The 71,241-nt window shown below is 36.6% G+C and overlaps 2 protein-coding genes and 2 long non-coding RNA genes across 10 annotated transcripts; 3 read left to right on the top strand and 1 right to left on the bottom strand.

Moving 5' to 3' along the window:
- On the top strand, positions 2,294 to 12,056 carry LOC110398456. The gene is made up of 3 exons (XR_002438385.1): positions 2,294 to 2,883; positions 6,838 to 6,906; positions 10,645 to 12,056. It is a non-coding gene; the product is annotated as an uncharacterized LOC110398456 (long non-coding RNA).
- Positions 20,656 to 36,674, top strand: GUF1 (GUF1 homolog, GTPase). Of its 2 annotated transcripts, XM_021394623.1 has the most exons (17): positions 20,656 to 20,980; positions 21,940 to 22,051; positions 23,491 to 23,639; positions 23,882 to 23,962; positions 24,789 to 24,866; positions 25,866 to 25,949; positions 26,241 to 26,305; positions 26,785 to 26,988; positions 28,521 to 28,660; positions 29,786 to 29,909; positions 30,226 to 30,358; positions 31,681 to 31,824; positions 32,171 to 32,304; positions 32,804 to 32,905; positions 34,465 to 34,584; positions 35,514 to 35,550; positions 36,343 to 36,674. In XM_021394623.1, exons 1-17 carry the CDS (start codon positions 20,861 to 20,863, stop codon positions 36,478 to 36,480), a joined length of 1,965 nt encoding a protein of 654 aa, XP_021250298.1. In that variant the 5' UTR covers positions 20,656 to 20,860; the 3' UTR covers positions 36,481 to 36,674. The 2 variants fall into 2 exon arrangements, with proteins under 2 accessions (XP_021250298.1, XP_021250299.1); XM_021394624.1 differs by lacking the exons at positions 20,656 to 20,980; positions 21,940 to 22,051; positions 23,491 to 23,639; ... (3 more) ...; positions 26,241 to 26,305; positions 26,785 to 26,988 and adding an exon at positions 26,995 to 27,442.
- Positions 37,448 to 47,042, bottom strand: GNPDA2 (glucosamine-6-phosphate deaminase 2). Of its 6 annotated transcripts, none has more exons than XM_021394628.1 (7): positions 44,744 to 45,475; positions 43,564 to 43,720; positions 43,152 to 43,253; positions 42,504 to 42,686; positions 41,978 to 42,162; positions 41,708 to 41,882; positions 37,448 to 38,786 (listed from the first exon to the last, which is right to left on the bottom strand). In XM_021394628.1, the coding sequence occupies exons 2-7, from the start codon at positions 43,685 to 43,687 to the stop codon at positions 38,728 to 38,730; spliced, it is 828 nt and encodes a 275-aa protein (XP_021250303.1). In that variant the 5' UTR covers positions 43,688 to 43,720; positions 44,744 to 45,475; the 3' UTR covers positions 37,448 to 38,727. The 6 variants fall into 6 exon arrangements, with proteins under 6 accessions (XP_021250303.1, XP_021250301.1, XP_021250300.1 ...); XM_021394626.1 differs by having other exon boundaries at positions 44,732 to 45,414; XM_021394625.1 differs by having other exon boundaries at positions 44,727 to 45,412.
- On the top strand, positions 47,656 to 58,969 carry LOC110397794. Its single transcript, XR_002437988.1, has 3 exons — positions 47,656 to 48,439; positions 50,137 to 50,266; positions 58,877 to 58,969. It is a non-coding gene; the product is annotated as an uncharacterized LOC110397794 (long non-coding RNA).

Genomic DNA, 71,241 nt, shown 5'->3' with positions numbered 1-71,241 from the left:
TGGTCTCCAGAGGCCCCTTCCAACCCCTACGATTCTGTGTGAAAGAAGATAAATAAACTATAATTCTAAAGAGTTCATTTCCTTATTTTAAAAGAAAACTACGTCAAAGTCTGAATGCTTGGGAATTACTGCTTTTAGGAAGTATTCTAGGTTATAATCACCCAAAAACACTGAAAAAAAAATACATTCACAGAATTTGTGATTTTTGTTCAAGGGCACTGTATCTGGGATATTAGGAATACCATGTAAACATTCTCTCTGACTTTGATGAAGACGGTGTACTAAATTGGCAGTTGGCAACCTACTGATTGGGTAGTAAAGAAAATATGGTAAACATGTCTTTCATTCCTGCTGACCCATACTCAGCTCTGTATCTTCAGGGTGATTTGACTAAAAAAGGAACAACTTGTCTGTTTGCCCTTCAGTGTGATAACCTAGGATATCTGTGAGGGCCTGCTCTTATTCATGATGTCATCCCTGGTTTGAACTATTTGAATTTTGCACACAATGGGACCCTTCCACGTATCCTGTTCATATGCCAGACTGGCTGCCTGGGTCATAAAAAAAACAGCGTAAGAAACGAGGCACATTGGCTCTGCAAAATAATAAGTACCTTTTTGCATTATAGTCATACAGTGTCTTAAATTGTGCAATTGTTTTCTCAAATCTTATACTAGGTTTAGGGGCTTATGTTATTAGCTCAGCTTACTATAAATCCACAAAAGAGCTTCAAAATTGCCAAGATTAGTAAGACAAGTAATTCCATACCTTAGCAAGAGTATACAGAAGGTTAAGGATGGACTCTTTCACATCAGCTTTACCATTATGGTGATCATTATTTTTACTTAACTTTTTACTTTTATGTTTTTTACTTCATGTTCTCCTATTATTTTCCCCTTTTCTTTACGTTTGCCCTCTTTTCCAACATCCCAAAATATCATTGGCAGAGCATTCTTCTCACTTTTACTGCATCTCTATGTTTATCAGACTTATGTTGCTCACAGTAAAGATCTTTGCAGAACTGTTTGTAAGGTAAAAGTTATAAAGATTAGTATTTCAACAGGAACCATGAATGCATATTAAAATTTCTTAATTGCATCCCATAGTCCCACTAAATCTGTGAGGACTGAATTTCTTCATTAATCCAATATATTCAAAGTAGAAGTTAAATTTATATAATATTGATTTCTTTACTGCTGAAAAATCATGCATGATTTCCGGATTTAGGAAATAAAATAACATGTTGTAAATATGAATTAATACAAATTAATTTTACTATATTAATTACTGCCATTGCAATAATAAAAATTTTAAAATTGCAGATTAGTTATGCATTTGTTTAATAAAGATTTTACATGGATTATATCTTAAAAGACTACAGACTTCAACCCAATAGTTCAGTTTCTGTGAGTCTTTAAGGTTCTTTGCTATTACTGTAAGGAAATAAATAATTAACAAGGTACATACATAGAGTTCAAAAAAGGAGTTCAGAAAAGGGAGTTCAGAAAAGATAAACTTTTCTTTAAAATTAGGAGCTAAGGTTACTTACTTTTTAATATATTTGATGAAAACTCCAGTCTGTTGAATTTACATGTTGGAAAACACACTAAAATATCCTTCTGCGTTAACAGGGATGAGCTTAGTGCTATTTATAAGATTCTAAATTTGATCATTGAACAGATGCATGCAAAGGAAAAAAAAACACACAGCATGTCAATATCATGGACATATGCAAAAGAACTAACAACAAGCACATAAGACAAAAATCTTCAAGGAAAGCAGAAAAAATTAGCAGCGTTATATAAATTTCAGTCAATAACCTAGATTGTATCCTACAGCTTCTTCCTTAAGTAGGTATATAAAAAGATCCTTTTGGAGCCCCCCAGAGCTGAGCTTTAAAATATTAAACATTTATAACAATATGTAATAGAAGTCATAATGAAAAATACACTTAAATGGGGGTATTCTCCTAGCAAACATTCCTAGAAGGTGCACTATGGGTCATGCACAGCCTTAAAGGTGTTCCTTATGGCTTGCATCCAACTTTGAGAGAATGTGGCACCTCATGGGACCACAACAGCAGGCAGGACGAATGCAGAAGAACCTTTAAGAGACAGCTTCATCCCATGGCCAAAGGCACATCCAGGCACATATGCTGCCCAACTGCTACTCTAAGTGCTCCTATCTATCTGCAAGGCTACCAGAAGGTCCCTCTAGGTGCAGCACCCACCACACCAGGGATCACAGGAAGCAATGAATATAAAAGGTGATGAAAGTTGACCATCACCCTTTGAGAACCTTTATTGCATGTGTAGACATCAGATTCTGGTTAACTTTTCTCCATTCATCACTCAGCATAATATCCACTTCACTGCCTGACCCACTATGGAACCTTAGGAGCTTTTCTTTTACAGTCCTAACTGCTAGAAAACTTGCAGCACAGAGTGAATTTTTAAATAGTACCTAAGCCTCAAAGACAACTTTCTATTTACACACACTTTAGTAACAGGCACTAAGTTAGTCATAACAAGTATTGCCTTTTTCGCTTATTTATTGGATAGTTTCCCAGTGATCACTTGAACGGGTTTATTTAAGGAGTGAGACATTAAATGGGATATATTAGCAAGTCGTTGATCTGTGCCTCAGGTGCATATTAAATTCTGTGTGGTTGAAGGCCAAGTGACTTCCATTTCATTAAAATAATCACACCCTGTTGGTGCATAACCTACAGACCCCTTAGAAAATTACAGTGTTAATACACTTTAAAATAAGAAAAAAAATAAGTATGCTAAATATTTATTTAGTAGATACATTCCCAGAAGAGCGCAGAACTGAAGAATAATGAGATGAAGAAAATACAGCATCTATTTCTGCAGCTTAAGGGTAAGGTATTTGTTACAGCCATTGTAAAGACTCTCTCACGCTGTTTTTTTTTTTTTATTATTTTTGCCTACTATTTCCATACTGCTACACCCAACAAGGTGAATTTTCAGTTTCATTCCTTAGCAAACTGCTAATCTCTGTACTGTTTAATAATCTCTGTTTAGATATAAGCACTTAATCTTATTTATACTGACTCAGGGTGGAGAATGAAATGGGATTAACACCTATCCTTGAAGGAGGTAATTAAAATTAATATATTTATTTTAAATAGAAGAATTCTTGTTTGCTAGGTAATAACTGATTATTTTAATTACAAAAATGATATGGCTACTTTACTACTTTCAATTAGAAAAAGTTATAGAAACAAAAATATGCACACATCCATATGTGCATAATGGCTGTCAGATAATGACTTGGAATGATTATGAGACAAGGCACTTCTAAGGAAGAACTGAAATGACTGATAGTGGTAAATGGTTGAAGAGTATTTTATAGCTTCTTAATATATCTCAGTCAGGAAAAAAAAGCCACATGAAAATTTTAAAAATATCTGTATCTTGAGGAATTAAAATAAACTTAAAGTATGCATATTTTCTATCCACATATAAAATTAAAATATTATATGCATTAAATATGTATATTAACTATGTATTTATTCTACATGGATATCCCTGTATATATAAACATACAAAAGTACATCTAAAATACAAACATGGAAACTGGTATTAGTTAGAAGTCATGATGCAGATTAAACAAAATAAAAAGAAGGTTAAGTATTTCATAGAAAAGTGATCAGCAGAAAGAAAGACTATCCAAGTTTGCTAGAGGTGGACAGAATCATACTACTACGGTCACTCTCCTATCAGAAGAAGAAACAATCAATAAAATAAAAAATAGAAATGATAAACTTGAAATGCCAAATGGTGATTAAATATATTCCATGTAAAGAGTATGTAAAACATACTTTTTCAGGTGCATATCTTATAATTCTGTACCTAAGAGTTTCAAAACTCGTCAAGAGCTTTCAACACTGCAAAGTTACAAAATAATGGGAAAGCTGAAAAGATCAGAAGTAAATATGCCATTTTGTAAAAGGCTAATGAGACACCCTGAGTAATTATTTGCCCATCAACATAAGATTTATCCCAACAAATTATGGGCTCAGATAATAAATAACTGAATCAATGTATCCAATCAACATGGGGTTTGGAAACTAGAAATTTCAAACTAATTTATTTTTTAACAAGATTAGTATGTGGGAAAGGTAACCACTGATGACCTGTATTTATACAAGGCATTTTATTTGATTTTGCTTCAATAAGTACAGAATCATTGCTACTTAATGGGACAGCCATTATACTGATTAAATTATTGCTATCTGCTGCATTTCAAATGTAATTGAAAGAAGGGAAGATGGGGGAGATGTCTTTCTAATGGGGTCTTACAGGACATAAGCTTTGTTAACGTAGTCTAGCAGACACCTTGAAGTAAAATATACCAACTGGAGATAGTTATAGGGTGATTTGATCATAATCTATTAGGATAAAACAGACAGTAAATAATCAAGAGATCCTTGAAGCTATTAGTCAAAAAGAAACTCGAAGTAAAACAGCTATAGAACATCTACAGTGACACCGGCAGTTAACCACAGGAGCAGTTTACCAACACTGGTAAACTCATGGTCAATATTTATCAGTACAGGGCAGTAGATAAAGCAAAGGGATGCTTGAGCTGAACATTCCTTTAGGTATTAGATGCCATTGACCTACTAAAATGGGGAAAGGCTGACATGTGTCAACATGAGGGAAAAAAAACATGATCTACCTCAAAGCTTTAGAACAGAATGTGAATGTAACCACAATTGCTTTGACTGACGGGTAAAAAGGAGGTTAATAATTTAGTGAAAATTTTGTTTGGATGAGGTCTACCCATAAAAAAAAAAAAAAAGAAATTGAAGATGACAAGGATTAAAAAGTTAAATATGATACATGAAAAATGTGAAAATTTCTACAAGAAACTTATTTTTTTTCCCTAAACTGTCAGGGTTTCTTTTACCTTAAAAGAGAAAAAAAAAAAAAAAAAAGAAGCAGGAAACAGTGAAATGTTTCAGTTTTCAAAGATGGCATTTTCATTTTCAGTCTTTATGACAAAATGTTGTAATTAAAACACTTTTAAAATTTGAATTGATATTTTTCTAAATATATATATAGCACAAGATTAAATGGCACAAAATAGAAAAGGCTACAGAATTCTGGCTGTAGAATCAGAGACATAACCCCATATTTATTACTTACATTTAACTGATGAGTATGGCAAATCAATTATAGTAATTACTCAATTATTCTATAGTTTTTTCAAATGTAAAAATTAATCACATTAAGGAATAATTCAGTAAGCATTAAGGTTAATTACTAACATATACAGGCCCTATTAATAATTTTATAAGTGGGATGTTATTAAAATATGTTACTAAAGAAGAGAGGAAAAATTAATTGCAAAGAAATACACCATTTAATAATTCCACGAAGTAATTCTTTACCAAATTAATTATTTAAAGCATCTACTAAATGGGTTTTATATAAACAGGGATCACACACCTCCATTTTAACACCCTAATAATAGGTCTTCAGAGGGAGCATAATTGGCAACAAATACAGAAGTAAAATCTGAAGCATTTGCCTTTTCTATGCTGAACATTTTGTTAGATTTGAATAAACAAGACAGAAATTATGTGCTCCTGCATAACTGGTTTTATGCATCAGTACTCACCAGCAGTCAAAACCACAATTCCAGTGTTAGAAATTACTAGGAAAGGAGAAGACAATAAAACAGAGAACATCATTACACCACCATATAAATCTGTGATTCACTGACAACCTGAATAGAGTTTAGGTCTCATCCTCCTTTCTTTCTTGTGCTGTGAGAAGGATATAAAAGGTATAATTGGAATGGGGTACACATGAAGAACATCCAGGTCAGCAAGAAATCCTTCGTGTGGAAAGAGAAACATTTGGTGGAGGGGATATGACACAATGGTAAATAAAATTATGCATGGTATTGCCTGATGGGTAGGGATGGCCTGCTAACTCTGATAGAATCTGTTCTGCATTAGCTTCTTTCAACTTCTGACTCATAACATGTATTGTCTCTTCTCAGTTTTCACCACAAGCCAATGTGCTGCAAGCAGCAAAAAGAATATAAAATTCGGTTAAATGATCTGCTCAAATTAATGTCTTCCAAAAGGTGAAAGGAACTTTTCTTGATTTTTCCAGAGCTTCCCAATTTGAAATTTTTTTTTCCTGTATAAGACTTCTGTCCTAGGATTGCTTGCTCCACCCAAAACAACTAGTGTCTCCTTGCTTCTTTGCCTTTCTTACAAAAAACCTTGAAGATGTCAGTTTCTGTTCCCTCGAGAAACTGCCTGGCTAAGGATATACTAAAACACACTACAAACCTGCTTGTATCAGTGGTGCTTCTTACAAGAGAAAAGTTTTTTTGAAAGAAAATTTACTTTCATGGTATGCAAACTAAAGAGCCAGATTGATATAGATATATTGATATAGATTTATATCTTGTGTCTGAACACTTTTAATGTCTAATATTGCACAGAAACCTCAGCTGAGAATTTTTCTGTAGTTGGAGCACACTTAACAGCTAGTTCTCAAGTTGATTCTTTGGTATCTAGAGAGCTTGAGATGTGTTTTATTGTTTTGTGAACAAGATTTTTTAATTACTAAATAGTAGCCTATCTCATGAAATTTGTGCAAACTTAATATGCATTAAGAGCCCTGTCTCTCTGTTAAGCTTATTGAAACCTAGCCAACAGTTATGAAAGTTACTTTGAAGAGTGCCAGAACAAGTAGATAAGTAGGGTAGTGCAGTAGTCAAGACTTATGTTATAGAAAAGCCAATAATATCATAATTGTATGTATGTAATTTTTTTTTTTCCCACAGACTTTCTGTTGTGTTCCAGACAAGTGCAGTTTCTTTCAAATATTCTAATGGAAACGCCAAAACGAAGAGGTGTGTAAAGTATGACATATATTTACATTTCAGGAGAGTATAATTTGAAATAAAATAAATTACAATTGTAAAGGAGGGGATAAAAGCTTCTTTCTAAAGATATACCTGATACGCAGGTATCTAATGTTATTGACTTGTCCTTGCATAGAATGGATAGAGCACACATTTTCATGTATTCTGAAACAGCAGTTAACACATGAAAAAAATACTTCCATTGTGTTTTTTGTTTGTTTGTTTTTGTTTTTTTAGGGCTTCTGCTCAATAGATCATGAAGTGTTTTATGGTTGAAGTCAGTATTGTTAATATTTTATGATTGAAAAGAGAGTTTAGCTGACATTTAATATTTACTCAGCCAACAATATCTCTGGGAACAGAATTTGAAGCTTCTGAGACTGAAGACATCATTTTTCTGCTGTTCATAGAAATGTTGGTTTTGTGGCAATTTTTCTGTGAGACTATGGACAAGCATAAAAATAAAATATGATATTATTTTATATATTATATATTTATATATTATTATAAGATACTTTTCACAGTACGCTTAGTGTGGTAGCAAAACTGTAACATTGCATGCTACATAATCATGATTTTTCCAAAAGTGTACTGTGATCAAGAGAAGTGGTAGCACTGCAGCAAAAAAGTTTCTTCTGTGTGGAGGTCATGAAGCTCCTAAGGACAAACTATAATTATTTCTTTAGAATAAGTGCACACAGGCTCTGTAAGCTCTAAAGGTTTCAGAAGAGCAGCTACAGCATTTCGTGTCCATAATCTATGGATCACAAGTTGCCTAAAGGGAATATTAACTCCAGAAAGTGAGCTTTGCTTTTTGGAAAACATGCAGATGTGTTAAAGGACTTCTCCAACAAAATTTCAGCTTACTTTCTGTGCCTAAGTAATCAAATACAGAGGAGAGTAGCCAGGCTCAGTCATAGAAAAAGCAGAGAAAAAAAGATGTTTGTGATTCGTAAAACAGGCAATGGATCTCTGGAGATGTATGCTGCTTTTTTCATGTTATTTTATGTGTATAGGGATTGCAAATGACAGAAATATTAAGCTAAGAGAGAAGGATATGACTCTGTTTGTCATTATTTTGCTCCCACAGGAGGGAAGGAAAGGGAAGAGGAAATAAATCCAAATCTTTGAAATAAACCTCAATCACCAGAGAAGGCCTTTACTAATAATTAATCTTGTCCTCCTAATGAATTTCTCTTTAGCTGAGTATATCTTGACCTTGCCAAAAGTCTGAGAGGAACAACATACATTCTGCAGTTCCTAACAGAGAGTGACACAGAGCACATTCCTGTGTGCAGCAAAATCTGCCATCGCTCATGAGGCTTTCCTGGACCTTGCACAATTAGAAAAGGAAAAATATATACAAGATGCATTTCTCCAGAAGCAAATTCTGTACACTGACAGAATTTGGATTCCAAATTGAAGCAACAGAGATCTGTGAGTTTAACATTCATTCAGGCTAAGGTCATCCAGGGTACAGGCTTGTCGTGACATAGTGTGCACTCAGTCATAATCCAAACAACAGATTAGTGCTGTAGCCTGTGTTGTAATTAAAGATCTTATATAAAGACCTTGTTGCTTATAAATTTGTAAAATCATAAGTATTTGAGCTTACATGCCCCATTGCTTTTATTTTCAAGGCAAAGAATATTCAGTGCAAACATTCTCACTATTTTCTGAGAATTATTTTAGGAAAAATAAGGTATGGATTACGAATGAAAAAAATATTTGATCAAATATGTATGAAAATGTATTAGAAAAAAAATCATATTTCTAAAGAGAAAATTACTCCCAATGCTTTCAGATTTTTCAGTTCCTGAACTTTCAGCCAGCATTTGTTTAGCACAGCTTTTATGTGTCATTACTCTTTACATCACTGTAACCACTATAAGAGATGGATTAAGAAGGAGGATAAACTTAATGGTTTTGACCCAAAAGCAAAAGTTCAAGAAACATGATATCAAGGTATTTTTTCTTATCAACATAGAAAAAATGCACAGCAAAATAAAAGTACAACTACAGATATACAAATAGCAGAGCCAAAATTCTAATGGGAGGAAGTACATTTGGAAGTGTTTATTAAAATGATCACAGTTGACCATTAACTGTGTTCTAGCATTGAACCAAATACAGAGGAAAAAAATAGTTTTGCTAGGATAACTAGGAAAGGAAAAATGTAAAAGTTTTATGACAAGGTTTACTAGAATGCTTGCTGCATATCAGTTTATTCCTTCTAAATCTCCTTTCTGAAAGGTAAGAAAGAAAAACCTGTCTTGAATTCATTATTAACTAGTTCTTATTTATTGCGACAAACTGAAGAAATATCCAGAAATATATCATGTCCTTTTCAGACAGAGACATTCATTTATCTGGCTGGGCAAGTCATACAACATAGATACTGCTAGCTCATGGGAAACACAGTCTAAAAAATATAAGCATAGTGGTACAGAAGACATGCATCCTACTATTGTTAAAAATAACAGTTAGATACAACACTCTCATTTACAAGATACCAAGTTTTAAAAATCAAATACTCAAAGCTGTCCTTTTGGAATACCTTTAATACTAATGTCTAATGTGAGCAATCATTCTTCTTCTCAGAAACTTCTTTTTTTACTTGTGATTGGATTTTAGGCAATAACCATCAAAAAGATTTTAATTGTCCCTTCTCCACAGCTGGATGAATCAAGCTTTCTAACACAGACGAGTTAATGAGAAAGAAAAGCAATTAAAATAGAGATTAATGACCTTGGCCTGATCTATGTCTGGAGGAAATTGAATAGAATTAGCAAGGAACATGGATTTTGTTCCTCCAGATATGGCTCATATGCCCTGCTGAATTACTGCTGTCATCCGTAGGACTGTCCCATATAAAGGGACATCATGTTTAAACAATGAGGTGCTAAATTGTCTTTTCTGCCTCAGGAAAATAGGACCTTAAGCAGAGATGGTGATGCACTACAGTTAGAAAGGAATGGCAACAGAAATGATTAAAGGCATGGACCCTAAAAAGGATAGGAATCTTCATGGTGGAGAGAAGGCTGAGAGGGGCAAGGTGGAGGTCAAACAGTATGCACTGGCCAAGCTTACATGCTCCCAGTCCTTGTACTGCTGATGAAGAGAACATATTGGGCTGGGCAGACCATTCATCTCAACCAGTGAGGTTTATCTTATATTCATACTCTGTGCAATCTTTGTGGTGAATTACCTTAAATAATGTATCTTAACAATGGAAAAACAGGAATGAATTAAGCCTATCAAGTTATGTAAGGTCTTGTTCTATTCCACATATGTAGAAATTAAAATGAGACTATTTTTTTGTGGATAATGAAATAAGCTATATTAACCCATACAGATCCTCTTTGATTTTTTTGACATAAAGAAATGCTAGTGTGTCCATCAGTTTCTACAATATTTACAAAATGTGCATGAGGCTTATGATTTGACCAGTGCTTTTCTGAGAGAAAAAATCCTGCTTCGCTACTGCACTGAAAGGCCCAACAGTTGTGAGGGTGGCTGAGGTAGCAATGAACTACATGAACTCATAGATATGTTCTGCATGCACAGGTCAAGTAACCATGGCTGACCAGCTTTTCCGTTTCTAGAAGAATCTAAACTCATTCTTTTAAGAGTTTATCAAAATAAATTTCTTTTGTTTCTATCCCTTTGAATCTGAGCTTCTCCAAACTGATCACCACTTTTGAGAAAACTCTGTTTTGTTTCTAGGTCTGTCATGGGGAGGTACTGAGTCTTAAAGAAATCCATATTGAGGGAGGCAAATTGACTGAACTACCATATTCCCAGTTTACAAAATTGTGACTCCAGCTCCTTTTATAATAAGCCAATGCTAAGGAAGGGTTAACCTCAGGTTGCAGCTGGGCAGCAGGTGGAATGTATCCAGCTAGAAGATGGAAGACCTTGGGATGGGGAGAAATGAGGATGTGACAACATGACAACACAAGCCACACTAAGTGGCACACATGGCATTCATTCCCGAAATGCAGCCGAGCAATCTGTGAAATGAGGACAGAGAGTAGACTTTTGCCTTTGAAGGAAGACTAATGAACCAGCTACTGCAGCAGGCAGCGACTGACTTATTTACAGCAACGCCAGAAGAAATACCAATTGCCCTGGGGAGCTTAGCAACAGAGGAGATGCAAAGACTTCAGCTGCAAATTGGGCTGAAAGGTCAATGCCTCATAGAGATTGAGAAGATACCAAAAGCTCAATGGCCTGTAGTAGCTCAGAAATTGTGTTTTGAAAGTGAAGATGGACCAAGAGTCCTTGACGGGATGGCTTTTGATATTAGCTCCTCATCTGTCTTCAGATGTAAGTTTGGGAATCGCTGTTTTTGATAATGTAGCTACAGCTTCCTATGAGAATCTGGGATTGTGAACAATCCTGCTAAAGGTGAAAGAGGGATTCGTCTTCTGTTTTTCTTTTTTCCTGCATTCTTCAGGCTAAGTTTCCTCTCTGGTTTGACATAATTTTCACAATTAATCTATCTCATATCTCTTTTTTTCTTATTTTTTTTAATAAACATTTCAAGTTAAATAATTAAAACAAATGTGTATCTGACTATCATAGTAAGTGGTTATCAGGTCTTCTTCTTCTCCCTTGTAGACCTGTCCTTATTTAAAAAGACCTGGTCATCTCCCGTGACTTCTCAAATACATACATTAGTGCAAATAAACTATCTCCTCTGTTGACTCACAGTACACAATTTTATTCCCTCAGAAACATGGAAGAGATATTGTAGGAATGTGTGAAGTGGATAGATCAATGCATCACTGAGTAGACCTCTGGCATTCTGAAAATACTTGTGCAGGCCTCACATATCACAGACATGGTAAACAGCATAATACAGGTTAGCAGTGATGTTTGTTCTCACTAAAGCAGAAGTAAAATCGCAATGCGTACAGAGATGCATTTTTGTATCAAAGGCAATCTTGAGAAAAAAAAAACATTTTAATATTAAATATAGAATTTACTATCACTTTGATGTTGCAGGTTCTGTAATATTAAAAATATCAGTAACTATTATGTACTCATTCACATGGACCTCTGGAGCTAAAAGATGTTGCTGCTTCAGTGACTTATTCTCTCTTTGTCTGATTTAGGTAATATTTTAAAATAAATTTAGTTGTTTATTATTTTCACACACAAGCTGATTGAAAAAAAAATCTTTTCTTTTTTTTTCTTTTTTTTTTCTGCTTTCCTCTAACCATTAATCACCTGTTTTCCAGACAACTATTGGGATGATAAAAATGTAACATTACACTTTCTTGTTTTACATAAAGAACAAATAACTGATTTTTTTTCCTGAAAGTCTGTTAACACTGACTTACTTTGTTGAAAGTCTCCGTGAAAAGGTGGTATCAGAGCCACTATTTTCAAAAAAATACATATATATATAAATCATGTCAAACTGAAAGCAGTATTAACCAGCCTAAAAAAATTGTAAACAAGATGAAAATATCTTGGTAGAAGATAAGGAAAATGTGTGGTATGAGAAAGATAAAGAATGTTTTTTTTATGTTTATGACATCCCAAAATATTTAAAGAGGTTGTTGTTATTTTCAAATAGTTTAAGTGACATATTTATTAAATGTTGAAAAAAAATGAAAAGAAATGGTTGTTATAGACAAGGGCTCATTTTGTCTTCTAACAAGCTAGGAATCCAAGCACGGAAAATCAATCTTTTATAGTAGCAAGCATATCTGTTGCCTCTCCTAGCTCTCTTTACACTCATACCTAATTATGGAATGCCTCTTTCAGTGTTGTTATTAGTGTTAATTCAGAAAGAATACTAACTAAATTATAGGAAGACCACAACATCATCTGAAAGAGAACAGCTTTAACAAAGGGAAGGAGGAAAAAAGGTTTCTGAACAAAAGAAGCTACAACATTTTGATCTACAGTATGGGAATGGGGTAAAAAAATGATGAAAAATCTTCAATTTCTTGAATAATTTTCCTAGCATAATCTGATTACTGTACACCTGCATGGTGAGCCTTGGCTCTTGAATTCTGTCAGTGCAACTTACTTTTCTCTGGATAATAAAGGAAATGGTTTTTTGAACAATCTTTATAAATGAGCAGTCTTTATAAACCTTTACAGAATGTATGGGGAAGGGAACAAATGCAGCATGTCATCCTGAAACTGGATTTCTTTGGAGCATCACTAAAGCTGGGCTGCTTTAACATGGCAGTTTCCCAGAATCACAGAATCACAGAACTGCAGTGGCTGGAAGGAGACCTCTGTAGATCATCTAGTCCAACACCCCTACCAAAACAGGCTCCCCAGACCAAGTTACACAGGTAGGCGTCCAGGCAGGTATTAGACATCTCCATAGAAGGAGACTCCACAGCCTCTCTGGGCAGCCTGTTCCAGTGCTCTGTCAACCTTACTGTGAAGAAGATCTTCTGCACATTTTTTGCGGAACTTCCTGTCCTTCAGTTTGTGGCTGTCTCCCCTTGTCCTGTCACTGAGCACTGCTGAAAAGAGTCTGGCCTTGTCCCTTTGCCTCCCACACTTTAGATATTTATAGACATTGATCAGATGGAAGACTTAATAAATTTGATTTATTTGTGAGAAGACCATCATAAATATTTTAAAATACAAAGTAACCTTGTAGGAAACTATACCTCTAATACCCATTAAAAATAATGGGATGTGAACATGGGCCTAGAGTACAAAGCACTTTTTGAAATCCAGAACCAATAGGCATTCTGTTAGCTGCTCGGAGCCTCAGTGCCATCATCAAAGACAGATGGTTAAAAATTAGTCTTAGAAGGGAATAGAAGGTAAAAGAAAAGAATCATCTGGAAATAAAAGAAAGTGTAAGTTGATAGAATTTCTGTAAATAAGGAGGAAGGAACCAGAGACACTTGATAAGAGAGTTATTTAGCAGAGCTAAAGATGGTAACTGCTGACTTTAATGTTTTCTGTGAATGAAATCCATTCCTTGGGAGAAAAAATATTAAATCATATCGATCCATTAGGCGATTCACTTATTAGATGAAACATGATATTTATTATAAAGAACAGCTAATTTCTGTCCAAATCAAACCAAGAAGTATATGTATATGTCAAGTTGTGATACATATACATTTCCATCTTAATAGCAATATCAGAAAATATTGCAACATTATACTTCAAAATCACTGTATCCAGATAATTTGCATACAAAACTTCTAAAAGTGCTGCACAGAGCTTTCTGCACACTGTTAACATTGCTTAACTCTTGAAATACTGACAGTTCCAGAACACTGGTAGACAGCAAATGTGTTTCAGCTTATAAAGAAAGCAATAATAGGCCTGTCAGCTTAATGTCAGTCATATGGAAAATAATGGAATAGATGCTACGGGATTATAATTAAGAACTAAAGGAGGATAACATAATGCCAGTCAAGCTGGATTTGTGGGAAATATATCCCACCAAAGTCTCTAGATTTCTTTTTAAAATGAGGTTACAAGTTGCGTTGAAAGATAACAATCTCAATATAAAAAAACATAGATTGTATATGGTAACATGTAATTTTTGATTAAGAAACTGAAACAAAACAGCTTTTACACTGCACATTAAATTGATTAGTCTACTTGTAAGGTCTCTGTGTATGGGGAGAAGAAATGATCATTATAGGCTTGTGCTTCCAATGGAAATCCAGCGGAGTTTTCACTTTGTTGCGCAGACTTGAACAATTCTATTAGCTCTAGGAAACAGTTATTTCTAATAGTCTTAAAAATAACACAAAGATTGAGGATGATTTAGATAATCAGAAAGACAAGTCATGGATACAAAGCAGTCAATTTTTCGATTAGTCAGGCAGAATTAACACAGGTATTTAATATGCTGGCAAAATAAAAGATACTCAGGCTTAGCTTTCTGGTGGCAGCATTAGCTTCAGAAATTTTGTGGCAAAAATTTATTCTTGAACACACAAATAGATTAAGAATGAAGGGAATGGTATGCTACTAGCCTTTTCTCATCAAAAAATAATTAGTGGAAAACTATCCAAACATAATAGGAAAATTAATTAATTAGAAAGAAAAACAGTGAGAGAAATGTAACACCTTGGATCAAAAACTCTAGGAACTTAGTTTGGGTATTCTCTAGGATGCAGAACATTCCTGTAAAATCAAATACGTAACACAAGAGTGAAAACACACTTTAAAATTCCACATTACTACATAAAAGAGTTTTCATTACAAATAAAACTTGTTGTATCTGTAATCTTCACTTTTTGCATATTTTTTTCAATATGTTTTGTTAAAATGATGCAACTTATTAAGCATTTGAATTATTTTGTAAACACAAATCAAGTGAGTAGAAACCTATCTAACATTCATTAACTCTCCTCAAGAAAATCTTAAAATACACGGTCTTCCATTAGACTGATAAACTTATGCAAAGCTGCAATTTATAGCTTGTATTTTAATAACTTAATATAAGGAGAGGAGGGGGAAGAAATAGTCATTACCATTGCTCAGTAAAATGCATTGGAATTATGAACTCAGGGAAGTATGTAGAATGCAATTCTAAAGTAATATTTTCCTAGTGAGTGGAGTGTAGAAGATGAATGTCTTAAATGACAAACCTTTCCAATATAAAAAAAACAGTTATTCCATTAGATTACAAATTTCCCTCTAGTCTTTTTCCTTTGTAGGCTGTGGCCTAAAAGCATGAAATTTGGCATGACATATAGACAAAAAACAAAACATTCAGTTCTTTTGTTTTGTTAGACAGATTACAATAATCACAGGTGTTTACTAAATCATTGTTATTTCATTTGCTGTCTGCTATGTCTTTTTAAGACTAGGTGGGAAGATTCCAACTCCCTTTGCTATTTTATTTTTAAGGCAAGAAATACTTATATATTTTCTACTTCTGTCAGCTTGACTACAACAGAACTGTTTGTCAGTCATCACCACAAAGTGCTGAGAAATTGAATTTAAAGCCACATTTTCAAGCACAAATTGAGACCAACTTGATGCAACGTGACAAGTTAATGTCAGCAAATTCTCCAAAACAGAAATTCACTGTCAATCTGAAGAGATAAAATTCTTACTCCAGCCACTGCCACCACTTTGCAATTCTCCCTTCATCATAACTTTGGCTGAGAAAGGCATACAGCAGACATAATGGCATGTACAATGTGGACGTTGCACTTAATATTTTTTTTCCTGCAAGAGAAAAAAAGGGGAAAAAAGAGGATTTTATAGTTTTTGTCCTGTCATATAAAGTGTTTCATAGAATCATAGAACGGTTTGGGTTGGAAGGGATCTTTAAGGTCATCAAGTTCCAGTTCCCCTGCTGTAGGCAGGGACACCTCCCTCTAGACCAGATTGCTCAAAGCCCCATCCAGGAGCATTCACAGCCTCACTGGGCAACCTGTTCCAGTGTCTCACCACCCTCACAGTAAAGAATTTCTTCCTATTATCTAGATTAAATCTACCCTCTTCCATTTTAAAACCATTTCCCCTCACCCTGTCACTACCTATAAAAAGTCCTTCTCCAGCTTTCCTATAGTCCCCCTTCAGGTTCTGTAAGGCTGCTATAAGGTCTCCTCAGAGCCTTCTCTTTCCATTTTAGTTTTTAAAGTTCCAAGTTTAATTACTGTGCAGCTGAAAGCCTGTGAATTTGGCGTAGAGGAATACATCTACGGAAAGCGTAAATTTCTACTAACATTATTGGTAAAGAAGTCACTCTGTTTTATCAGCTGCTCATAGTGACAGAAAAGGTATTTGTCATGACTATTCCATGTGCAGTTAAATACAAGCGGATGACAGAAATATTTCTGTTGTTTTACTGATGCTTTTGTCACATAAATTGTTACAAATGACATGCAGAAATTCTTCTCCCTTCTCCTTTCTTTTTTTAACTAACATGATGTAATCTTCTGTTTTCAATTCCATACTCCCACCATTCCCCAGATTGCTTCCAAATGAGGCATGTTCCCAAATGAATAGAAAATGGTATGCTTTCCATAGACACCAATCTTCTGCACTTCTGCATGTATTTATATATCTTATGCTAAGAAACCTAGGCTACATTTTCTCAGCTCATGGTAAAAAAGGGAATGCTTGTTTCCCATTTATATTATTTGCTGCATTGTAGTACTCTACTCCATTCTGTGTGATCATCACATTTAAGAAAGCGGATGATATGATCACTGAATTTGTAAATGCTTACTTCTGCAATTTTGTCAGCTTATAGGAAAACACACAAGCTCTATCAAGTCTTGGGCTATGACACAATGTGAATTAGGGAACACATTTGTTTCTACAGAATGTAATTGCCAGGTAATAACACATAGCACTGACTGATCTGAAATTATAACAGAATTATTTTTAACAGTTCAACTGAAATAATTACTGATAAGACATTCAATGTTGCATCTATATACGGCTATACTGAAACATATGCCTTGAGAATTGGACAATAAATTTTTGGTTTTTTTTTTCCCACATTTTCCAGCATGAGTCTGTAAATATTGGAATGCATCATTCTGTGTGGTTGGCTTCAATGTTAGTCAATACAGCTAATGATATGTACATTCAGTTTACTCTCATTGTAACCAATGGCTTTTGGAGTAAAGGAAATGTTAACTGTGTACATACATTCATCACATTTTGACACATAAATGGATCACTTGAAAGTTCATGCTTATGCTACTAATTTGCTGCCCTGTAAATACTTTAACATTTATTTTTCTGCTGAACTGTACATTTTTCCATAAGTGTTCTAGTAAATATGCTCCATTGCATATGGAGTTTAGTGCACATTGATGAAAAATCTTAATTTTTGCTGAATATATTTATACATGCTGAAAAGTGAAGGTAAAGACAAATTACTTTCTCTGTGATTTTTATTGTGTTCTGTCCTGGCTTAATGAAAGACTACCAATCTAAACTTGCTTAATATATTATGTTGACATGACTAGAAGTCATACGTGAAAAACAAGTCTATTCTTGATTGTCCTCATTTATTTCAGGATACTAAAATACGTGGTGTTGCCAATAGCTCAGCATAAAGGACCAATCTCTCTCTGCGTGGACTGGCACTCACTCCATAGCTGTTCACACCACACCAAGACAAGACCAAGCTCCAGAACAAAGATACTGTGCATGTGCTCATTTGGCAACTTCTCCAGCATACTTCCTTGGATCTCTGCATATTCTGCCAGCCAGGTGTGCAGGTGGAGCAACTACAAGTTTTGGTTCTCTAAGCAGTAAATGTGAAGTGCAAGTGCAATCTTTAGTCATTCTATTTGGTTTGTAATAACTTTTGCTTCTGCAGATATTTTTGTGACTACACAATTGTCTGCATGTCATTACACAGAATAAAAAGTGTGTTGCTAGTCTGAACATACAATTTACCCATTTCTGAAGGGTTTTTTTTGCTATTATTTAATTCCTTTTAACTTTGTATCAATCTATGTTGCCCTACGGTGGTGATATTTGAAGATAGTCTGTAAAGCGTATTTTAATTCCCACTAATAAAAAACCTTCTTAGATTTGTTGGTATTCTTGTCTCTTACAATGTTGAAGATGGCATCCATTTAGCAATTATGGGATCACTACGTATTTTATTTAGGTTCTCTGTTACTACACATGGGTAAGCCTATGTCTGTAGTGCATCAAACAATCTGAAAGAACTATGTTTTTCTCCAAAAATGGTTGCTATACACATTTGTATGCTATGGATCATGGCTTTGGATTCATGGCTCTTGTTACACTCATTCTCCATTCAAGAACATGCTTCTCTTTCTCTATACATTTTCATGAATTTGCTGAAGGTCTCTCTTTATCCTGTTACTACCCAAGTACAATGTGCTCAGCACAGCATAGTGAACTATGCTAGCAAATTCTTTACTGAATGCTCCCAAGCTGGTATATGTAGAACTTTTGTACCTTCTGCACAATGTATCAGATAATTTTATGCAGCCTTTTGAGACTTTGTAACTTAGAATGGATTATGAATTTTATATTTACATCCTCCTGCTATTACACCTTCTTTAAATGGTTTTACCATCAAAATATACCACATTTTGCTTTATTTGGCACATCTCTAGACAAATATATTTGCAGTTTTCTTAGCTAAATGATCTGTTGGCATTTCAGAAATATTGTATGTAACTACATCTCAAATCTTGATTAGATTGCACAGATGAGAAAGATAAAGCCAGTGACCATAGGCCTGAGCATTTTTTTCCCAACCTTTATGCAAAATTTTCAAATATGAAAACAACAGAACATGTAGGTAATAATAAAAGCTAAGCTAGTAAAAATACAGACTATAAAAATGTCTGGAAAAGAACACATCAGCTGAAGAAGAATGTAACAAAGTCTAATGCATGGAAAGTAGCTCTGAGTATATGACACTGTCCTTCTGTTCCTAGAATTTTACAAAGAACTGTCGAGAAGACCAGAACAGCTGTATGCTGGCAAAGCAGAAGCCATACAAAACAACAGATCCCTCTGTATACCTGTAAATAAGTATTCCAGGAAAACAGTGTTCTATGCCTTGCAGCAGTATTAAGACATTGCAGTTGGAAACCAAGCTGCTCTGGCAAGTAGTCCCCTGGCACCAAGGGAAAGGAAAACAAAGTTCCCCAGACTCATAAGATGAAATAACAAACAAAAAACCTGAGCACAAACACAGAAACAAACAAAACCCCACGAAAAGAGAGTGGGTGAATCAGATGCGTGGAACAGATCAAAGATGGAAAAAAACATTAACATACAGTGTATTAGTATACAGTGCTTGCAATACCACTGACACCTACAAATGCTGGATAGTATTAAGAATAAATCTTTCAGTCAGAAGGTCTGTCTTAGTGTTGTTCCATTGCCAGATAATTTTACTGTCTATTATGTATGTAATGAGCATAACTGATAAAAATCACAAGTCCTCTTGGAAACTGCCCCCAAACGCTGAAGAACATTGTGGTAAACCAGACTAGTCAGCACAAATTTAGCACCAGCAAATTGTATTTGACTAATCTGCTTGCTTTCCATAATGAGATGACTGGCTATGTGGATGAAGTGGGAGCTGAGTGTGTAATATGCCATCCAGCATATTGCAATGGGCAATGGGAAGTGGAGCAAACCAGTAGTCCACATTGTTCAAGATAAAGAGACATGACGTGCTCTCAACAAATTTGTGAATGGTATTAAATTTAGGGGAATAGCTGAAACAATCAGTGGTAAAATTTTAAATCTAGAAGGACTGAAGATTCGTTGAAGAAGAACAGGTTGGGTACCAGGAAAAGTTTCTTCACCGGAGGGTGCTCTGGCATGGAACAGGCTCCCCAGGGCAGTGGTCACAGCCCCGAGCTGCCAGAGTTCAAGGAGCGTTTGGACAACAGGTTTGAATTTTGGGTGGATGGGAACTGGACTCCATGATCCTTGCGGATCACTTCCAACTCGGGATATTCTATGCATCTACACGTAGCTGTAGACTGAAAAAACTATTCTGTTGCTTTTTTGTTTTGTTTTTAAACAGCCAAGGGAAAACTACTGCGGGGACTTTCCTCAGGCGCCCAAAGCCAGCTGCAGCGGGGCGGCGATTACCACCCAAGGCGCGGCTGCAGAGGTACGAGGCAGCCCGCCAGCCGCCGCCCGCCAACGCCGCCTCGCGGCCGAATGTTGCGCTGCGCCCGCGCGTGAGAGGCGGGCAGGAGGGAGGAGCAGCAGGGGTCGCTGTTGGGGCTCTGTTCTGACCGCTTACGGCGCCGCCTTACGGCGCTTCCGGCGCGTGGAGTGAGCGGAGTCGCGTCCCCAGGGGCGACCGCGGAAGTGTGGCGTCTGCGCGTGGGCAGTGCGAGACAGAGCTTGGAGGGTGCGGTGAGGGAGCAGTGAGGGGAGTGGTAGCGGGCTGCGATAGCGGGCTGCGATGGTGCTGAGGCCCTCACTCTGAGGGGGTGAGTCCGGCGCCATGGCCCTCACCGGCAGGACGGCCTCGTGGTGGGCTTTGCTGCGCCGACCCTGCTCCGCTCCAGCTTGGCTGCCCGCGGGGTTTGCGGCCTGCCAGCGGTTCTACAGCTCCCGTGACAAGGTGAGTCCCCTTCGTATGTCCCAAAAGCTGCGGCATGCGGGTCCCCGGGGGCGTTCAACTTGGGATGTGCTTGCTGCGGCCCCCAACTTTGGAGGCCATGTGTGTAGGAGGGAGTCCTTGCTGGCAGATGTTGTTCACGAGCAGCCGTTTTCTCCTGCAGGAGCATTTGCGTTACTCTGGTAGTGGGAGAACTTGCTCTTGCAAGCCAAGGCATCGTCAGGGAGTTACAGCAGATAGTGTCGGTTTACTCAGTGCTTCGATGCTTGCAAAAATCTTTGGGCTTTCTCTTTTCTCTGCCAGGCCCGAAGCTGCAAGTGTAAAATGGTGGGAGAGAGGAGCTGTGTGTCCCTTAAATTAGCAATCAGAGTTTTTCAGTAGAGTGTTGTTGTTACTGGGGGTCTCATGATTCCTGGCAAAGCCACCTTTCTTCAAAATGTTTTATTACTTTGAATGAATAGTGCTAACAGAAAGAGAAGTTAGTGCTGGATCTTTCTGTGTGTGAACTAAGTAAGCCAGGTGTTTTCTGCATTTTTTTTTTTAACAAAACACATCACTTCCTTTTCTGTGAAGTCTGAGTGCTCCGTATTATATGGTTGGCACTGCTACTTGAGTGTCAGGTAATGCCAGAGTTCTTGCTTGGGAGGAATGATGTCTTTAGCTAAATAGTCCCCCAAATCCAGTTGTCTTAAGTAGTTTGACAAACCTAAACTGTTCTAAGTTTTCTCCCTGTGTTTATAAGAACATAGTAACTTTCACAATGCTTTGCTTCATACTCACTGATTTTGGGGGGTAGCAAGTATGTACGACTAAAAGGAAATGCTAGCATTTTGAACACTGCCAACAGTTTAAGGCTTTCTAACGATGCCTCTTCTAGAGAAAAGAATTATTTCTCTTTAAAAGGCTTGGATTGTACACAGAGACTATCTGCAGTTTGTGAAGAGACACTTTCTGTTTTTCAGGAAAAAATAGATATGTCAGCATATCCTGTTGAAAGCATAAGAAACTTCAGTATTATAGCTCATGTGGATCATGGCAAAAGTACACTAGCAGACAGATTGCTGGAAATTACAGGTAAATGTTCTTTTTTCATCTGTACTACATTCTGTTGATGTGCAGATTTCAGTAGCTTTGATTATTACTAAATTTTCTATTTCTGATATCTTTGCTCCTTTGCTGCCAGGTTGCTTCTAGGCCTCCCAGTTGTGCAGTATTACAAATGTTAATGTTTTCTTATTAATGTTGAGATCTGTCAGGAGGTAGAGCTAAGAAACTGTATAATCCCCTCAATTAAGGAATGTATTTTGGAAACAGACTGAAGAGAGCATTTTTGAGGCTTACTGCGAGTTTCTGGTGTGGACAGAAAGGGACTGCCATGACCTAGAAATTCTGGATGGAATACTTTCCAAAAGTGTAATTGATATGGAGGAACTTTAGCTATTTTTACTTATATGGAGTTAACAGTATATCCTCCTCTTGAGCATACCATATAGAACTACCTTTCTTGGTGGTGAAGCTTGCTATTACTGAAGCTGATATAGTGCTGCACAGTAAATTTTGGAAATGTTCAGCTCTATTTTGGTTCAGCAGGTACCGTGAATTTTATGGATTCTCAGTTGCTCTGTGAATTTGCTCTTTCCTTTACCCTAAAGCGTTAGCAAAGTTGTGTTACTTTCTTCTTCAGATGTTTATCATTATCTAGATCTTTGTTTTCGGTGTTTTCATTTTTGTGTTGTTGAGAGAGAAGAAAACTATCTTCTTTAGAGTAAAAGTGACACAGAAATGCTAAAGACTCTTGAAAGTTACAGCTGACTGGGGAAATTAGGCTTCAGTTTCAAACTGGGAGAGAGAGAGACGTAGATTACCTTACAGAGTGGGCTCTCTGTGGTAAGCTGTAAAGCAACTTCTGCATCTTCCAAGAGGCCCATTTCATAGCAGAGCTTAACTTAGCTACTCAGAAGTACTCTTTGGACGAGCTTTGTTTTTCTCTTTTAAGGAGTAAGCAAAACAAAACCTGGAGAGAAGCTTTTGATCGAAGTTATTCTCTGTTGTTACCTTCTGTGTTTTCCTATGGGCAGTTTTACCTGATGCCTGTGATAAAATGGAGTTTTGAATTCAGATCTGTCAAACTCCATGATAATGCTCCTTTTGCCCTTGAGATTGGCACTGGTTGGAGCTGTGGAGATGTTCTCCAGTGATAAGAGTTGAAGTTTCTTTAAATGTCAAAATTATTTAGGAGGTTCTGAATCATTAATTTAGACTTGCATAGTGTTTTGTATTATGCTTATGCAGGAAAGTGTTTTCTGTCACTTGATAGATAAAAGCCCATTTAACAAATGTTAAAGAGTTGAAGCATAAACTTATTTTCAAATGAAAATTTACCTTAATCAGATGGATTAATTTCATTTGCAGCTGCAAGTCGCATTTTCTGCTTGTTAGTAGTGTTTTCAATAATTGCCTATTTGTAGGGCTAATGTTCTAAATGAGATAATAAAACTGTTTTTTGATCTTAGGAACAATTGCTAAAACTGACCGTAACAAACAAGTGCTGGATAAACTGCAGGTGGAACGTGAAAGGGGAATTACAGTTAAAGCACAGTCTGCATCTCTCTTTTACAGTTACGAAGGAGTAAACTACCTCTTAAATCTTATTGACACACCAGTAAGTTAAGTACAAACAGTGTTTCAGTCACACAAAGCTATATGTCTTTATATTTATAAATAGGACTTAGCAGATTTTACTTCTTGTGTTTATTCAATGCACTCTTTCCTTTTGTTTTATTTATTTAGTTAAGAATTATGTTTTGTATGAACAGATATACAAACAAAAACCATCATAAGGTAGATATCTTTGCAAAGGACTCTAGAAATATGTGAACTTATGAATATTAATTTTTTCCACAGGGCCACGTGGATTTCAACTATGAAGTTTCACGGTCACTGTCTGCCTGCCAAGGTGTCCTACTTGTAGTAGATGCAAATGAGGTGCAGTTCTTAATTTTTGTTTTCTCCTTGGAATTTCAGCAGTTTCTCTAAGCAAGCTAGAGAGAAGTTTAGTATGTTTCAACCTTTCCATTAGTATTTTTTAGTAGTCTAGCTCCATAAAAGTATTAATGTTGGAGAAGACTAATGGAAGTTTAAAAAAAAAGCTGTAGGCAAATACTTTTTAATAGATACTGCAGTGCAATAGCATAGGAACAGAAGCACTGAAGTAGTGAAGAATCGGATGGTGCTTTCTACGTTGCATGAACTTTGCAAGTGACAGTCTGGAGAGCTTACAGCTGTTACACTATATGCCTTTGATTATCTTTATTTTCTTGTTGGAGTGTGATGATTCATTCAGACACGCTTGGTTTAGCTAGTTGCCTGTAATACATATCTGGCAACATTAAAGTTATTGGTCAGATTAAAAATTAATAAAATTGCAAGCCAAATGTGAATAAATTCAAAAATTTGGAAAACATCAGAAGTTTTAAAATCAGTAGATCAGTAGTTTCTTCACTGATATTTCTGGAGAAGCAGATGAGCTAGGAAGTAAAATGTTCATGAAATGATGTCCATGCAAATTTCATAAACTTATTCAGTGCTAGGAGGGAATTGAAGTCAAAGATCTCTGTTGTACTTTTATTTGTATTGTTCTAAAACATTTTAATGAGTCAATTACTGCAGTGGAATATGAGGATTATGGAATCAGGATTTTAAATAAGGACACATTCTCACAGAGTATTTGATGATAATTTCCTCTATGGCCTGTGTAATATGCCTCAGACAGGAAGATTCCACATTAATTTCTTTAATGCATGTTTTCTAGGGTATTCAGGCTCAGACAGTGGCAAACTTCTATCTTGCTTTTGAAGCACAACTTGCAATAATTCCTGTCATAAACAAGGTAATAAGATTGTAGTGTTTCAAATTAAATAGTTGAGATGTGTAAATATATAGAGGATTACTAAGAAAGTTATCTTCAAATAGGATCATATAATGAAAAATTAACAAGTATATAACAACAACTTCTTGTCTTTAATTATTGCTGGGAATTCCTGTTTTTTTCATGAAATGCATGTACAAGCATTTTTGTGAGCAACAATGAAAAATTATTTATGGAATCTGTTGAGTCAAGTTAAGAAGCCTTGTATAATATATCTTGATATCTGAACCACTGTTCTGTTTCTTTTTTATTTTTTATTGTGGGGAATATTCAAATGAGTTTTTACAAAAGTAATTTAAAAGTTCTTGCAATTATGATCATTACATTTTTCCATATAGTTTATTTTTTGTTGTTGTTAATGATGACACATAGGGGTAGCAGCTCAATATAAAAACTGTAATCTTAATTACAAAAAAAAAATCAAATGTAGCGTTTTTTACAATGTTTATAATCTGTGATTGGAATAACAGGATTAGTTAGTATTTAGTTTAAATGTGGTTATACATTGTACTTAATTTTCTACCATAAACAGCATAGGTAGGATTTGCGCTTTCAAAATACTATGTAAAATAAAAATGTTACCAGCTCTTGGATAAAAGTTTTTAACAAAAAATAATTATAGTAGGGATCCTTCCTTTAATCAAGCAAGGAAGACTTTTTCTAAAATGATCAATTGCAATTTTATAGTAATAGCCTGTAGTTTTATTTATGAATTTGTTTCCGCTGAATAGCTGAACTTATTTTAGGCTTGCAAAAAACCCTTTCTTGTCTATTTTTCTATAAATCATTTGCACTAAGACACAGTAGTGAAAAATTCTTGATACGTATCTTTTCCTGAAAATGCTTAGTATTTACGAGTAAAGACATGAGGAATCCTTCACTTGTGCATTTGGGAACTACAATTCTGGATCATACGTAAGATGTCATTGCCTGTACATTTAGTAGTTTGTTGTTTTTCAGATTGACTTAAAGAATGCAGACCCTGAAAGAGTTGAAAAACAAATTGAGAAGCTCTTTGATATCCCTGTTAATGAATGTATAAGGGTAAGATCTCTTGACTTATTATAATACGGCTGATTGTATTCCCGTATCTACTTTGTATACAGATCTTTCATTAGCTATGCAATAAATCAGCAGGGTATTGTCTGTCTGTTTTTGTTTGACCTATTATATGAATTTCTTTAGAGTTTGTCTCCTGAAAAACCAGAACAGATAAAATAATTCTCAGTTAAAAACTGTAATGTGTCATGGTGAATGGCATCATGTGACACTTTAACAGGTACTGAATGAGTGTAAGACACATGTCTTATAAAATTGTTGTTGGGCTTGTTTTAGATTTCTGCTAAACAAGGGACAAATATTGAAAAAGTTCTTGAAAAAGTCATTGAGAAGATTCCACCGTAAGTTATTTATTTTACTTAAGATGTCTTGTGAGGCTATCTAGGAAACCATGAATTGCATTTATACAGTATCTTGGCAGTAGTTTTGCATTTAATATACATCTGATTATAAGTCAATAGTTTATAAGGAGATGTGGAGTAAACCTAGTTTCTGAGCTGGAAAAGTTAGCTTTGAATTGTAAATCAGAAAAAATGACCCTTGAGATTTTAGATACCTTTAAAATAAATCAATGTATATCTGCTGAAATTCTTGAAATAATAATGAATATCAGTAGAGAAGAATTATTTGTTCTTAAGAAGTGGGGAAAGAAAATGAATTCAGTCTGAAATGAAAAAAAGAGGTGAGCTACTGGAGTGATATTTTTGTGAGTATATAGCTTCCACTTAGACACAAAGGGTGGGGGTGCTTGTTCATTCAATACTGAATGGAAAACTCTCTGCTTAATGTTTTAATAATTGTTTTAAATCTTTTGTGATAGACCCCAATTTAATACTACTGATCCCTTGAAAGCCTTAGTATTCGACTCCACCTTTGACCACTACCGAGGTGTCGTAGCTAACATTGCAATTTTTGGTGGGGAGATTCAGAAAGGGCACAAAATTGTGTCTGCGCATACAAATAAAAGATATGAAGTTAATGAAGTAGGAATTCTGACTCCAAATGAACAGCCAACACACAAACTGTAAGTAAAAAAATTTCTTTCAATTGAAGAAATCATAATTTGTTGTAAGATACCAAATCTGTTTGTGTTCAGTTTTTTAACTTTTGATTTTTCTATTGCGTGGTAGAGGCTGTTTTTTTGTGGATTGTTATGATGATTTGTAATTGAGTGCTGAATGTCATGCTGAGACAGAAGCTTTAGGGGACTGCTCTTTGGGCACAGCTGGTGGGAGGGGGTCATTTTATCAATGTACATGCAGTATATGAAACATCTGGACAGCTAGTTCTTCTTAGACTACATTTGATATTCAGCTGTCCAATTTATTTCTAGGATCTACCTTGCTTGAGAGAGGAAGGGAATGGGGCTTCATCTTAGTTATTGCTGCAGCATATTTTGAGGGTGGAAAACTTTAAATCCATGAATGCAACAGCTTCCAGAAACTGTCTCATCATGGCAGCAGTGGGAAGAAAATCAGGTACACTAGAATCAGTGAAGAAGCATTGTCAATTTGCATCCAAGTACACATCAATGACTTTTTTGGGAGGTTCTTAAATGAGAGACTGCGTTACAGTGTATGGTGGGTTGAATCCAGCCAGTAACTAGGTACCCAAACAGCCGCTTGCTCACTCCTCCAACATGAGTGGAGTGTGGGAGAGAACTGGGAAAACAGAAGTAAGGAAGAACTCATGGGTTGAGATAAAGACGGTTTAACGAGTGAAAGAAAAAGAAAAAAGAGGGGGAAAAAATTGATGCAAAGGCCCTCATCCACCAGCTCCCACTAGCAGTCTGATATCCAGCCAGTCTGTGAACAGTGGCTGCATTGAAAAGACTACACTCTTTTATTTTATTGCTGAGGGTGACATGTGGCATGAAATACGCCTTTGGTCATTTTGGGTCTGCTGATGTGCCTGTAATAGCTGCCAGTCTGTAGTCTGTTTGCTGGGAGGGGCACAATGAGAAATGGAGAAAGTCTTCATGCTGTGCAAGCGCTATTCAGTTTAAACACTGGTGTGGTATTAACACCAATATTGTTACAAATCCAAAACATGGCACTTATATGAGGCTGCTGTTAAGCAAGTTAACTCCATCCCAACCAAAACTAGTACACTATGTTTTCATCTGCCACGAGTCCCTTTCCTAACAGCATAATATACTGAGAGAGGGTATTTGTCTTTGTTGTTTCTCCCATTTAACATATGAAAGTAGCTGTGGTGGTAGCTGATAACTGTTCTGTCCTCTGCCATAGATTCTCAGCAAGTTCCTTCTATCTCCAGCTTTCAAACTGAGAGTAGCACAGTATTAAAAATCCAGAGCTGACTGTGCTGTTTAATTGTAACAAAAGTACAGTTAAGTGAGTCAACAGATGATTCGTCCCTTGAGACAAAATTTGTGACTCAGAGAAGTAACAGCTTAAATGTGGCTTCTTGGACTGTTTACGGGCTCACGGGGGGTGATTTGTCTGAATTTCCAACTGGGCTACGTGATGTGGGGAAAAATAGTGGAAACATTTATAATGCCAAGGAGTGTGTCTATGTAATACCAATTCTTTTCAGATATGCTGGACAGGTGGGCTACCTGATTGCTGGAATGAAAGAAGTAACAGAAGCCCAAATAGGAGACACACTGTTTATGTATAAACAGCCGGTGGAGCCTTTGCCTGGCTTTAAGTCAGCGAAGCCAATGGTTTTTGCAGGTGAGGAGAAAAATAACTAAAAGGGAATCACTTTTTTTCTGGTAGCAAGAGCAGGAGAGCTATTAGAGCTTCTAACATGTATATAAGAGTTGTGAGAATTAGAATTTCACTGAAATGAAGCTACAGAGGCACGTGCCATTTATATAGCTCTTTATGACTCAACAGGCAAGATTGTTGCAGGCTGGTTTTAGATGACTACAATACTAAGGTATATTTCTAGCCATTAATATTCCTTCTAGTACCTATAACTCTTTGTATCTAGAAAAGAAGGATTAATATTTTCAAAAATGAAGTCCTTTTCTTCTTTGAATTCTTCATCTTGATAACCAATATTTTTTGTAGTTATTTACGATTAGTTCTGTTAGACTATTGCTGCCACCTTTAGTAAATTACTGCACATGCTATGGAAGACAGCTTTAGAAAGAAAGAAATTCTGTTATTTGCTTTCTAGATTTGTTTTGAGAGATCTTAGTTGATCTGTGTCATGGAGATTACGCTGTCAGTGAATGTAGAAGGGAAAAGTGTAATCCTGTAAACAGTGTGGGTTTTTTTGTGTGTGCATGTGTGTTGCTTCCTGCACATTATTAGAGCACAACGATGTCAAAAGTGGAACCTATTTCAAGCAGTAATTATACAATCAACTGTTTTTATTCATTTTTTTTAAATTACAGGAGTATTTGCAACTTTTATTTGGCACTTTTTTTCTTCATGTGCACTCTTACCTGCTGAAGGAGCATTTCAGTGACATTTGTCTTCTTATTTATTAATACTTCGTTGTATGGTTACATTGTACACCTGCAAAAAAAATGGTTATACTCAGTAATATACTCATCTTCCACAGCTATGAAGAAGTAGATGAGTACAGTATGCCTACTATTATGGTTTGAATGCTAATTTCTGTTTTTCTGATTTATTGTAATTTAATGTTACCTTAATAAGATTTTAGAAAAAAAAATGCTTATATTGTTTTTCAGATTGAAAGAGTAAAATTTCTAGTTGTAACAGAAAGCAAGCTATTTCTGGTTTTTTTTTAATTGTTACTGTTTATTACTGCTCATATTATAAAGGTTAGTATGCAGTAGATCAAGCTCCATCACAGAATGTTTATGTAATATATTTTGACAGGAATGTATCCTGTAGATCAAACAGAATATAATAATCTTAGAAGTGCTTTGGAAAGGCTGACATTGAACGATTCCAGTGTGACTGTTCATCGTGACAGTAGCCTTGCCTTAGGAGCTGGATGGAGGTGAGGCTTTTATACTATTTTCATATGTCAATTCAAAATTATAGTTGAAATGATTTCAAGATTAGGAGCTTTAATTCAGTTTAATGATAGGTAAAGATGAAAAGTATTTTATTTTGTTTTGTTCTGTATTCACATAGATTATGCAGTTTGTTGTGATTGATTTTTTTTTGGCTTTTAGGGACTCACTGTTCATTTCAGGACTTCCATTTAGTCTTTTATAGATCCTTTGCTGTGTCTGATACTGCCAGACCAGCAGTGTGAACATACTGGAGTGATCAGCAAATTACTTGACCAATATGATCTTTTTTTCTGCCAGGTTGGGTTTTCTTGGTCTTTTACATATGGAAGTTTTTAATCAACGTTTGGAGCAAGAATATAACACATCTGTTATTTTGACTGCACCTACTGTTCCATATAAAGCTGTTCTTTCCTCAGCGAAGTTGATAAAGGTATGTATGTAAACAGCGACTTAAGAAACACCTACAGTTTTGAAATGCAGAATAGTACATTATTTTATGGTAAACATTTGAATCACTGATATTTAACTTAAAACTTATTTTGAGTTGTTCTTTTTTTTAGGAATGCTGACTTTCTTTCCCCTTTCCACTTTAAGCACTTTCTTTTTTAAATATCTTACCCCTGGCCTTGATAATGGGAATAAAGGACAGTGTACAATACCTCCTCCTTTTCTATCTTAGTAATAGCTTTTATCTCAACACACGAGTCCTACTTTCTTGTTGTTTTTCCTGATTCTCTCTCCCATCCCACAGCAAAGAGCTGCGTGGTACTCAGCTGCTTGCTGGATTTAAACCATGATGTCTTCCAAACTTTACCAGTCAGAAAATATTACAGCTTTTAGGAATAGCTTGTAATGCTACTGTAGACTGGTAAGAATTGGTGAAGATGAGTCAGTTTTTGAACAAAGTGAAACCGCCATGTTCAAAGCTTATTGAACTGATTGCAGTTAAAATTCCTGTGTTTTGAGTTTGAGAGAAAGCTGGACTGGAGAGCATCTGTTGACAGAGGAGGCTGCAAATAGGCAGACTCCTTATTACTTAACTCTGAACTATCTCTAAACACTATAGAAAATCTGAACATTCCAAATTTGCATAAGAGAAGTTGCAGTACCTGCAACATGTGAGACACAGACCTGTTTTTCTTTGCAGTTATTTTGGTTTCTTCCTTAGGCAGTGTGCCTGCTATGAATTAAGTAGTTAGAATCGTTGTTGCATTAAGTGATTCTAGATTGCTGGTCTGAGACACCAGAACCAAGTTTTCAGGTTTTCAAACAGTGCAGGTCCTTGTTAAGAAACACTGCCTTGCCTAGTGGAAGTGAAATAATCACTTGCTTTGATGTGCAGAGGTGTTGTACACATACTGTAAGAACCATGACTTTCCTTGTGTCTTTACTCCAGAAGGATAATTCCTGCCCTAATGGAATGTTGGACTAGAAAAGCTAGGTAATGGGAACACTTGCAAAGAAATCAAAAACTTAACTTCTAAACCCACTTTGACTTGTAAGGGAGCCTGAACCCAAAGTTATGCTTACAGAAAAATGTCCCCATCATCAAGCTACAGAATACTTGGAACAGGTCTTGTGTTGAACCTGTGCTTTATACAAGGGTAAGGATGTAGATAAGGAGATGGAGAAGCCTTATCAAGATAAAGTAATAGGGAATATCCTTGCTCTACAGGCAAGAGACAGATGGAAATTCACTGGATAAAATGCTTAAAAAGCAACTAAAGGAAAATTGTTGATTTTTTTTTTTAGGAGTATGGTGATTCAGAGATTACTATTATCAACCCAGCTCAATTTCCTGATAAACATGCAGTGTCTGAATATTTGGAGCCAACTGTTCTTGGCACTATTGTAACACCTCAGGAATATATTGGGAAAATAATTGTTTTGTGTCAGGTTAGTATACTGTGGTATACTGTTTTAGTTTTTGATAATGATGTAGTAGATAATAATATAGTAGATAATGGTTGGCAATAATTCTTAATTTTTTTTATGGAAAATAAATACAAAATTACTCCTGAGCTACGAAGTCTTTATATTGAAACTTAGTGTTCAAGCTCAGTGACAATAAAGTACCTGCTTGAGCACTGTGTACTAGAAGAGTTCATAACTAGATATCTTTCAGGATAAAGAAAGGAATCTGCAGCAGGACCGTAAGATCTTCTGGTTTTTTGAATCTGCTTTGTATTTATTTATAGAAAATATTTTTCAAGGGGAACTGAAACAATTTTTATTTCTCTAGGATCGTAGGGCAGTCCAGAAAGAAATGTTGTACATTGATGAACATAGGGTTATGCTAAAGTACCTTTTTCCACTGAATGAAATCGTGGTGGATTTTTATGATGCTCTTAAGTCTCTGTCTTCTGGCTATGCAAGGTAATTACATCCTCTCTTTCTTTCTTCTTATTCCCCCTTCCCTAGACTATGAGGAGGAAATGAGAAAAGATCTGAAAGTATGGAAGGGCACAAGAAAAGAATATTTCTTTATGATAGTGCTGCAGTATTAGTGTTTGATTCCTTTGACATCTAGGATGCTCGTTGTATAATAGCTTTGTTGAAGGGAACTTTAAGGAATTTCGAAGTGGCACTTCCAAGTATTTGAATAAACTCTTTAAGAGGCTGCAGTAAATATATGGATATCTGATTTACCTTGCTCAGCAGCAGATGATGTGTTCTGCTTACTTGGAGACAAGATTTATATAAACGTTGAGTTCAATTTTGAATAATGGTGACCTACTTAAAGACTTTAAAAACTGTGCTCCTATTTTAAAGGAAGTTTAAGTGTTTAATTAAGAAGTGTTTACAAAACTTAAGATTTATGGAACAAAGAATGCAGAATACCATAATCATTAACTTCTAAATTGCTTTTGTTTAGTTTTGATTATGAAGATGCAGGCTACCAGGCAGCAGACCTTATCAAAATGGATATTCTTATAAATGGAAATCCAGTTGAAGAACTGACAACTATTATACACAAGTAGGTCAAGTAGGTTGGCTGGATTCTCTGTTCCAAAGAATTAAAACTTACTTACATTTTCATTGTGTATTAATATGTATTATTAATATATGATAAATGCATGTGAAAATAGCATTGAAGATTTCACTAAATGACCAACTTCTGGAGAAGATCTCAAATAGAAAGGCATTTTATAATAGGAAAGATAAGTGCTAAATACAGTGTTCCTGTGGTAATGTGGAAAGAAGGCATGCAAATATAAATGCAAACTGACGATCCTTTGAGGTGCTGGAAAAAAATTCAAGACTGACCAGTCCAGGAGATGTGCTATGAATCATTTATGGTGTATACTACAAAAAAACTGGAAAAGTTTTATTTTTATGCCTCCAGTAATTCCTATTCTGTACAAGTTTTCCGTTATCTCGTCTTTAGTTAGAGTACCAGGAAAATGTAAATATTTACTGATTTTAATCATCTCAGAAACTGCTTGCTGAAATGATTCGATTTCCATGAGTTTCTCAGGAATTACTCATCTGCTGGTGAAAAATAATCCCTTTCTATTTTCCAGCCTCTCCCTTTGCTTTCTTCTCATGAAGTCTATGTTAGTCTCCATTATATGGCTTCAGGATCCCATTTTAGTAATCCTGATATTAACTTCAACTTCTTTTTGTTTTTCTTTTGTTTATTCAAACACTAGCTTGTAATTGCAAAAGTAAATTAGTATATTATCTGATTTATCTATGTATACTTTATATACTACAATTCTGAAATTCTGGAATTTAGAAGGTTGAAGTAGGAAAATGAAACCCTTACCTTGTTGGGAAAAATAATTGTGCAGGAGCAGAATAAATTTCTACTATATACTTGATTTATAACATGTTTTTCATAAATATGCAGTTCAGTAATGTATGAATACAGTGTTTAGCAAATTGGAAAGATGCAAAAATGAGTGGCCAGCCTTGTAGAATTATTGCTTTAGTGTTAAGTGTGAATATTTTAGAGGAAAGAGAGTCATTTGTTCTCAGTGGCTTTTGGAAGTATAAATTTTATAGCTTCTTTTGACCTTTTGTCATTTTTTTTTCTTTCCAAAATCTGCAGTATATGCAGAGGCTGAATATAGTTGGATAACTTTTTTATTACCGATTGCTAAAGTAAATTTTTTTTGCATTGTTATTTAGAAATTTATTTTCAAAATGTTTCTGTAATAGGTAATCTTTTGACCTTTCATGCCTGCCCTCTTGAGCTTGTAGTTAAAAAATAACATTTGAAACTGTGAAATTATTCAATAAAGCTTCAGTGTGATAGATTATCAGAATATTTATTACAAATATCATTAAAATTTTAATGAAAACCTTCTGTTAGTGGAGTCTTATCACTTTTTTGTGTGAAATGGGTAATGTACAGAGACCAGTCATTGAAGTCTGCATTTTAAAATTATCATCTGGTCAGTTTAAGAATATAAAAAGATAAAAAGTTTCATTAAAATCGTTTTCTCAAACATATTGATCTATGGATGTATGTGTTTTGGGGGTTGTATGACTGTTTCTGAAAGGAATAACTTCTGAAAACTTTCTTTTTAGTGATAAAGCATATACTACTGGTAAATTCCTGTGCGAACGTTTAAAAGATGCTATACCTAGACAATTATTTGAAATAGCCATCCAGGCTGCTATTGGCAAGAAAATAATTGCGAGAGAAACGTAAGTTAAACTGTTCTTTACCTCTTCTTGATTTAAGCTATTTTAAATATGAACTGTCTTTCCTAGTTCTACATGTTACAATACTTAAAATCTACAGTAAAATATTTTTCTCATATGTACTCCTAGAACTCTTGAGGAAAAAAAATCACACTTCCGAGCTGTGACTGTGAATAAGGACTTAATGTAAAATTAATTGAAAATAATCATTTTACTTTAAATTGCCTGTGGTCAGCATTGCACTTAATGGGCAGAGTATAACTTGTCACACTGATGTGTCCACGTTTTTGGCCATGAAAAAGGTGTTTTTTTTACTGTTGAATATGATTTGCTGAATGTGAAGTAGTTTCCTCTGGCAGAATCATCAAAAAATTCCACCACCAACAACAAAAAACAAAAACAAACCACCTAAACTGTGGTATTGTAAAGGAAATGTGCAAGCTGAGCAAGTACAGCTATTTCTTATCATCGGTTGCTTCTTTTAAAGCAGACTGTTTTCTTGATTGTTTTATTTCATGTCATGGTTTTGCTCTTGCTGTTATAAATTACATTTAAGTTGTGGTACCAGAATTAGAAGTGGGGATCCAAGCAAAGATTCTTTAAGAATGTTTGCATATGTGCTATATAGGCACATATGAAGCATGAATGCTGTAGATAGTAGCAGGTAGATAAAAGACAATATTTTAGATTTTATGTATTACGCACCTTAAGATATATTTCTCAAATTAAGAAACATAAATTACCATCTTTAAACATGTTAAAAACAAGTTTAAAGCATTATCTTCTGTCTACCATATATGAAAATGTCATGATTCTGTTGCTTTTTAAGAATGTAGCAGAACAACAGCGCTCAGCATTTTGACAAATTGCTGTTTAGCTTCACTATAGGAGTTGCTCTATTGTGTTAATATGTATGGTATTCTATTTTACAGACTGAAAGCTTACAGGAAAAATGTTGTGGCAAAATGTGTAGGTATTTTTTTTTTATTCCAGTGCATGTAAACCTAAGAGTCTTACAGGTGTGATAGGCCTGTCCTTCCTTAGAAACCGTATGAAGATATGTTCTGCTTGTGCTCCAAAATCTCAGTGGAATATTAACAGATGCTCTTAAACTTTTACTTTTAAATTCAACTTCTGTAACCTTTGCTTGGTGCTTGCAGTATATCAGAAAAAGCAATGGCTTTCTCAAAGTGCATACTCCGTGTGACTGTTCACTCCTTTCTGCTCAACATGTTATAATATTTATAGACATAATAAGCATGCGTGCACACATTTAAGTACAGTAAAGCACTTCTTTAGAGACTGGATTGCAAAAATCTTATCTGAAGTTAACATGTTGAAGAGATTAAACAAATGTCCCTTTCTCATAGCTAATAAGAATTCTTCTGATGGGAACTTAGGTTGGATGGTATCTATCTCATCATACAGTGTAAGGGTTGAGTAATTTGGATGTAAGCACCTAGTGATAGTCAAGATGCTCCAGTGGGTCAGAGCTGACATTGTGTTGCTGTACTAAATGGATTTGAATAGCTTATGTAAGAATATTTACTATATAAAACATATAAATGAATCTACCTTTAATTCTCTAACTGAAAGTGCTCACTTGCTCCCATTCTTTTTAACTACTCTTCTCTTGGGATAACTGTTGAAAGAATAAAGTAATTATATTTTATATTATAAACTAGCCTTTCTGAATATTTTGTTTAATCCCTTGAGTTTATAAAGCATTGTAGCTTAATAAAATATTTTTCCTTTTCATAGTATGGTGGAGACATTACAAGAAGAATGAAGCTTTTAAAAAGGCAGGCAGAAGGGAAGAGGCTGATGAGAAAAATTGGCAACGTGGAAATACCAAGAGATGCCTTCATACGTGTCCTAAAGAGACAGCCTGAGAAATAAGTTAGTGATATGCAGCAGATTATTGTCTTAACTTCTTAGAGACAGTAAGCATACTTGAATTAATGTATAATTTATCACTGTGAGAGGGAACAGCTGACTTAAAATGATATAAATTAAGTGGGAATATAAATTGAAAGGACTTTGTACTTAAATTATATGTATATTATAATGAAATTAAAGCTATTTTATTTGAATTTTCTGAATCTGAAAGCTTATTATAACTTCATGAAAGCTCAATGCAGAAGCTTGAGAGCGTTAAGAGCACAAGAAAACAGCAACTGGGGCAAAAAGTTTATGAAAATAGTTTGTCTATCCATGAATTCTGTGTGGTGTTTTTTTTAAGTCTGAATTGTTGCCACAAAAATATCAAGCTATTCCCTGTCTTACTTGCTGAAGGTTCTCATCAGGAAATAATGTTGGGAAATCAGGAAAAACAGATTATGTATTTCTCAGCAAGTAAGACTGATTCAAGCCTTAAGGATTTCCTTTGGGTCATGTCTTGACAAGCTGTTAATGCTGACATGCTAAAAGCTGTTGGTGAGTTCTTTGAAACTAGTGAAAAATCTATGCATGAACTTCACTTTAGGAAAAGCTTATCATTATAGTAATAGTCAGATAAAAGATACTCTTACCTTTAAATTAATCTGCAAGTGCAAAACTTGACTGAAATGACCTAATATGTGAAGCCATTCTTACCCATATTTCACTGGCCAAGACTTAGGCTAGAATATAGTTATGTAATACTTGCTGCTCATGATTTTTTTTTCTGAAAAGACAAGTGTAGGCTGTTCAGCGCAAACTTCAGATGAAATTATCTACCAAAATAAGAAATTCAACTAGCAGTCTGGGCAGATAATTCAGTATTTACGTTGTCTTGTGTTAAGACTATACTTGCTTCAAACAAATATTTCAGTTAACCTTTTTTATATTGACAAATTTTTTTTAATCATTTAAGGCAGCAAATACATTTTGTAGTTTAGGGTCTGTTTAATTAGTCTGGTATAAACTAATAAGAATTCTACTCTTCAGAAAGCATCTTGTAAGCCACTTTTTTTTTTTTTTAAGAAAAAAAGCACAAATCTAGAGCAGCAAAACAAGAACAAGTCATTAACATTTAAATGAAAAACTAAATTCAAGTTAGGCTCTGTCAGTGGATCACAAAAGTCATAATAAAAAAACACAGTTCTTTCTTACAGGAAGAAGACAAAATACTTATCCTCTCCCCTCTGTCTTAGAAAGAGAACAATTTGGAAAGGGTAGATTTAGATTTTACTTATTCAGAGTAGGAAATAACATTCCTTGTGACAGTTCAATATTTATAGCAATACAGTAAGAGGTAATTATTACAGAGTGATTAACAGTAGACTTTAATACAAGATCATTTAAATTTGTAGACTTCGTGTTCCTGTAAGTTAACCTCTTTCCAGGCATTTAATGACAACATCCAATACAATTAAACAGGTACATCCAGAAAAGGAACATCTAGATTTTTCCTTTACATATAAAGCTCAATTACTAGAAGTATAAAAATCCTAAAGTAATTTGAAATACATGAGAGGAAAAAGTGCTATGGCAGACATTTAATGTAAGTAACCAGAGTAAGTTATAACACTTTCAAGAATCGGGTGCATTTTTTAGGCACTGTTTTTGTATTTTTATTTGCCTGAACTGTACAGCAGGACTTGAGATGCCCCAAAACGGTTTGTGTAAGATAAATTTAAGGCAATCAAGTGCAAAAGCTCAGTGTGCATTATGTATGTAAACAGAACATTTCATAGTAGAAATTGTACAGCTATTACAAGTCCATAGTATTTAACAAAGGCCAAAACCATTCTGCCTAGAAATACAAATGCAAAGTGTAGTTGCACTAACGGAGGCCTCAATTACAGATTACTGGAAATAAAATATCATTTCCTCTAACAGGCAGATGCAGTGCATTGCTGTGCTAAAATAAGTGCTTTGTCCCACCCCCCTGCACCCCCATATAACATGCAGTCTCCCACAAGTTTGTTCTGTTCCATTTAGTTACTGTAACAGCCAACACCAGAGTTCTAAATATTGAAGCAAAATGCACAACACCAAGTAGAGATGGAATGTGAATGTACAGATATTGGACCTTTTAAAAAAAATACAGTACCTAGGATTTCCCATTTTAAACAGTTTTCAATATATTGCATAGCAGCCAATGCATCTGCTACCTAAAACTGTTGCTGTTGACCCACATGCAGTTCCTCTTCAATTCTTCTTTCAGTTTTCTTTCATACTGTACAGTGGGTCCACGAGTTTATTGTGCACATGCATTAAACCTTGAGGGGAAAGCAACAATGCCAGCTTTACATCATTTTTAAGATGCTTTTTCCAACATGTCTTTCTAGCCATACTTTATTTGGAGCTAACTTCAAAGTATACATTTCAAACAGTTCACTGAAAAGTGAGAGGAGGGTTATTCTAAATAGTTTAAAATCAAAAGTAATTAGGACAATATATATACTAATTATGTATTTTTTCCTGTATCACTTAAATATTATTGCCATCTTCAGTATAAACTAAACAAATGAGACAACAATGACCACAGGCCAGTTAAAAAGATCTGGAATACTTTCAAATCAATTAAACACCTGAGAGATACACATCTCTCTCTTTTTTTATTAATAAATGCTTAACAGCAACACATACCAGAGTGTTGTAACAGTCAGATTTACACATACTAATAATTTTACAGCTTGAGTTACAATATTCTAGCACTGTGATATCTTTGTAACTAAGTGTCCTTCTGGACCCAGACAAGAAAAACCAAGCAGCACAGAGGCTGCTAATGAAGATACAGAACTGGAGTAAGTTGAACTATTTCCTAATCTAACAGGTTGGGGTTTTTTTTTGATCATACACAAATATCCAAATCATCCACAGATGTGACTGAGGTTGTGGTTTTTAACCCCCCTGGAAAATTTTGCAAAGAGCTGGGAAGATCAATTAAAAAGTCATGTTGTTTACTTTGTTACAACTTAGTAAAAGTGTTACCTACAAAGTGTTACTAATGTATTTCATTCAGTCACTGGTACATTTTTTAACCTTATTTAACCTTACAGACTGGTAACAGTATCTGATCAACATTCTCAGTCTTGGAAGAGCCTGGTTTAGAACCAAACCGAGGATTAGCTTCTAAGACTACAGATTTAAGAAATAAGCAATATTAAAAGCAGAGATTCTTTAAAACCATGAAAGAAATCTGGCAATAAGTGCACATTTTAATAGTCATCTGCAGCAAAGATGAATTACCCTTGTTATATCACATATCCGGCAGCAAACAGACCTCACAGTCTCAATCATTATGCCTATTTTTATTTTCATTATGATGTGTTTAGCTATTTAATAGAAAAGAAAAGTAGATTTGTGTTTTATAATAGATGGCCCGCATAGGTGGCCCATACAGCCATACACTAAAAAGCCAATACACCTAGAAGAGACTGAAAAACCCAGCTCATTTTCATTTCTGGAGATAATGACTTAGCTGCAGACCTTTGTAAATAAATAATTTTAAAAAAATCACTACAAAAACAAACTTATGAAATCAACATGACTGCTTCCTGCTGTGATAAAGAAAACAAAGGGAAAGGTAACCTTCCTTCTGTTTTGCAAAAAGAACACTTAGAGGATCACTTCAGTCTTTAACTGTTTCAGAAAATTAAAAAAAAGGGGGGGGTACACAAGTTATTCTAGCTTTCAGATACAGTGGCAATTTGTTCTCAAAACTGCTTCAAGTTCCCTGGGGTACCCTGAGATTTTTTTTTTTAAATGGTAAAAAATTGTATTAACTGTCTACCAGAATCAGCAGTCATCAAGAACTGTCTAGCTTCCTAAGAAGGAAGCCATCCAACCTGGAGATCAAGATTCAGAAATAATTCCAGGGTTTACTAAATACTGATTTCTCCATTTAAAAAAAAATAAAAAAAAAATAAAAAAAAAGAAAGAAAACTCCTCAAACTCCACTGACTCATGAATAGGGAAAATTAAGCCAGGAAAAACAATGTGAGAATTCTATTGCTTTGTATGTATTACAGGGTAATTAAATATGTGTCAATAGTACATATTCATACACCGTAGCCCTTAGTTTTCTGTGAAGCAATGTTCAGTATCAGTGTCATTCATACATAATAATTCTATTATAGTAGTTCATGTATTTCCCAAGCAAAGCTTTTGTTTATTTGGATACAGGATAACGTTTAATGTCTTAAACTCAAGCAGTTTAAGAGGTTTATCTTTGAAAAAACACTGAGTACTACCTAGCAGTGTGACACATGTGAAGACTGCCCCCTCTCCCTAATATGTATCAAAGAACATACTGAAAAATCCAAAATTAGAGTTAATTATAAATGATATCAGTATAAAGTCACATTAACACCAGATTTTACTATCATCTACAGACACTTATGAGATTTTTTTTAGAGCATTATATCACTGATGACAGCCTTGCTGCCAGGTGCCTCAACTACCACAAAAATCCACACCAGTAAGAAAGGTGGCTAATATATACAACCACACTTGCTGTGCTAATACAGCTGGGAGAAAGCTATTTTGCTCAGCTTCTACAGTCTTAGTTAAATATAATTAGGTCTGGGAACACTGAGTTACTATAGGAAATCCAAACTTGAAGCTTGCCTCAATATACCTACTACAAATATGAAAAGCATAGTTGCGCAATGCATTAAAGCCTACATATATTGCCATGTAAATTGCACTGTATGAAAAGTGACCTCAGCTGATTTCAAAGTCGGCATCTTCAACATAGTTGAAGCTTACTGGACAGTATATTACAAGTTACTTAACTGGAAAGACATCATAGCAAAGTCAGCATGAAATATATCAGGATTAAAAGAAAATTTGATATAATTGAAACCTTCCAGTATACTTGAAACTCATTCTGGAACACCATATTGTTGGTGTTTTATATACAAATGAAGTTTATATTCTGTTGCTTCAAATGGGAAGTAAAGGAAGTATTTTATTCAAAGGAGATTTGTCAAATATTTATGAAATGACACTGTACTTTCATATGTAAGAAACACAAGTTACATCTCCCAGCACTTTCCCACTCACAGTGTAGAAGTTATAATGTAATGTATTCAACATTTAGTATTTTATGTTAGCTGTGTAGTGTGCCAGAAGGCCCCAACTTCATATAATTTTGTTATTTTTAAATACGGGTAACTTCTGATTCAGTGCTCACCTTTAAAGTACTTCACAGTTTTAACTCTTAGTTCTAAAGTAGCATCTTCATCACACACAAAGATAGTACGAGGGTGCTGCTGGAAAGCAGAAACTGTCCACATATGATTGACACCTTCTTCAATAGCTTTGTACAATGCAAAAGCTTTATGTGCACCTGTTATAAGGATCATCACCTGCAAAACAGAAGTCCTTTTACCTTCAATCCCCATATCAACACAAACTAGTCTTGAAAACAGATACATGCAACTAGAACTAAAGATGTTCTTACTTCTCTAGCATCCATCACTGTACCCACACCAACTGTTAGCGCCATAGTTGGTACTTTAGATAAGTCTCCATCAAAGTATTTAGCATTTGCCAAAATGGTGTCCATTGCTAAAGTCTTTAATCTTGTTCTTGAAGACAAACTCGATCCGGGTTCATTGAATGCAATGTGGCCATCTGGACCAATGCCTTTTCAAAGTTAAAGAAAGCAAATCATTCCAGACCTGCGAGTCAGCAAATATCCTCAGACATTGTGAAAGAATAAAAAAAGTTTTAGGATTCATTCTTTTGTTTTGGTTCTCCCATTTTCAACAACGGAACAAAACATTCAAAACTTACTTAAACTACATTATCATTAGAAACTTGGACACCAAGCATTCTGTTCTGGTATTCGTACCAATTCTTTGTTAGTCACAGAACTTTCTTAGACTATAATAGAAAAAACTGGTTTTAACTATGTTCAAAAATCACAACTAAAAAGTCAGTATATTTGTTTCAATCATAACTAACCATAGAGCATTTTCTCATACCTCCAACAAACAGATCAATCCCTCCTGCTTCTTCAATTTTCTTTTCAAATGCATCACATTCCACCTGTAAGTCTGGAGCGTTCCCATCAAGGATATGAGCATTATTTGGATCTATGTCAATATGTTTAAAGAAGTTATTCCACATATATGAATGATAGCTCTCTGGATGATTTCTGGGAAGTCCTGAAATCATTTACAGTCAAATTAACATATTACAAGATTTAATCAATCAGCTTTAAATCTAAAGACTACTCTTTGAGCAGTATGAAATCAGACAAAACAGTATTCAAAATTATACTGAGAAGACAGACTTCTGTTGGCATACACAAAGTAATTTGTTTACATTCACTATGTACTCTTAGTGATATGATGTATACAAGGTCTTTAATAAATGTAGTCACAATGCTATGTGACAATTTTCAAGCACTTTATTTAGCCAAGGATTCATTTAACTAATTAATTGCTTGCATTTTGATGGTTAAATAGAGAAAAATGCCTAAAACACTTCCAGGTACATTACTTTAACACACAAGCTCAAAAATATCACACTTACCTTGTGCTTTGTTAAATGTTCAATGGGTAGTAGGTGGAAAAAAATATATATATCAGTATGCTGTATTCTCAAAAGAAAATAGCACTAGAGCTTACCTACGTATTCATCCATGTTGAAAGTCTTCACATATTTGAAAGAGAGATCTCCATTCTTGTGATATTCTATCAGCTTTTTGTAGCATCCCAAAGGTGTACTCCCTGTTAAACAAAGTTTTCCAGCTATACTCTATATCCACACATTTTCAGTGTATTTAAATCTCTTTATATGCAGATTTTACTGAATGCTTTTCAACATAAAAGAAATTTATTTCTCATTTACTGTTTCTCAGTTTCTCAAATCTTTTCAAAGCTCTTTAAACAGAAAGAGCTCCATGCCTCAAGAGAAACACATTCAAGCATTACCAGAAGTATATTCAACAAATGCAGTATTTTAAATATGGCATTTGTTAGCAATGATGTAAACACAGTTCTAGGTTTAGTCAGTTATTAGGCTTTGAATAAAACTTGCCTGTCGGTAGGCCAAGCGTGAAGTATCTCCCTTGAGCGGGCTTGAACTGGATAATACGATTGCAGATGTATTTGGCTGCCCATTCACTAGCCTGATCATAGTCTTCAAGAATGACAAGCCTCATTATGGCAGCAAGGAATTGTATGATAAAATAAACCTGGAGAAAGTTATTATTATTATTATTATTTTTTTTTTTAAGTAAGCATCACATCAGTAGCTGTAAAACTCAAAGCAGTAAAATTCACCTTTTATACTGACAAAGCATAGTACTAAATAAGAAAATTATTTTAGTTGCATAAAGATACTGCAGTCTTGCAGTCCTAGTTCAAACTGGACTGTCAATCAAAAAACAAGTCACAGAATCCAAGTGATGCATTCCCGTCAAAATACTTACTAAAACTCTCATTTCAATTTAATTATTAAGACCCATAAAGCTCAAAATGGAAGTCACTTTGAACATCAGTCTTTCAATTAGTAATTGTTAGAAACAAGAAGTATATTCTGCTTGAAAGACAAAGCAAACACACGCTAAAGTTGGATCTCGTTTCCTGCAGCCAGCTGAGTGTCAAAAACTTCAAAACCAAGACCCAGAATAACCCCATGCTCCTATATTCAGAAAGAAAATTGGAAATTAACAATTAAAGCTCCTTTTGCTCCTATTCTAACCATAAGAACACTTCAATAAGCCTGTTAACCCAAGAAAAAGAAAAATGTGTTGGAGACTTAACAATTCACAGAAATACATAAGTGAGTTCATATTTTTCTTTGCAATGTAACATTAAACAGAAATTGGTGTAATTCATTCTTTACAGGTTTTGAGTACAGCTACGCTAACAGAATACCTAAACCACATACGCTTGGCAGACACAGCACGTGACAGCCTCCTGCATTCAAATAAAACAGTTTTCCATGAGCTCCTGCTTGGCAGAGAAAGCTAACGAGCTGCCGGCAAGCGAGGCAGTTAAGCCAGACTGCACTACATCCCCGTGCGTACCCAGAAGACACCGCGATGCTACGGGAGAGAGGAACGTCCCCAGGCCGGGGTGGGCGCACTTGGAGGGGAAGCAGCCTACGGCGGACCGCCCCCGCCCGCAGAGCCGGCACGGGCCCCGCGGCCTCCCCCTCCCGTGGGGCCTACGGACACCGTCCCGCCCCGGGCCCACCTCACCGCCGAACGCGCCTCTGCGGCGGAGCCGCTCGCCCCCAGCAGACCCCTCAGCACCGCCGAGCGGAAAGGAGCCGCCGAACGCTCGCAGCAGCGCCTCACAGACACGATCCGGAAGCACCTGGCGAGGAGCGGACGTCGCCGTGCTGCGGGCGGCTCAGCGCATGCGCGGGGGCGGCGGCCTCTGGAGGGCGCAGCAGGGAGACCTCAATGGACTCCCGATCGGTGCGGGGCTCGGGCCCCGCTCGGCGCGGGCTGTCGTGACAGGGTCAGTGTTTCCTCATAGGCTATAGTAGGACCTTGGGATGAGGGCTTTCGTTATAGCCCCCGTAACCATCACGATTAAAGTGAGGGGAGCTGATAGAAGTGGGGAGAACCTTTAAATCAAGATTCAGGAGTATGGTAACAGCACATTTTCTGGTAATCTCACTAGAACTACTTGCATGGTAACATAGAAAGAATGAGAAAAAATTTGCCCAAGGCTTAAGAAGTGTCTTTACAACCTTGTAACAAAAATAAGTCTCAGTGGAGACTTTCTATTCTCCACTAATCTAGACAAATGGATAGTGGAAATCTATCCTTTACTTAAAAATCTGTGTTTTACTTGAATTTAGAACTTTAAAATATCATTACTTGTTACTGATCTGATTTCTCACGCCTATTCTTCCTATAGTGTTTATCTCAGAAGCTTGCTAGGTCCTGAAGAGTGGTGTTTTCTCTTGCACCATTTAGAATTATGGAATCCTTAGAGTTGGAAGGGACCTCTGAAGGCCATCTAGTCCAACTCCCCTGCAATGAACAGGGACACCACAGCCAGATCAGGTTGCTTAGAGCCTTATCCAGCCTCACCTTGAAAGTCTCCAGGGACAGGGCATCAGCCACAACACTAGGCAACCTGTTCCAGGGCCTCACCACCCTCCTTAAATCTAATAATTTCTCAAGTCATGCCCTGAGCCTCTGTCAGTGTTGCCAGGAAAGTTTCAGAGAATGTAACTACAGAGTCCAATTTTCATATCCTCTGTTACAACCTAAATTTTGCCCATAGATTTGTTCTTCCTTAACTACATGTACCCTAAGGTAAACTACTTCTGTGTATGGCAGATTAGTGCATTTCTTTGGTATTACTACACACCTGGGTATCTATAGGCCTGAAATCCCACCCTATAATGACCAGGGGTGATTCTTTCCTTCCACTGGTGAACCCTATTCTCTGGAATGTAATCTCAGTGTTAATTAACATGATATTCAAAAAGAGAAGCATAAGTTAATTTCTCGTAGCCCACACTGCAGATGAGTTTGTATACCATATTTCTGATAAGTTCACTTGTTTTCCAGGTGTACTTATGTGGAGGCTGAATCCACTTGGAAACATTGCTTACTGCTTGCAAAGCATCTGTGTAGTTGTCCCAGCTTTCCTTTAAGTTTCTTTTGTTAGATCTCAACATATTTCTTTTTGCTGGGGAATACGTGACATGTGATGTCTTTTGTTTTGGGCTTTGTGCAGCAATCCAATTGGAGCCACTTTCCAGTAAGATAAGAAATATCAAATTCCACAATACTACAAATACACCAGCCAGCACTTATCCCAGTGAGCACCCTACGCTTTTACTCTCAGTTTCTATCCTAGCTTGCAACATGCTGTTGTTTTTAACTTAGATTTTGGTATGATCAGCACTAAAACTAACAAATACCCAGTACCAACTGGCTCTAAACAGATGGGTTGATCTCTACAGATTAAGCATTATAAATGTTAATGAAGAGGTCCATGGAATAAGCATCATACCATCACCTTTGTACCTCATTTAGCTGGAGAAGTCTTCAGTTCTTTCCCTTTTTCACAATAAGGGTTTAGGGCTGGAGTTTGCTTCATTCCACCACATAAAAGGAGCTGATAATCGTTTTCTTGTGTTTGTGAAGTGGTTATTTCTCCATGAGCATCTTAGCCTTAACCACCATATAGCGTTGCCTGCAGCATTCCCTCCAGAGGAGTTCTTTCCCCTGTTACTGTTGGTTGTATCAGCTACCTCAGAAGCAAAAGTGCATGATCCTATGGCTGGCCATACACCTGTACCACGAGCATTCTGCTCACAAAGAAGCAAAATTACTTCTGATAGACTCCTAGTGTTACTAGGCAAAGTATTTGCAGGCAGGCCTACAGTCACACATAGAAAGAAGAGTCAAACTTACCTAACTGGTGAAGGAGATCTCTTGCTATACAGCACTCCTTTTCAGAAAGAAACCAAAAGAAACCAGGCCCAAAAGATACTCTCTCAACATTAGCTGGCCCTTATGAGCACAGGTGGCTCCACCCTGGTCCACCCCCTCTAGTCCTGTGGGGAGTGCAGGTGCAAACAATTTGCCTGTGCTCCCTAGGCCAGCCACACCCCTTCACAAGGTGCTCGCTCACCAGTTCAAGCCATGACCTAACAGTTGCCCTGTATGTGGGATATTCCTGATGAACACAAGCATGTTACTGAGTGAAATTCCTGTCAGTGCTCTCAGCTGTAGTTCAAGCTTATTCCCTTCAGAGTAGAAAGTTTAGGTGTTCTCCCATCTCTGTCATTTCTCATCTCCCTCTTCTCTCCTAATCCACTCCTTTTGTGGTTTGAATTATTGAGCCTTTTCAGCCCTTCCAGGAATATGGCTGGGCTGAAATGAATACAGTACATTGTCCACCTGACTTTCCTGGTGTCTTCTGTGAATTGAATCTGTTTCTAAAGGTAGAAATAAGAGGTGCTAAGTACAAAGTCCTCTGCAGGCTTAAGTTTAAAGTTGTGCCCCTACTTCAAGTGCTATCACATTTTTGGCTTTCTTTTTCTCTAAACAGGGAATTTCTGTTTGATTTTGTGCTGCATGTAAGTTTTATACATCAAGAACAATGATAGTTTTAGAGGTCTTTCTGCAAGAGTATGTATAGTGACAGTTAAGAAGGAGCAAGAGTGAATGACAAGGGATTTTAGTATGGGTGTTTGCTCAGCATGCTGTCTCATGTCTACCCTATTGTGCAGCCTGACTAAAGAATGGGTGGTCTGATTCCTGCTGTCTGCAGGCCTGCACCTCTAGAATCATAGAATATCTTGAGTTGGAAGGAACCCATAAGGATCATCACATCCAGCTCCTGAAAATGCGATCTGCTGAGTGATAGGGTGAGAATAAGGCATCTGTCCTGTGTGGTTGAGTTCCTACTGACCTCAGATGTCTTCAGAAAAATGTAAACAGCCTGAGTATGGGTGTTTATATGGAGTAAATATATTAATACGCAGTCAGATGAATTGCAGTCCAGGTGGCAGCGTACCAATATTTTGTTAGCATCAGTAATTTCAGGTTCTTACATGAATAGACTTTTCATTTTAACTGCATACATGAGGGGAAAATCACTTTCTTGCGGGGTGTAGGCATAATACCACTGTGCTGCTCAAGGCCAATGAGAAAGCAGCAGAAGTAGTAAGTGTTCCTATAGAGATATGCAGAAGGCTGGGCACAAAAATCTGCAGGATTGTAGCAGAAATGCTAAGTCATGACCTGAACCAGTGATTGAGCACCTGGTGGGAAGGCAGGGCCAACCCAGGGGATCTCAGGTGCATGCAATGCTCCTGAGTGACTGGAAGGGGTGGAGCCAGGATCCACCCCTTCCCAGACCTCATTTAAGAGCTGGCAGTGGAGGCAAAAGTCTTTTTCTGGAGGTGCCTGTGTACCTGAGGCCTTCTGAAGGTAAGCAGCTTTTTTCCTTTGTTTGTATGGCTGTTGTATTTGGGCAAATCCTTACTTGTTGCGGCCTAGAATATTGCTGCTGTGCTTTCCATCATGTTACAAGAATCTATTTAATCCTACATCCTCTTCTAGTTGTGCACCCATGAAATGGGCATATGCTGTTTTTGTAACTTGAAAACTTTTTTACTAGCTGGTATGCATAGGCAATCGTGTGTGAGTCACCTCTGTACTTAAGAACATTTCTGCACAAATACCATTTATAAGTACCAAGAAACATTGTGAGTCCCTAGTGCTAATGAAAACATTCTTGTTTGTTACTGCTGGCACAAAACCGAACAATGATTTGAAATCTTATGTGTGTTTTCTGTAAATGATAAGAGAGAGCTAGAAAAAAATGCTTTAGTGTCTTTGAGTAGTGTGCTTCAGCCTCTTTGAGGTGCTTGTACAGGCAAGAATGTTACACTTCATTTCTTTTACATGTGTTTATCCTTGTCTCCTGTTCTTATTAACTTTCTTTAACCAAAATTTTAGAGCAGCTTAAAGAAATATAGCTTGGATTTATCTCTGGTGTTTATTAATAAAGCCTTTCAGATATTATCCTTGGATTTCTTTTTATTGTGGTTTTCTTGTGTTTGTGTGTGTGCTTAAGATTTTTTTCTTAAGGTGTCATAATTCTGGCAGACTCGAGTTGTGTGGGAGGTGCTGCTCTTTCCACCTGCGGCAGGGCGAGCGGCGCGAAGCACGCCCGGCAGGGGGCGCTATGGTCACACGGAGTGGCCGGGGCTGCTCTGCTTCCTCATAAGCTACTGGGATTTTTTCAGTTTTTTCCTTTTTTTTGGGACATTATTCGATTCTGTATTCGGTTCGGAAATCAATAGTTCCTGAAATACACAATGATAACACCTAGCATTCTTAAAAGTTTTTAAATCTTCCCTTGTTTCTTTGCTTAAGCAGGTGGTGTGGAACAGTAATCACCAGCCATCTGCTCCTTTCGAAAACAAACAAAAAACAAACACTGTATTTATAGAACAACATACTAAAACCTAAATAATTATAAAGCAAGATATTATCTAGAGGAAAAATGGAATCCAAATATAATTTTTCCAGTTATTTTCTTAACAGTATTTAGAATCTTATTTTTTGAAATTCTAATGGTATCCTTTGTGGCATCGATCATTCAGTCAGGCCAGTCTTGAGTGGTATTTTAGATGTATGTTTGCACCTAGTTTGCAGAAAACTATTGATGTATGATTATCTGAATTAACTTCATATTTATTACAACACCATTCTAACCAGAAGTTTTCTGAATCCACTTAACACATAGATGTACAACCCATTGTCAAGCAGACATTAGAAAAAGATTTTCCTGCACTTTCTAAACTACCTAGGTCAATATCTTTGTGAAATGGAAGGTAAGGGCTTTTGTCCCACCTGAGGATGTTAAAAATCAACTGAGAAAACAGAGGAAGCTTAAACAAATTCTTCTCTCAGGAGAGCTCTTCTTTAATCCCCATGGATACTAGGGACTTTTTGTCCCCTGGCACTGAGCTGTTCTCTGCTGACTGTACATTTACGTGCATTTGTGGTTGTGTACATGCCTACTTCTTACAGTTCTAGGGACAAAACAGCAGTCTACAGGTGAGCCCTGACTGTGAAATCTATTTTATTTTTAAATGCATACCTGTCTTTTTTTCCAGGATATTTATTCTGGTATGAGGACCAGGATGTCTCCTTTGGAAATCCAGCCACATGTCTGGAGTAGATTCTATTTTTCCTATTCCAAGCCTGAAGCCAGTCAAAACATCCATTAGATCATAACACTAAAAGGTATGATTACTATCATAAATTGGTTTGCATCAGTTGGGATTTTTAGAGGTATAAATTGTTATGTATGTGATATGAAGTAATTGCTGAAGAAATTTATTTGGATGTCATAAACATACAGTAGCCTGCTTGTTTTTTAGTGCTTGTGTGATGAAACATAGAATCATAGAATGACTTGGATTGGAAGGGACCTCAAGAATCATCAAGTTGTAAACTCCTACCACAGGTGGGATTGCCAGCTGCTAGATCAAGTACTAGATCAGGTTGCCCAGGGCCTTATCCAACCTGGCCTAAAACACCAGAGGCAGGGCATCCTCTCTGGGCTTCCTGTTCCATGACCTCACCACTCAGTAAAAAACTTACCCTGACATCTAATCTAAATCTCCTTTCCTTTATTTTAATATTTTAATAGTATTCCCCCTTGTCCTATCACTATCTACCCATGTAAAAAGTTGATTTCCCTCATGTTTATAAACTCCCTTTAAATATTGGAAGGCTGCAGTGAGATCTCTCTGCAGCCTTTTCTTTTCTTGGCTGAACAAGCCCATGGTGAAAGAGGATATTTGGGCATGACAAACCGTCCAGAAATATTTTTTTAATTATAAGGAACAACTTTAGATGAGTCAAATAATAGGTTAATTCTGTCCCTACCTCTCATGTTAAAGGAGTCCTGATCTGCAGCAGAGGAGTGGAAATACCTGAGGCCAGAACTGACCCTGACTCTCTGGTACTGCATCCTTTATTTCTTAACAAAGTCCTTGTAAATCTAGGCTTTCCAAATATGTATTCTTTTTTGAAGATCTAAAAATATAAATGGGTTGCATTCTATATATCAAAGCCCACAACATCTATTAATATTCAACAGGTGGGATAGCATTGTCAGAAAAGACAACATGAAAAAATATGCAAATCTTAATTCACCTGAAGGATAATGTAGTTTGGGAAGGATAATAAACTTATGTTTGACACAATCTTTTGACTTTAAGCATTGTTGTTAGCAGGAAATCAGAGGCTTGAAGCTATACCAAGAGCAGCTGCAGTAGGGATAGTGTGCAGAAATAATCCACCACTCCTGCATCTTCTAGGGGTACAGTAGTCAAATCACAGTCATATTCTAGGAGAAGCAAGTGAGGTAGGCAAATGCTACTGTTTGCTGAGCACTCAGCACCTAGAGAGAAAATTGGCAAAAAGATCTATCTGCCTGTGGGTGTGATTTGGTCATGTCCAAACAACTCATGCAAACAGGGAGCTATGGTGTGTCACAGGTCTTTGGTTAAGGCAATATGGAATATATTTGTATGCTTCTCCATTATCATGTTGTTATCCTTGAAGATCATGCTCCTCTTCATTCCACATTCCTTTCACACTGTTGCTCTGCTGTGGTTTTACTATGCTTGAGGTCCTCTGGTAGAAAGGACAGAACCTTTCCTAATGTTAGTTTGAACTACATAGATAACTGTTAAAGACAGTTTTCAGTAAATAATTTGTCAAATTCCACATAAAATAAGTCTCAATTTTCTGGAGCTGCTATACTGCTGCTTATTGTCATTTTGGCCTCCTTAAAATCAGGTTGTTTTCATCATGCTAGACAATGTTTATGACAGTGCCTCATTTTGTTTGTTGTGCTTCATCAGAGATGAATGTTTTTCTTGTTAGTGGAAAACTTGTGCTTTGTGCTGGACACTCTTCAGAAATTACAAGTTTGCCTGTGTTTGGCAGTTTGATAATACCTAGAGAACTATCTTCAAGTTGCTCTAGCACTCCTTTAGGATGTTTTTGAGAATGTATCAGAGGAGTAGAGGACATACTCCAGGAGAGTTTGGATGACCTGCAGACGTGTAAAGTATCTGAAGAATTGTAGGTACAAAGCTTAACTCTTACTGCATACAAAACTATGCTTAAACACTCTGCCATGTTGATCCTGCTCTCACCACACAGTTTTTTTAACCTTAGAGGGGCTGGAGATGGGGCTTGTGACAGTCGAACTGTGAAGAGAAGTAAAATGGTGTAGACTCCGACCAGATCTTTAAATAAGGTTGTCCTATCTTCTTGGATTATTTGGATTAGCATATTCAGAGTTTTTCAAAATGTTTTCCTATTTTCCAATATGTGAATTTAAAAGGGTGTGTACTTGTGAGTGATGAAAACACAAAACTTGTAGAAATGTTTCTTGCCATGTGCTTTAAATTCAATAGATCCAAAAAAGTAGAAATCTGCTTATATGACTGATCTCAAAATATTATTAACTTTACTACGAAAATGACTGCTCTCCTGCAGTGGGAGTGAGCCTGTATCTCTATTTGCTTATTGTCACATCTCCACCTCTCTGTTTTATCTACCTCTGGTAAGGTTTCCAGCAGAGCAAATAAAGAATCATTTTCATACTGAGGTATATATGTGATTCCACAATGCAAATAAATTTAGGGAGAGTTCTGAATGTGAATGATGGTTACAAAGTGTGATTTTTAGTTGCTGGTCTGATTTGTGTCTTCAGCTGTTGGAGCTTACATGTGGCACATAGGGCTCCTTGTGTTCAGCTATTCAATCTCATGCCTGTGTTGCTACAACTGACATCTGTTTCGGTAACTTGCAGCCAATGTTCCCCATGAGTTTCTGTAATTGCTGTTGGCAACTGACACAGCCTGAATATGTCTAGGGGTAGATGTTCCTGCTGATTTCAATTTAGGCAAGGCATGAATCCATAAACAAGTGACTTTAGAAGATAGAAACGGATGGAAAGAGTAATCTTTTAACTGATTCACTGATCTATGGTAGGAGTGTACAGAGAATCACACTTTTTTTGCATACAGACAACCACTTTTGCTAAATAAAGGCCTTTTCTGGTAGTTCTGAGGATATGTCAACTGTTCTAAGAATAGGGGACAGTTATCTTCATCCTTTCAGCTGTTTCCAATTCAAAAATAAATGGCATGCAATGCTAAATTCCTTTTCCCCTCAGAAAGCTGCCTTCCTAGTAGCCCAAATTAAGATGCATTTCATGGACTGTTTAAGTAGTCAATATCCCCTGTGCTATTCCTGTACGTAGGAACTAGTCCTTTCACAAAGGATTTTGTTCTCCACTCCCACTTTTTTCTTCATAATCTGCTTGGAAATTCTAGCTGTTCATACTCTATACCCTTTGTCCTCTTCAGCCATCCTGTGGCCCAGTAATGTGTTTTAGCAAAATTGTATATGCTCAAAAAACAGTAAGAAACTTATTACACATGCAGGTTTAGAAGTAGCAGGGAAGGTCTGGTGAACTTTAAGACCCAGCCCTGGGGCTCTCAGGAAAGGGGAGATGAAGCTAAATGAGGGACATTTGCCATAAGGGACCTATTCATTGAGATGACAAGGGCTTAAAAGCTGTGCTCTGCTCTGTCTTACAGTCTATGTATAGGCTTCCAAAAGCAACTGAACCATCTGATGGAGGAAAGATCCAGATGAGGCTTTGTAATGCAAATACAAAATACTTACTGTGTTGCCTGCTGTGGAAATAGGAAGCATAAGAGGAGAATTCTTTTTACTCTCTCTCATTTGCAGCTACTCTTACTGGGATCTCTTCAACATCTTTATCAATGAAATAGATGATGGAATTGAGTGTACCCTCAGCAAGTTTGCAGATGACACCAAGCTGAGTGATGCAGTTGATGCATTGGAGGGAAGGGAAGCCATCCAGAGGGACCTGGACAGGCTGGACAAGTGGGCCCATGAGAACCTAATGAGGTTCAACAAGGCCAAGTGCAGGGTGCTGCACTCGGGCCAGGGCAATCCCAGGCATTTATACAACCTGGGGGAAGAAATCCTTGAGAGCAGCCCTGTGGAGAAGGACTTGGGGGTCCTGGTGGATGAGAAGCTGGACATGAGCCAGCAGTGTGCGCTGGCAGCCCGGAGGGCCAACTATGTTCTGGGCTGCGTTAAAAGAGGAGTGGCCAGCAGGGAGAGGGAGGTGGCGGTCCCCCTCTACTTGGCTCTTGTGAGGCTCCATCTGGAGTACTGTGTCCAGCCCTGGGGCCCCCAGTACAAGAAGGATGTGGAGCTCTTGGAATGAGTGCAGAGGAGTGCAACTAAGATGATCAGAGGGCTGGAGCACCTCTCCTATGAGGAAAGGTTGAGGGAACCAGGCTTGTTTCTCTTGGAGAAGAGAAGGCTCCAGGGAGATCTTGTTGTGGCCTTCAAATACTTGAAGGGAGGGTATAAACAGGAGGGGGAACAACTGTTTATGTGGATTGATAGTGATAGGACAAGAGAGAATGGTTTTAAACTTAGGGAGATTTAGGTTAGATATTAGGAGGAAGTTTCTCACACAGAGGGTGACGATGCCCTGGAACAGGTTGTCCCAAGAGGTTGTGGATGCTGCATCCCTGGAGGCATTCGAGGCTAGGATGGATGTGGCTCTGGGCAGCCTGGTCTAGTGGTTGGCAGCCCTGCACACAGCACTGGGGCTGAAACTGGATGATCTTTGAGGTCCTTTTCAACCCAGGTCATTCTGTGATTCTTCGAAGACAAAATGCTGGGCTGGATGGCCTTTTGGCTTTATACGAAAGAGTTGTTCTTTGCTCTAATGAAAAACATAATTTGCTGGCTTGCGAACTTATCTATAGATGGGAAGCATTCCTGACAAAGTGGAAGCCAGTTGAGAAGATGTTGGTCAATTCTGCAGGAAAGTAGTTTAAATTGAAATAGAAAATACGAAAATAGAAAGTAAAGATGGCACTTCCTTGAAAACCCTTTTTATCTCTTGTAGTCTCATATACTAATAAGATGCTGTTTCCTGTCAGTTGTACAGTGAGAGTTTTTTGATGCTTCCCCTTGAAATATAACATTTTCTTTCCTGTACCCTTAGGCTTCCTTTCTATCTAGCTCTTATGATATATATTACACAGTATATTTCTATCTTACTGGAGATGCTTTACTAACCATTGGGTGCATGATACTTCTTTTGCATTAGCTGAAACCTTACCATATCTTGAGGAGTCTGAAAGCTGCATAGAGCATGTGGTTTTGTGTACATGAGTTGAACATTGTCTAGCATCAGATGGTGAACTCATGATGCTGTTAAGAACTAGGTTGAAAGGGTTTGTCCTCTCATCTGTCAGGCTGTAATTTTCAATAAATGCTATGTCACCAAGATATTACTATGGCACACACACTGGCTGAAAGAGAGGTGCTCATATTGCTCTAGGAGAGTATTTCTGAAGTTAAAAAAAAGTAGTATTAATAAAAAACTTTGGGGTTTTGATTTTTGTTTTCACAGTTACAGAAAAGAAAAAAAAACAGAACATGAGAACCTCTGTGAAACCACATACAGGTTTTCCCCATGGCAAACTTGTGTAGACATAAATAGTCTGCATGAGGCAATTCAGGGATTTAACCAGAATTTGCGCAACTGTACCTGAATATATCTGCCACTCAGTAACACACATGTTCTGAGATTGTCTCTCAGTGATATCCAGCTGTCTACAGTTGGGCAAAATAATACCACCTTTATCACAGATAAAGTACACTCTGTGCTGAGTCTCAAAAGTGGTCATTTAAGCTCTTTCTGTATATATGAATGCTGGTCAAGTGTCCATCAGTGATGCAAGAGCATGAACAGATATGTGCTCAGAAAAAAGGACATGTAGGAGACTTAGCTTCTGAATGCTGTTTTCTTGGCTTGCAAACAACTTCAGCCAGAGGAAAAAAAAAAAGAACAAGGTATTAGAGCTCTGCTCTGCAGTTCTCAAGAGCTGCGCCTATAGTAGCAGAGACTTTCTGGCTTGCTCTTGTTAACCTAGTTGTTTGTGTCATCTCTAAATGCTTTCCTGCCTATTTATTTCAATGTGAACTCCTTCTGCGATCTCAATATATGGAAGCTATAGATCTCTCTTTGAGAGTGCTTTTTTAGCCCACTGTTTTCTGCTGCTAGTGCTAACTTACATAACTTGTCTAAAGGGATCCTTATCATACTACAGCAGCAACCAAAACATGGAATCAAGTTCTTTTATGTTTCAAGAAAATGATTGCTTTTCTTATTTTGTCATAGAAATGTGCTGTCCTTTATCTTCTGATGTCATTGAAACTATACAGTAATAAGAACAAATGTGTAATAAATGATAAATATTCATATAGTCATTAATAAAACAGCTATGTTCTTGATCAGTCTGCTGTCTCCATTGCTTACCTCATGTTCCATACCAAGGACAGATCTGGACCACATGGAGATAAAAGATGTTCTGGAAAATGTAATGATACATTTTCACGTTTAAAAAAAAAAGTAGATGAGTGACAGGAGGAAAGATACTTGTAATTCTACAATATTTACTTCCATGTACAAAACACATCAGGGTTTCCCACTTGTGCCTTTGAGGAGGAAACAAATGCAGCATGTGCTATTTTTCTTTGTAGAATACAGATTAAATTATTCTGGGGTTTTTGGCTTTACTTCCAGGAAATAATCCATGTGGGTATGTGGAATTACAAAGTCACTGAAAAGTGGAAGGGACTGTAAGAGACCATTTAGTCTATCATTCTCCATCATATGTAGCCATACCAGTCTAGGTTGATTATTGTCTAGTCCTCTGTTTAAAGCCTTTTCTGATGGATGTTTCATAGTCTCCTTCAGTGCTCAATTATCCTTGCTATGGAAAAGTCTGGTCTGATGTCTAACCCAAATTTCCACTTTGTGTAATTTGATATGCTTGCTTTTGCTCATTACACAGAGGTCCTGGCATCAAGGATTCTTTTTGTCTTGGCAGAATCCTTTCTTGTTTTTGAAGACCACTGTGATGTTTTATCTCTGTTCTCCCTTCTCTAGACGAAACAGATTTCAGTCTTTCAGTCTCAATGATACAAGTTTTTTTCCTTGCTTCTGAATAAGAGAAGAAAAACTGCTTTCTTTTCCTATTTCTCTGGCTAGCTGTGTGTTGAGAATATTAAGTACATGCTATACCTCCACTGTTCATTAACCATTTGGAGTAGTTTTCTGACCAGCTCCGTGACCCAACTAGCAAAGGCAGGATAGGATAGAGGCAGAAATTACTCCAAAATTACAGGAGAGGAAAGTAGGACATATGAGATTTCAATTTAGAGTTACTTTAATGTCTAAAAAGGAGTTCTACATGAAGTGAAAAGATAAGTGAAAGGGATGTCCCACAGGGAGGTGACTTCTGCCTCAGCAATGAAATTATTTTCTTCTAATTACTCCGATCCATTTATTTCCCTTTTTTAAAGAACTTCTGATTGTTGCAACATTGCTTTTAGTTTAATAGTTAAAGAACAGAAAGTTGTAGATCCCTTAAAGGATAAGAGAGAAATACTGCTCTAGACCTTTTGTTGAACAAACATGTTTTTTCTTCCTTTCAAACTGCTGAAAAGTTAGACATGTCAGCCAAAAAAAAAACCTCACAAGAATGAGGAAAGGAAGGAAAAGGATTCCTAGCATTCCTTCCTGCTATAAAGATTTTTTCCAGGAGTGCCAAGTAGATGGCACAGTTGTTTTTCAATCCTTTGCAAATCCAAGCATCACTACAAGTATCTGTAAGTTTAATCCTTTGAAGCATTTCTATTTCTTTAATATCAGTGAAAGCATAGAATAGAAGGGAATATTCAATATAGCCACAAAGCTAGGGAAAAAGTAATGAGTGATGCTTGCATAAGAACAAATAACTCATCTGCACAGTCAGGAAGGAAGCAGAACCTATTTTTAGGTCTTTCCAGTTCACCAGCAGTGAAGATGGTCATGATGGAGTACTGGAAAGATGGGAGAAATATTTCATTTCTACAAGGGTGTATGAAAGAGTGCCTCTTTATCAGCTGTGTTGCTGTGGAGCAAAGACAACTGAGGTTCCTGGTGGAAGACTTTGCTATTTATTTTAATTCTTTGCTATCAGGAAATGCACTGAAATGTTTGAAATCTGTTCAGAAATAAACAGATTGTTTATTCCTAGTATATCAGTAGAAATAAATCAGTCATCATCAAAAACTGAAAACTTAGCATACCTGTAGATACTAGAGAATCAGAGGACTGGTTGAAAACACAAAATGAGCAGACCATTAAATTTACCAAAAAAAAAAAATGTAGTACTTTTATCCTGTAATAAGTCTTCCAATCCTTTACATCTAGCTTGCTTAATTTCTAAATTAAGAAGTTAAGAATAAACTTTTCTAGAAAGTGATTAATGCACTCAGACTACATGGTGTGAAACGTATCTTCCTTCTGCTGCATGTACTTCAGTTACATGTTATGTTTCTTTCTGTTTAAAAATAGTTTTTTAAAATCCAACATGAAAACGTAGTTGAGTGCAGACTGAACAGTTGACAGGAAATCACAGTGGGTGACTACTCACTAGAGAGTGAAATGACCAATATTAAAGTTCATGAGAACTGTTTTGCTCCTAGGAATTTACATCCACCTTACATATCTTCCAGCAGTGCAACACATCACAGTAGCTAGTCCTAGGTGCGCACTATGTGTTTCTACCTAAGAGATGATGCAAGACAGTCATCTCTGTGCTGTGTTAAGTCATCCAACTTTTGACTTGTGTTTCTCTAGCCAGAACTCTCTTATTTTAGTTTGTTCTTGAGAATTAGGTAAAGTCAGTTTTGCTGTCTTCTCTTCTATCTACTTTGCAGACCTTCAGTGGCTCAGGATGGTGCTGTTACAGAGACCAATGGTCTGATTGATTGTAATCCTTCAGACTCAGTATTCTGTTTTGGGAAAACTGGTAAGAGTTTTTCTTTACTGATCAAATAGATCATATAGCTTCTCCTTTCCTATTATAAAGGAAAATATTTCTTGTATAGAAAATAAGAGAACGTGGTTTAGTGTTATTCCTATGTTTTAAATGAGCAGAAGAGCACAAAAATATAGTAGAAGCTTCAAGCCTGACTTAAATCTGTGCACCCTTAAAAGAAGCAAAGCAAATCCAAAGCTCCTGGTGTCAGGGGAAGATTCAGCATGGGTGTGTAATCAACTCTTGCTATGGGGTTGCACTGATGTATTACACAGGGATTTCTTCTGGGATGATTTTAGGATTGATCCAGTATGATGCTGCTATTGATTCAGTGCTCCATCTTGGAATCCAATTTGACTGCGCACCAGTCAGTTGCTGACATCAACAAATTTGTGTCTGAAAAGATCCTCACTGCATGGTACATCGCTAATGCACTTACCAGTGTAACCCAGGGTAAACTAGTATAGCTGAGGGGCTTGAGCTGTCTGGAGTCCTGGTAGGTGAATATCTCTAGCGCCCAGTAATTTACTCTTCTCAGGATTTTTAAATGTGACTTTTCCTTCTGAAAAGGTTAAATAAGGACAGAACAACAACAGGATGCCAGCAGCTTCATTCTTAGTCTCTAATGAAATTTAATTGTGACCTTACAATAGGAACAGAAAGCATTGCACTAAATCAACTTCTAGTTCAACATGCATTTATCCTACCATTTTACTAGTGAAGTTCCTGGAATGGTTCAAGAATGGAAAATATGTTACAAAGTTCTACATGTACTAAAGTATTAATTATTTAAAAGACAAATCATGAGGGAGTGAGCAAAACCAAAGAATGGAATAATACAGAAAATGGAAGGTGATCTGAGGAAAAACAGGGAAGAGAACAGAAGCAGATGAGACTGGGGATGAAGAAAACAGCTTTGAAAGTCTGGACTCATTGCACAAAATCTATTTTAGGATTGAAAGGACAGCAAGATAAGACCTAGGAAAATCTCGGGGAAGAAACTGAAATGATCAGGTGAAAAGCTGCATATTCTTTTTAACTTGAGAATACTGAACACAAGTGAGATGCTAAGAAAAATGTCTTATAGATGCTGTTTAGCCTTCTTGTCCTGCTCTGCAACTGTGCTCGTAGCCATGTCTTAGTTCAGGTAGCATTAAGAAGCACTGTACATGTTTGCCCACTCTTGCTACAGTCATTCACTTTAATTTTGCCTTTAGGCCTCGGTAACTAACACTAGTCTTCTGAAGAGACCATATTTTAGATCCCATTGCACGTTATTTAGTTGGAAACTTCAGTACAGAAAGATTCATACCATCACTGTGGTTCTCCTTCTGCATGTTTCATTGTCTTTCTGGCATTTGTATGAAGTACATTTCTAAGCCAGACACTAGAGTTCAATGCATCTCGTTAGACATTTCTACTTTGTTTCTTCACATTCTGATCAAGAGTACTGTGTACAAATATGCTGCATTATGGAAGACTCTTTGAGAGTAGCTTGCTCTGTAATGAGATCTGTTAAATTAATTGCTGTGTGAAGCTCTTGCTTTTACAATGCAAGCTGTGTGTTGCTGTGCCTCATCCAGAAGTTTATTTCTGATTTTGTTTTGGTAGCTTGAGCTCACCTAGAAATAATAACCTGAAAACAGCAAAGTCAGGGTGAAGGTGGCAGGGAATTGTTAATCACAGATTAGACACAACACACATGTTCTCTTCCTCATCATCACTTCTGAGATATTACCAGTCTCCTTGATCAGGATTATTCAACAGAAAATTGTTTTATACAGTCTGAATGAAGCAGTGCTGCTTGGTACTTACAGGTGCTAACAGGGTAGCAGTAATGTGAGGGAAGAAATGTTCAAACCAGCTCCAGCTGCCTAAATTGAGGTAGATATATCTTGGGATATACAGAGGGGCAATTCTTCTCCAATATATTGGTAATTTTGACCTTTAGAAAGAAAGAAATGCATTTTAGGGTTTTTGTAATGAGATCATTGAGATCAATTCTGTAGTACACACAGTACAGTAACTTGAATACATTCATAGGAAAAAAGCAAGAAAACGTCATCCAGCTGCATGAATGTAAACATGTAAACCTCAAAATAACAGCTCTTCAGAGTACTATTCATTTCATGGTTTTAGTTGTTGCTTGTTGAGTTTGGTTTTTTCTTTCCATTTTATGCTGCTCTCAGTCACAGCAATCTACATTTTCATATGTAGAGATGGGCTATATTGCAGTTAAAAAGTAATTATTTCTTTAGTAATATTTTTCTTGTTTCACCTAGTGCCATCTGTAAGCTGTGCTACTAACTCCCCCCAGAGATCTTATTTGCATGCCCAAGTGCTCTTTGAAATTTAATTTACAGGGATCAGCGAGTGACTGACACACATCCACAGAGACATAATAAAAACCTATGAATTTAAATTACATCCAGTTCTATCCACGTCTTTTGTCTGAGATGCAGTTCCTATTTATTTTAGAGATGTACAATAAACCACAGTTTCATATTGCAACTTTTTTGATGACCAATCAAGTTAAAAAAATCTCCCAACCCTTCTCCATCATCACTTCTGAGATATTACCTTTGATTGGCCTTGTTCAACAGTTTGTGTCTACCCAGATTGTCAAACAATCAATTTTAACATAAAACAAAAAAAATAGGGACTCTTACCTGGCTCTCCCAAACTGTTCTATTTATTGTTGGTTCCCCCTAAATTCATTAATAGTACTGCCATGGAATCATTCCCGTAAACATGCTAAATCTGCTACTAGAGTTAGGAATGTGTGGGAAAGGGGGTAAGAAAACTCTTACTCCAATGCTCACTGCTGAGAAAGATCTACTGAATGTCATTAAGCTGATTGAAATCACATTTACGGAAGTATCTTTGAAAAACAGCAGGGAAGGACTTTGGCATATAAGGCAGGGAAGTCTGTTCTTTTTTTATAGTGTGGATTATTATAAGAAAAATATGAAGGTGTTAGAGTAGATATTACTCTCTAGAGAGATTGGTGGTCAGCCTCATCTGCTATTTTTTTTAAGGATCCTGAATTACTAAGCTCTGGCTTGACGTACAGTTTTCAAGTTAAACAGTCATCCAGAATCTCAACATTTGTGGTTTAGAGAAACGCCTATATTTCAAGTCTTAAAGCACAGAAGTAAGGTACTTGAAAGCAGTCTATTTCATTGCTCTTACTCTTTAGCAAATGTAGGGTGGTTTGAGTTGGTGCTGCTATCTTTCACTGCAAGACAAAGTAAGAAAATTTCCTAAGGTAGGAGAAGCAGCTGTCTGTGTGACAGCCCCTGCCTATGGAAATTCAGTTCTTCACATAATTGAGAAGCAAACTACAGGAGGAAGGTACACAGCATATGGGAGATGTAGGAAAAACAGCATTATCTGTTTTAAATGTTTTGAAGTAATAATATTCCCGTGGTTGGTTGTTTCTGAGTGTAGTCATGTTCAAGAGTAAACTCTGAAATAAATGCTGTAATTTTGCTTTCATTTTGAGTATTGAATGTTGAATTTTCATTTTCTCTGCCTATATTAGATTTTTAAGCAATTCTTAGTTAATAACATTGAAGTGACAAGACTGCAGTTGTAAAAGTGCGGTAGCTTAATGTATACACTATAGCAGAATATAAAAATCTATGCAATTAAAAAGTAATCACTGCAGCAAAAGTGATTCAAAAAAATTCTTTACTTATCATAGTTAAAGATGTATCTAAATAGTTGTTTTTTATTAAAAAAAAAAGCTTAATTTTGTAGAAGAGGAAGAAAAGAGGTTAAAGGCAGTGTAAAAATAAGTTACCTCCACAGATACCTTCCAGTGAAAGGGATGTAGAGAGAAATTGTCTTGTGGAAACACTAATGAAAAGATTTATATCTCTGCGAATTAGAGAACAACTCCAAGGAAGCATAGGCTTGAACTAGCTTGATTTTCATGTAGTATTCTGTGCTGCTTTGGCTTTAGAACCCTAAGTAACATTGTTAGAGTCTAGGTAAAAATAGTGGGATTAGAAGAGTTTGAAATGAGACAGGAGCAGAAGTGTATCCTAACAAGTGTGTCAATGAGATTCACAGACACTCAAAGCCAGGGGCTTCTCTCTGAACTACCATGTTCCATACAGCTTACAGAATGCCTCACAGGAGACAGAAATGTCTTAATTTATCAAGACATGGGATTTGTCACACTTGTGGACCTGCAAAGCATGGAATTTCAATCAACTGTTTGTAGCAAAATTTTTAGGACGGTTGAATAATCCTGGATTGTATTGTTTTGTTTTCTAGAGATATCTATGCATATACTCCAGAGGGGTTCCTTCTTACTGTGGCTAAACTTTCTAGTATATGTAAAGGTCCCCTTTTCACTAATTGGGCTGTTCCTTCCAAGTATAAAGTTAGGAACTACAGGGCTTAACTATTTGCATTGACCTGGTCTGCTTCTCACTTCCCTCATTAAAATAACCTCAGACAACCCCTTATGTAAAGGAGGATAAAAGCACGGAAGAAAAAAAAGAAAAATGTCACTGAAAATCCCAACCAGGTGGCAGTTCCAGACACCAGTATTCCCTACTGGTATGAGCCCACAACAGGAGAAATAGCTTCTGTATATTTGTTTATGTGGTAAATCATTCAAAAGAACCAAACCAACCTTTTCTCATTCTGTGTTCTGAAAGTTCACACAGACAGAAGCTTTGATTACATATTCATGGCAGGTGAAATGCAAATTAAATTCTTTGGTTTTCTGAGTCTCTTACTGGTGGAAATTAGGAATATAAAGTGATGCCACTGATAATACTACAGTAACAAGCGGGAACATAAAGAGAAATTACGAGTATTTTTGGCATGCTTTTGCTTTAACATTCAGAAAAACAGGTTTTTAATTTAAATCTGAGTGTTCTGTATTAAAAACTAGAGAAAGTCACCATTGCATAGCAAGTGAGATACTGATTTGCCATTCAGCAGCATGTGATTTGTAGCAGTGATCAACCACTCCAGGATAACTTCACTGTGCAATAACTGCGTCACCAATAAAAGCACAGGGAGAGAGGAATACACAGAAAACAATCTCCTTGTAAATTTGTGGAACAAAGAAGTGCTTTCACTGTTCAATCTCTGTTCAAAAATGGCATTTCTATTTCTGTATTATTTTTGGGAGGCAAACTAGGAAGTAGCTTTTAAATCTCAATAGATATAGTAGGTATTAGTAAAGATAGTAGATATTTGGAAATTTTAACTCCTATTTTTTGAATCAGAATTTGATTTGGAGGTGTTCACGGGTGACTTCTTAATCTATTTTTGACATCGACAACCAAGAATGTTCGAGAACGTTCAGTTGTGTCTACCTCAAGTGAAGGCTGCTGAAATGCAGTTCTGAACTCCGTATCTACTGCTATCACTGGCTGAAGTTAGAAACTCTGAAGAAAATGTAGTAGGCAATGTAGCTTCACAAATGTGAATGGTATGAGTGGAATGAACACCTATCTTCCCAAAAAACTTTTCTGAGACAGTCTGGAGTATATGTATGGATTCCATGAACTTCACATAGCATATAAACCCAAACCATGCCACATTAAAAAGAATCGTATTACTAACAGTGTTGATAATAGTACAGTAGCACCTGGAGACAGAACTCCTGTTTTCCCCTTTTCTCCTAACATAGGAGCTACTTCTGCAGTGCAAAGCAAAACGCGTAGCCGCAGTCTGACAGTGGTGGTTACCTAAAATTCAACAGAATCCATGTCTCCATTCCCAATTTTGGCTCAGGCTGAGATTGACGTGGCTACAGGGATGCAAAACGAATGCAAAAGACTTCAGACATTTATTCTGTGCAGTGACATCCCAGCATCAGGGCACGGCGTGTGGACATAGAGATGAGACTAGGCCCAATATGGAGCTAGAGGCAGTTGTAGTGATCCTGGCTCTGTCCCCTCCTCTCCTGAGTACTGAGACTAGCAGAGTTGACTCAGAGCTTGTCTCTTGGGGATGGGCTTGATTTGAGCAGCAGCTGTTTACCCTTCTCCTTCCACCTCCTGCCTGTCTATGATAGAAGCAGAAGAGGGGATCTAGCAGCAGTTGCAATTTTGAGGCAGCAGCTGCTTGTATGGAGAATGGCTACATAACCCAAAGGGAGATTCAGAGTTCATGTCCAGTCTCCTGAGCTGCCATGTTCAGGTTATCTTAAAATGGGTAGACATGCACACCACAGTCAGCTGAAGAGAAGCTGCTACTGCAGAGCTTATAAAAACAGAAAAGGCTGTGAAAAAGACAAGAGAAAGAAGGGAGATAAATGATAGGAATAGAACAGAGAAAACAACAAGCCTACAGACTAGAATGGTCTTAATAACCTAATGGTCCGGGCAAATTTTGTTTTCAGAATATCTGCCTCCAAATCCTGTTAGACATGACTGATCAGAGTGTAGTGACTAGGTAAAACAAAGTGACAAAGACATTAAATTTGAAGGACTTACCTTCTAATTCAAGGAGTATGTGTGTAGAAAGCACAATATTCCTTTCCCATACTTCAGTGCTTTTCCAAAGACCCTCTTTAACTGATTTTCTCTCCCTTCTGATAACCTTCCTCTCAAAATTTTTATACTTCCTCGTGGTAAAACAAGTCAACTGGATTATAGGTGTCAAGATCATACTAACCAAAGTTTCTCTTGAAGATGAATACAGTGCCAGTGTAACAGAATAAAGCAATAAAGGTTACTTTTAAGAAATGAGAAACATACTCGTACCATAGGAAGTTGCTACCTTGTCAGGGAAATTAAACACCTAAAAGAAGACACTGCAACATCATTTGTCACAGGCAAAAGAGCAGCAAACAATAATAAAGTCCAAACCTACAAAAACAGGAGCTGAAATCCAACCAAATTATGGATGCTCCATAATTACAGATTACATTACAAATTATGGATGCTCCATAATTACAGAACATCTCATGAAAACAATTCAGCAAACTAGAGAGATCTGAAAATGAAATTCTGGAATAACATCGGTTACCAAGAAAACTGATTAGTTAGAGATAGATTAAGTTACACAACAATTTTAGCACAGAATAAAGGAAGCACTCAAAGGAAAGAAAAACCGTATACTAGATTTCAAGCAAGAAGACTGTATGATAACCAGTGCTTCAGCATAGGAATAGTAATCAAGATGAAGAAGCAATTCCCTTTCTTACCGATCACTACAGATAACAAGAGATTGACAATACAACAGATTAGAAAATTTCACTTCTGGTTATAACTTGTAGGTGACAGCTCAGTCATTATGCAGAAAAAGACGAAGTGATTTTGTAACTCCAGAGAAAATATTGCATTCAAAAATAATATGAACAGTCCAGAATTGCCCTCAATGGAAATATTGTACAAGAAGGCAGAGAAATGTAGAAGGCAGTTTACTTACTATGGATATTCAGAGGAGGATGTAATGTGCTAAGTAATGTCACAATGTGGAGAAGCAACACAAATTATGAACCACAACTTAAAATGTTATCCCCATCTTAATGAATGGATACGAAAGCTTGCGGTGCTGAGATTTTCCTCCTCCCATGATGTCTGACCTTTTATTTTTTTCCCCTCTTGCAGGAAGTTAAATAGACTCATCTTTGTAACCACAGTTAACAGTTCTTTCCATCATGTCTTTGGGATTTTTATCTAGTCTTCTGTTCTGTACTGTAACGTTGCTGACCCATTGTGGACAACACCCTCAAACTCACCCATTTGGCTTTAATGTCTCTGAAAGGAAATACCAGGTGAACATAAAAACAACTAAAAGAGATGTATGTGTTTATGCTTGCCTAGACATGATGCGATCTAGTGACTTTGAATTAAAAGAAGAGACAGAAATGTTAATAAGCCTCACCTTTTTCATAAGGTCAAATTTCTGTTCATTGTTTCCTTTGTCTTTTTGTATTTACTATGTCTAGACTAACATCAGCTTCTTGAAACACTCACAGGCTGCTGCTTTAGGCAGTTTAATCTCTCATCCCTATCCCTCAGACACTTTTTCAAACACAAAATACAACTGTTATGAACAGGTTTTTGTTCATAATCTATTGGTACATCTTGCACTATTAATTAGTCTTTGGAGCACATCAGGTCTACTGCATGTTTGGTTCACTTCCATTAAGAGTCTCTGTCCCTTTCAAGGAGAATCAAAGTTTCTTTAAGCCATTTACCTAAGATTGAAGTGATGTACAAGTAAACCTGCATACACATCCCTATTCTCAAAATGTTGGTTGTATGTTCCAGTTAACTGTTTCAAGATAATTGATAAAACAAACAAACAAAAAAAAAATAAAATCCCTTAGCATTTAAGAAAAATATGACTCCCAAAGGGAATATTGAATTTTTCTTGTCTTTTTTAGAGCACCTATCCAAACTTGCTGGCACACAAATGTGCAAAAAATATTTCTCATTAGACATTCTTTCAAAATATTTTTCTGTATAGGCATTCTTCCCCCCCCTGGCTCGGGCCCCTCTCCCTCCTTCCCCTCCAGTTTTTACATATGTGTGTTGATAAGTGCATGTCTTCAGTTCCCATATCATCAGTAAGATTCAGACTATTGGTTCTGCTGCTTGTTACTCTGACAAACAAGGAAAATGTCTAGCTCCCTTTTCCACTTTCCAACCAAAGTTAAAGAAACTTTACCTAAGAAAAGAATTAGAAATACTCTTTCAGCTTTCCTGTACTCTCTTGAATCTTCTTCTGGTTTTCCCTTTAAATTTTTCCCCTACGTCTCCCACTCAATCAGTTTCTTTTTCCTGCTTCCCTTGCAATTTTTGAGATGCTGTGATGATATGTCAAGAACTTGCATAGAATTTTCACGTTCTTCTCTCAAAATATGACCCAGCCTGTCCATCAGGTAATCAGATAAGTCAGATGATTTTCTTTCCTTCTGGGAGGATGTAAAAGCTGGTGCTGAGCAATTGCTCACCTTCAGTGGAACACCCACCGGTCCAAGATCAGGACAAATATTCAGTTCTCTCCTGTCTACTTGATTTAGAATAACTTCTGTACAAAGGCGGCCTTTCGTATCAAACTTCAGATTTGTGGAGAGTTTTGTAATTTTTCACTCCAGTGCTTGTTCTGAAAACAGTATAACTGAACAGGGCTTTTATTCTCGGTAGGTTCTGGAACAACATGCATTTTGGACACAGAGCTTTTTAGTCCGTGCGACCATTGCTGCAGATCTGTGTGTTTATAAATAAAGCTGAACAAAGAAACAATATTACCCTTTTGGAATAGGGCTTATTAGCATTTTGATGGCTTCTTTATCCCAGAAATAGCCTTTTGCTTTTGGCCTCTTCCTTCTATTTTCCATCCTGAATCTGTCATCTCTCTATAATAATTAGAATTTATACTGAGTAATCAAGGCTTAGGTTGTCAAGGCAAAAAAAAAAAAGAGTAAAAAATGAATTACAACATGTTCTCCTTGCAGATAAGAATAGCATATATTTGCTTTATAAATCATGTTTGGAATATGTAAATTACTAGAACATCAGATTGTGAAGGGCAGATGAAAACATCTACAACTTCAAATATTCTAAAGCCATAAGTAATTTCCTATAGGAATAACACTAATGATGATTGGGGGTGGGGGGGGGAGGAAAAAATCATTTGACTATGTAAAATAAAAATGAATACCAATATTTTATGACAGCAGTTAGGTTACTAAATGGGTAAGAGGCAGCATTCACTGAACTACCACCAGAATAGAAAAGTTATTGAATAAATATTCCTGCATTACTGATTCTAAGTATGTGATACATGGCTTTCAAAGAAGTACTGAATCTATGAAATTAGTAGAATTGATGCAATAATATTTTAACAGCATTTCTGTTATTGTATACATTCATTACAATAAGGCAAAGTTACTCACTTCATTCAATACCTTCAGAAGTAGCGATCAATGCTAAGTATGATTGCAGCCCATTATTCTATTTACTCCAGTGAAAGTTGCTTTAAGGAATAACTTAAAACTTCCCACGTGTCATCCTTTAACAAAGAAAATGTTCATAGTTTAATAACTTGATAGGTTAGCAGGTATTAGAGACAGAATTAATAGAGCAGAATATAGTGTTATCAAGCAAATATTTGGAACTTCAAAATCACTTCACATTTAGAAGATCACAGACAGAGCAAACTTCTATTTTATTAAAAATCAAACTTCTGTTATTCCAGTTTTTAAAGTTCTGAAGACATCTACTCCTACAAAGATGACAGAATGACTGAGTTTTCCCTGGTGTAGTATATTGCATATGATTTTCAGAAACAGATTTCACTTTGCAGGAAAATGATATATCTAAACCAGTGAAAAAACAGCTTAATTCACACCACTTTGAAGTTTTACTCTCACACCTTTCCTCTGGATTTACTGATTCCTTAGACCCCCAGGTCTTGTGGACAGAGTAAGGTATACTTCCAGAAAATATTAAGAAAGTAAATAAATATGTTATAGGAACTGGAAAACCAGGTTTCTAATCTCTGCTCTGCTATTTATCTCTGTTACGACTCTGGGCAACAGACAGTTCTGGTGAGTAGGAGAAGCCAAAGGAAATGGTGAAATACTGTTTTTTACTACCCAAGTTGTCCCTCTTAATAAAGGTAGTGACTTCATTCAGTGCCTCAGAGACGTGCTGTATCACTTCAGACTGTATTTTTTTTAAAGCTTATAGTCTTTCTTCTGTTAATTAATGCAGCACTTTTTTTTTTCTTTTTCACATCTGTCTTTGCCAATGTCACATTGTCTAGGCAAATACTTGGGTGCAGCAGATTAATAATTGAGATCCTAAGCCATACATATATATATATGTTAAAAAAAAAAAAAGACAGAAACCACCAGAAATACATAGAAAGAATTAGCCATGGACACTCTCCAAAACACACCATTCAGCTAACAGTTTACGTGTATTGGAAAGGACAGAAGATGACTGAACAGTGAGCAGCAGTAGCCAGCACCTCCCGGCAGAGCAGGATTTTGGCAGTTAACGTGGCAGCCCTGCTTTGCCATGTGGGTTTGCATTAATCTGCAGCACATGTTTATCAAACTGTTAGTCTTTGAGTATAGAACGATGATGTATGGCTTTCTATCAGATGAATATTCCTTTGTGATTAGTGTAGTATGTAACACATGCAAGTGCACAGAGTTCCTCCATGAATCTTAAAAAAAATCTTATCTGTCTCATTGGAACCCAGAGCAAGAGCATAGCAGAACTTCTAGCTACAGTATAAAAATGTTTCTGGGGGAAGTGTCATCAGATGCTTTGACTGTGGGCCTCTATACAATCTATGTTACTACTGAAGATATGGTTTCTAAAATATATTCACCAACTTAATGAATCTTTCAGTTGTGTATGAGCATTCTCATGAGATATCCATGCAGCGCTATCTTCTTTCTTTCTTCCATTATAAGTAAAATGACATTCTTCAGCTATCATTATTTATTTAAATGAGTCACCAGGATAAAGCTAGAATAGTCAAAGTCTCTAAGGAGTTCTTCAGAGTCCTTCTCTACATGAGAGAAAACTTATCCACAAACATTAGCTGAGCACTGGTCAGGAGGGAAAATTCTATGCATAATTATGCTTAAGGACTGGATTGAAAGAAATAACAAGTGTTTGAGATAGGTAAGTCATAGAATGGTTTGGATCAGAAGGGACCTTTAAGATCATCTAATTACTACCTCTCTGCTATAGGCAGGGACACCTCCCTCTAGATCAGGTTACTCAAAGTGCCATCCAGACTGGCCTTGAAAGCCTCCAGAGTGGGGGCAACCACAGCCTCTCTGGGCAAACTGCTACAGTGCCTCACCTCACTCACAGAAAAAAAATTCTTCCTGATTTCTAATCTAAATCTACCCTCCTCCAGTTTAAAGTCATTTCCCCTCATCCTATTGCTACATGCCTTTATAAGAAGTCCCTCCCTAGCTTTCCTGTAAGCCCTCTTCAGGTACTGAAAGGCTGCTATAAGGTTCTCCCTGGAGTCTTCTCCAGACTGAAGATACCCGGCTCTCTCAACCTGCCCCCGTAGATAATTTACATGACCCTCCTCTGGATCCACTCCAATAGCTTGATGTCCCTCTTGTGTTGGGGCCCCAGAACTGGATGCAGTACTCCAAGTGGGGTCTCACCAGAGCAGAGTAGAGGGGCAGAATCACCTCCCTCGACCTGCTGGTCATGCTTCTTTTGATGCAACTCAGGATACAGTTGACCTTTTGGGCTGCAAGCACACATATCCAGCTCATGTTGAGTCTTTCATAAG

The sequence above is a fragment of the Numida meleagris genome, chromosome 4 (genome assembly GCF_002078875.1).
Source record: "Numida meleagris isolate 19003 breed g44 Domestic line chromosome 4, NumMel1.0, whole genome shotgun sequence".
Lineage (NCBI taxonomy): Eukaryota > Metazoa > Chordata > Aves > Galliformes > Numididae > Numida > Numida meleagris.
This window is presented reverse-complemented; position numbering and strand designations above follow the sequence as displayed.

Bases quoted from the DNA above. Each gene is read 5' to 3' on its own strand.
- GUF1 (XM_021394623.1), top strand. From the start codon at position 20,861: ATGGCCCTCACCGGCAGGACGGCCTCGTGGTGGGCTTTGCTGCGCCGA. The intron at 32,906-34,464 runs GTAGGTCAAGTA...CTTTCTTTTTAG, and splicing joins CTGACAACTATTATACACAA to TGATAAAGCATATACTACTG. The intron at 34,585-35,513 runs GTAAGTTAAACT...TCTATTTTACAG, and splicing joins AAAATAATTGCGAGAGAAAC to ACTGAAAGCTTACAGGAAAA.
- GNPDA2 (XM_021394627.1), bottom strand. From the start codon at position 43,687: ATGAGGCTTGTCATTCTTGAAGACTATGATCAGGCTAGTGAATGGGCA. The intron at 43,254-43,563 runs GCAAGTTTTATT...TTTGTTTAACAG, and splicing joins CACGCTTGGCCTACCGACAG to GGAGTACACCTTTGGGATGC. The intron at 42,163-42,503 runs GTATGAGAAAAT...AACTTTGAAAAG, and splicing joins GATTGATCTGTTTGTTGGAG to GCATTGGTCCAGATGGCCAC.